A 72089-nucleotide genomic window follows, 5' to 3' on the forward strand; every position below is an offset into this window, starting at 1 on the left:
ATTAGTTTGCCACATAATTTCTGCATGATGTAAAAAGTGGGCATCGAGTTAGAATACTATATTAGTTTCCATAATCAGAATGAATTGAAGTTATACCATACCAAAATGGTATCAGTGTTCCTTTTATTCCTTTCGCGAGGCCATTCAGTAACCAATAACTTTCCAAATTTGAGTAATGGTGTGCCTTCCAGAGGGAGATTTATCAAAGGTTGTAGTTTCACCCCTCTACCCAAGTTCAAGTCCTTGAATACAGTTACCAAAATTAGCAGGAGTTGATTCTTCCATTATACATTTGAATATGCATCAAAGCTAATGGCTAAATAATGTAGTTGTTTTCACACCATGTTAGTAATATTAACATGGCACATACAGTCGATGATTTGTAATCTGCGATCCAAAAGTTAGACAATGGAAGAGAAGTTATGGTCTGTTACTTTAAAAAACTAGGCAACAATCATTCGGCTCTGGGAATACCTTACTGGCAAGTTCATATGGTCTAGAATTTTTTTTGGAGAGGCCAAGGGAAAAGCGCCCCGTCCCGTCCACACAGTGGCTGGCCTTGGGTTGGCAAAGCCCTTGAGGTCCTCCCTGTCCACCGGAGAGTACATCTGTCTTCGACCTTGCTGCAAGGGACACCCCCCATGGGTCTCAAATTCGTGACATCCCGTCAACTTGGAGACATTCACAAGCGACCCCTACCAGATGAGCAGAGACTTTGGGGTATTCATATAGTCTATATTTTAGCTTATTACTTTTTTAGCTATATTTTTCTCACAACCAGCAAGTCTAGATAGTGTAAGATATAGCCTGATTTAAACTACTGAAACCCAAGATCACATTTGACAATTGAATCAAGCTGAAGATTGAGATTCTTCACAAAAGTATCAAACAATTAACTCAATAACCTGCAGGATCTAAACCGACTTCATACTTACAGATTTCCTCTTGATGGTGTTTGGGGTAGAACTGCCAATTGCGCCTGGTGGATCGACCTCTTCCCTAACTGGTTGGCATTCATGGCCAACTGCTTCATCCGTATAAAAAAAGCCCCTACCCTTCTCAACATTGGCAGCAGCATCCCTATCAACCTTCTCATGATTTAACAAAGAATCACCATTTCTTGGAGGCTTCACAAGATTCCTGCGCACACCACAAACTCCTAAATCCTTCTCTATTTCTTGTTTACTGCCTTCTTCAACCCTCACAGGTTTCGCCGAGATGGTCTTCATGTTCAGAACCCCTAAATCCTTCTGTAGTTCCATGGCGGGGATGCCACTAATCACATTGTGTGATATGTGGTTTCCACCTCCAAAAGTATCAGCAGTTCCCATTGGCAAATCAGTAAACACTAAACCCCTCTCTGTTTCCTCCTCACAACCTCCATTAACTCTACCTTGTGAATATTCATAAGCTCGATTTACAAGATTCTCATCCAAAATCACATCAAACTGAGATGCACTCTCATTCCATAAATCAGGGGGAGATTTTTCATAGTTAGTAGAATTATCAGTTGTCTGTTCATCTCCATGCAAAAGCTCAGAATTTTCTGGGCAAGTGGAAACATGAGACTCAATTCTTGGTTGGTCTAAAATATTTAGACTGAACTCAGATTGGGCACAAACATTAGTGGTTTCTTTTGTAGTTTCAGAACCAGAGAGGCAAGGTAAAGTGCCCTCAGAAGGCAGCATCGCCTCCTGTTTTACTCTATTTCCAACAACTTTTGGAGAAGACCAGCGAGGTTTAACCTCAAGATCATCTGCATACATACAAAGCATAATTAAGCTGCAGTGAATAGAAAATTGATCATATTGATGAAAATTCTTAAAGCACTGTAGTACTTACAAGAACTATCCTTTGTAAGATTTATAAGAAACGGCAGCAGTTTTCTGTAGCTTGGTGAGTTGGAGTTGTGAAATATTTTATTCTGCAATGCAAGGTATCCAATGGTTATGCTCTAATACTAAAATGGAACTAGCCCATTCAAACTCTATATCCGTGATACATATGAGAAAGCTTAATCATCACCTTCCTGGTGGATAGGCAAAATTTAGTATAGTACAAATAACTTCACTGTGAAGAGGGCATAGATGACTGAAAAACATTAGAAATTAGTAAAACATACCAACTTGGTATTTGCACAGAGAAGAGTAGAGAAAGCTAGAAAATAAAAACTTTTCAACTTATCAATAAAATCATACCAACTTCAACACTAGTAACATTAGAATAGCATTTCTTATATAGGTATGCACATAATTTTACAGTGACATGTACCTCGTATGTTACACAACATAACATATGGCACTAAAAATGTTGAGCCTGTGACACAAAATAATATTTGATCATAACAAAGCATACAGCTCGATAATTCAATGATGTTGTATAGAACAACAGGTCTGCCATATACAAAACTCCCGCATGATGTAAAAAAAGTGTACATTGAGTTAGATTACTATATTAATTTCCATAATAATAAATGGTTTATAAACATATTTCACCTCGAATTAAAGATATATGATAACAACCTGGTAAATGTTCCTTTTATTCCTTTGGCAAGGTCATTCAGTAACCAATATCTTTCCGAATTGGAGTAATGATGTGCCTTCCAGAGGGAGATTTATAAAAGGTTGTAGTTTCACTCCTCTGCCCAAGTTGCAAATCTTTAAATCGCAGTTACGAAAATTAGCAGGAGTTGATCTTCCATTAAACATTTGAACACATGTTGAGGCCAATAGCTAAAAAATAAAATCTATATAGTGGAAGATATAGCATGATTTAAACTACTGAAACAAAAGATCACGCATTTTTGAAACTTGAATCAAGCTCAAGTTTGAGATCCTTCACAAAAGTATCAAACAATTAACTCAATAACTTGCAGGATCTAAACTAACTTCATACTTACAGATTTTCTCTTAATGGTGTTTGACGTAGCGATTGGTGGATCAGCCTCTGCCCTAACAGGTTGGTCCTCATGGACAACTGCTTCATCTGTATCAAAAACGGCCCCACCCTTCTCAACCTTGGCAGCATCAGCCCTATCATCCTTCTCACGATTTAACAAAGAGTCACCATTTCTTGGAAGCTTCGCGAGATCCCTGGGCACACCAGAAACTCCTAAATCATTCTCCATTTCTTTTTTACCACCTTCTTCAACCCTCACAGGTTTCGCCGAGTCGGTCTTGAAATCCAGAACCTCTAAATCCTTCTGCAGTGCCATCGTGGTGCCGCCAATAGCAACATTCTGTGATGTGTGGTTTCCACCTCCAAAAGCATCAGCAGTTCCCATTGGCAAATCAGTAAACACTAAACCCCTCTCTGTTACCTCCCCACAACCTCCATTAACTCTACTTTGTGAAGATTCAGAAACTCGATTGGCGAGAACCATATAGCCATCAAAAACTCCGATACCCATTTCTACTTCCTCTGGCACACCTTGCAAACTCACTCCATTGCCATCTTCGAAACAGTCACCGTGCTCCCTTGCGTCGACAAACCCTAAGTCTTTTTCGATCTCCTTCCCACCTTCTCCACTAACCCAGCTTACTGAAATCCCAAAGGAACCATCTCCCGGAGCATCACTTGCAGGATCGATTTGAGCACCAACAAATCCCAAATCCCTCTCCATTCCCTCCACGCCCAAGCCACGAACCCTCGCTTCGGAAACATCGGAAGCTTGACCTGCAGAGCAATCATTGTGAGGATCCATCTCCGCACCAGCAAACTCTAACTCCTTCTCAATCTCCTCAGTCTCGCTCTCACTAACCCTTTCTTCAACATCCAGGACGCCCACAACATCATTTCTCGAATCCGTCGTTTCTAGACGAACAAACCCCGAATCAAGCTCGGCTTTCTTGACCCTCTTCTCCACGCCATCGTCGGAGTCGGAATCGCGAGAAATCGAAGCAGGAGAGAAAACCCTGTGAGCCCGAAGATCCTTGATGGATCCGCCGCCATTCGCAGCCGAGCACCGAAGAGGCCCGTCGAGAACCCTTCGGCGAAATGCAGGGCGTTCGAGTCCGGCCCCATCGTCTGCGGCGGGACGCTGGCGAGGGTCGGCCCTGGCGTAGCCGGATCTGGTGCGGTGGAGGAAGAGTTCCGACCGGCTCCGAGTGAAGATCCCACTGAGAGACCGAGAGTCGTCGTCTCGATTCCTCTTCCTCGAGAAGGCGACCTTCCTCATGGATTCTTCTCGCGTCGGCGTTAGGGTTTTGGAAAGGGGAAACGCAGAGGGTGAGAAAATGGCGGGAAAAGAAAAGGGCGGTGGGTGTAGATGATGGAGTTTGGCGGGGGGGTTTTAATCAACGTTGGCTCTTGAAAAGCGAAATTTGGCGGGAAAATTGAGGACGGGGTACGTGAGGGACGACCTCATATTTACGTGAGTGGACTACCATGGGACCGTCCATCTGAAAATCTCACGGTCTTGATCTTTATTGTCTGGTTTTGGGTTGGACCAGAGGGGGATTGGATCGACGTTCGGAGTCTAGCAGCTGGGTAGGCATTTAACAATATGGATCTTATGTGCAATTGTTTGTTGGATGTCGGTTCGGGTTGGATATGTCTCTCTCTGGTTCTGTCCAAATCAGGTTGAGCCTACTTAGAGGGATGCCAACGGGTTACTGTGGGTAGTATCAGTTTGACCTAAAACTATGTCTCACTTTTGAACAGTGGGTCTGGATCAAGACCTAAATCTGACTTAGTTCTCATGGTGGAGTGTTGGATCCGGTAATGGTTTGAGTCACTTGGTACTGAATCCACTAGAAATGGGTGAAATCTATTGTTTTTTGGTAATCAATTTCGGATTCCGTTTAAGGATATCGTGACTGAATCTGATGAATATCTGAATCCAATTGTGTGTACTTAGGATTAAGTATTAGCTTTTTGACATCTGAACCTGAATCTGATTAGTCAGATTTAGTATTGGCTTCATCTGACCCGAATCCGAACCCTTTACATCATTCCTCTTAATTAAAGTTAACAACCTGGGTCGGATCCAGTTCTAACCTGGGTCAGGGGCACCCTTAACTTGATTCGATCTCCACTTCCACTCCCCTTCTTTCTCTTGTACCAAGTGCGTACATGAATAAACATGTGAGAATCATTGCTGTCAGAACGGATTTCTAACCCGAACTGTTTTTCAAAATGATACAGGGCATCGATCTGAATCCAATCTAATCGAATAGTTTTGAATCTGTTTATTTCAAATAATAATTTGAAGATGTCAAATTTTTTCTGGCAAAATTTTCTTATTAAAAAAGGAAACTTCATGAACGAAGTAAAAGATAACTTAAGGGTTTAATCAAAATCCAATATACGCATTTAATACTCAAAAAATATAATATGAACTAAATAACATAATTATCACAAAATACAAACAAAACAAAAAAAAGAGTTCAGGCCAATTTTCAATTTAAGTGTTTATGGACCAAGCAGCGTAGTTGCTTGGTCTTTCTAGGTTCATGCAATCAATTTGAATAGATATGGACTGATGTAAACCGGGCCACTTAATGGGCCGGCCGTGCAACGGTGCAAGGTAAAACTCATGGTTGAGGACACAACCAACCCAGCCTTACATGCACGGATTATATATATTTTTAATGATGAGGAACACTCGCCGAAGCAAGGAAAACCTCCAGTTGGGGCCCCACGATCACCTTGTCTTACCTGGCCCTACGGACACTCGTGCACCAGTGGGGTTTGATCCAACATCTTCAACTCAGCACCTTCACAATCACCCCACTGGCCACGCAGGCGACCCCGGCTGTGGTTATACGCCCAACCTCTATGTGACAGCCAGATTTGATCATGAGTAGGGGTATCAACGGGTCGGGTTTACCCGGACCCAACCCGAACCAAACCTTATAGGGTTCGGGTATGGTGATAAATAAGAAGACCCGGGTCTGGACCTGAAGGTTTGATTAATACATGGACGCGGGTATGGTTTGTAAAATTTTGTACCAGATCCCGGCCCGACCCAAGTTCCAATTAAGACCTGCAATTTTTCAATGTCTGGTTCGTATGGTTCTTATTGGATCTGGGTATGGTTTCTCTTATGATAGATTCAATTAGACTTGAGTCTGAACCCGATACCATACCCAAAATTTGGGGTCAGGCCTAGTTTCACCCGAGTCCGAACAAAACCGGACGGGTTGACACCCATAATCATGAGCCTTTAGCTTGACACTGGAGCCCACTAAGTCAAAATGTGCAACATTGAACTTACCCTTTTCCGGGTCTCTTAGTACAAAAATTCCAGGATAACCTTTGTCTCATGTTTCGGTTCAAACAAGGGATCCACCCCCTTAGGTTTTGAATTCGGATATCCTTTCATGTCAGGACAAATGGAACTAACCCCTAGCCAGGTGTGTAGAGCTCAGTCGGCAAAAGCAAAGGCATTTAGACTCTCTTTAGAAACTGGTAGTCCAAGGGAGTTTAGGGCCTGTTTGGAATCCGTAGGCTGTAACTGTGATGGACGTCTATGGAGTTTATGGAGTTGAGGAAGTGGCAGCTGCCAAATCCATTATTTGGTGTAAATACAAAGGAGAAAGGGCCTCACTTCTCATCCCAGGGCTGAGATTCCAAACAGGACCACAAGGTAGTTTGACCAAGATTTACCTGAGAACCACCAAATGCATCAACGCCCATCCCAGCTCCGAGATTCCAAACATGCTCTTATGCATTTGGAAAGTATAACTGCAAGTCCTTGTAGCTACCAACTCTGGGATGTGGGTAGCTATCGAATCTATCTGATAGTACAAATATAAAGGGGGAGACCGTAACTCAAAGTCTCTCCAAAAATGTCTATGTTTGTACCGATTCCATCAATACTAGTTATGTTTGTTAACTAGTAGTTGGGATAAGAGTTAATGCAATTGGTAAAAACTTGGTCAAACTACGTTGGTAATAGGCGTGTGGAAACTGGGAGTTGAGACGGGTGTTTATGTATTTGGGATAGGAAGTGGGATCATTTCTCCTTTGTGTTTACGCTACATAATGAAATTGATACTAGCTGCCAAATGCATGATTTGGCACTTGCCACTTATTCAAACGCATAATCTCCATCAGACTACCAATTTCTAAGGAGAGTCTTAAGGCACGTTCGGAAGCAAGAAAAACTCTCATAGGAAAATAAAAAACTTCCTATGAGAAGTTTCGATATGATAAAGTTTTTTAAAAGAAAAGTTTTTGCTGTTTGTGTAGCATGAAAAAATGAGGCTAAAAATGAAAGAGAAATATTTTAGCTTGTCTGTTTGTCCATGAAAACATTTTCTTAAACTACACAAAAAAATAATTGAATGCAATTGAGAACGCAATATCCAAAATGGTGAAAATCAATCACCTATCCATCACAAATTACATACATAATCATGAATTTACATCTAGATAATAGAAGAAAATAATTCAGTAGCAAAAAATGATTTTTCATCCATAAATAGTGATAATGAATTTACACCTAAATAGAAACCAACGATTCAGTGGCAGAAAATGATTTTTGCAGGCACCCCACATTAAGATACTAATCAAGAACAAAATCTTAGATATCTAGACACCATCAATCATCAGATGGCAAAGAGACAACTTTTTAAGATACGAAAACAAGAATAGAACCATGAAGGGAATTTTTTTTACTTTAAGATGCTAAGAATAGAACCATAGGTGTTCAGAACCATAACCACCAATCATCAAGATGGGAAAGAATTTACTTTAAGATGCTAAGCAAGACCATCAACAAGATGGGAAACAAAATTAACTCACTTGGTGGCTTATTTGGAGCTGCTGGAGTGATCCTGAACCTCTCATGATTCTGTAAAATAAACAGTACCTCTGCTGGCTTCAGCCAACGCTGATGAGCTTCTTGTAGTTCATTGAAATCAAATTCTGCAGACACAAACAAACAGAAAATAAATAAACTCAAAGCCTTTGACAACTCGCCAGAAAATCAATTCTTGACAACTGTAACACATGCCAATATTAGGATTGTGGTTCATTAATTGAAGAGAGGCTACGACTTGCAACTAATCATCACCAACAAAACAAACAAAAGAAAGGAAGTTAAAACAAAAACAATACATCAAATAAACACTTAATGCAAACCAACCGCACTTCCATCACAACCAACACCACCCATCAACAGATCAAACAATCCCAACTCACCAAAACCCAAATTTCACGGCGACCACCGTCTCGAAATCTACCGAAAACCCCCAATAAGTCAAAATTAATGATAACCCACTACAAAAGTCAACCAGAAACATGCAAAACCTTTGCAAAAAAAAAATAGGAAAATAAAACAAAAAAAAAGCAAAAAAATGCCATCTTTAGAGAACTGCATGATACCCAACAATCCTAGAGCAAGAAACTGAGGATCAGTGCACCAGAGGCAGAGAGAAACCCGCCAAATTGCAAGAATGGTACAAGAAACGAGGGGTTTTTGTAACAGGGAAGCATCGATTAGTCCAAGACAGGCAGGCACGTTGCTAAAAGCAAGTTATTACAGATGATAGTTTTTTTTTTTTTTGGAAAATTAAAGGCGGTCGGGAAGTGGGTGTTGATGGTGAAGGCTAAAGGGAGGAAGACGAAGATGGTGGTCGGGAAGTGGGTGTTGATGGTGGCAGTGAAGGGGAGGAAGACCATGATGGTGGTGGTGATGAAGACGAAGACAAGGCAAGAGAGGGGGGATAGGAAACACTCTTCCACCCCCTTTCATGGAGGAGAGCATAGTGACAAAAGTTAAAAACGGCAAAATTTCGGGAGTCAAAAACTTGGGAGATTTTGAAAAATTTCATAATTCTCGCATTTTTTTCGTCAAAATCTTGGCAATAAAAAATAAATTAAAATATATAAAATAAATAAATTTTATAGGAAAATATAAGTAAAACACATTTAAAAATGAAAATCTCGTGATAAATATTAACTAAAATGATAAATATCGTGATATTTGTCACGAATTGAAAATCTTGCGAGAAATTACCGTTTTAAACTTTCAGGCAATTTCTCACTATATTTTGTTACGGAGGAGGAGAGTTTCCTATCAAAATATATACCTTTTTCAAAATGTTTCTCATAGAAACATTTTCTCTCATTTGGAAAGGTCAGAAAAACCATACAAATTTTCAACCTCGATTCACTTCTCCTACATGTTTCTCACTTCCAAGCATGCCTGTGAGAAATGGAAAGAAAATGCAAGTAGAAAAGAAAAAATGACAACTTTTACAACCATTTCAAACAAGAGAAAAATTTTTAATTGAAAGTTTTCTAAAAAGTATGATTTTTTATAAGAAAAACCCATGGAGGAAGTTTTTCAATCATTTATTTTATTAAGTCTACCATTCACACACAACACATCTAATCCTGTGGGTGTGTCAACGGGTCCGGTTTGGTTTGGACCTAGGTCAAACTTATAACCATGGTTCAAAAACTCAGTGACTTGGGAATCAGCTCATTCATTAATGACTCGTGACTCGATCGAGTCAACTCGATGACTCGGTCGGGTCATGTTAACTTTTGATATTGTAGAAAAACAATGTAATATTAATCAACTAAATACAAAAAAAAACTAGAAAAAACATGATTTCTTCTAAAAACACTAAATAAATCAAATAAGATCATGCTAAGTTATAATTAAGCTAAATCTAGACATTTAGTAATAAAAAATTGAAGTATCAGATAACTAAACTAGTGTCTCCAACTATAAAGTATAGATTATAATAACATAGTTCATGTAAGCAACTTAACAATATCAATAAATTAAAACAAAACCAAGCATTGAACTTCAAGATTTCAATAAATTGAAATTGAATAGTAAATTCTAGTATTAAACAACTACAATTATAGTGCATACCTGTAAAAGTCTGCAACATGCCAAGTGACAACAACTAAAGTTTAAAGGTTCATAATCTATACAACATAGTTCACAGTCCACACTTCATCATATATTTCACTTTTCAGCTCACTTTTATTTTCAAGTTTCAAGCTGCAAATTTAACAAATCACAATAATTCTAATTGTTTACTTCTAAATGCTACTAGATTATCAATTTCATGGTCAATCACATCATCATACATTAGAATTGATTCAAGTATTCATCAATAAACATAATTAAAAATCCTAAACAATTGAAGATTAGAGAATAAACTCTGATAGTTCAATTCCTCCATCCAAGCATTAGAAAATATAAACCTTAATGCAAACTTAAGTCTTGAGAGTTTGCAATTTGGATTTCAAGTTTTATCACAAATCACAATCACACAATTCTCGTGTTTAACACTTAAATATTAAATTTCAATTGATTAGTATTAACAAAATAACAAGGTCAAACTCCGCATTGCTAGTTATCTTTCATTGGTGAATTTGAATTGGAAGGGTCAATATGCTCAGAAGATGGCTCGATCATAAGGATAAGAGTACTTGCTATTGCTTCTTCACCACCAACATCATCATCAACTTCATCAATTTTGATTTCTTCCTCCAATTCCTTCAAAAAGTCCTCACAAATAAGAAAATTAAACTTAATTAAGAAAAGTAAAACATAAAAAGTTAAAAAAGAAGTTAAGACAATAATTATAAAATATAGATAAAGTAAGGAAACATAAAAAAAATTTAACCTCATCGCCATCTAAAACTCCTTTGTCAATGATCCATTCATCCAATGATGTTTTCATGTATATATTGTCCAAAGAAATTGGATTAATGCTAGTTTTTTATGCCATTCTATCAAACAGAAATTGTAATTAGGTTATTTAGTATTTTTTGTGCCAGTCTATTCCTTCTTTTAGTATAGATCTTGTCAAAAGTACTCCAGTTGCATTCACATTAAGAAGAAAAACATGTTTGGTTGAGTACACGCACAACAATTCTTTAAAGTTTAGGTGTACCTATGCCATGTATCTTCCACTACAATGTTGCACACATAAATATTAACAACTTAACAATTACAACATAAGTATAAAATTATGAATAAATAACAAATTAACTATTTCATAACTAGTAACCTAGCACAACAAATTTTCATCATTACCTGGTTTATGCTCTTCTCTGGTGACAATATCCATCTCAGTACCAAAATCTCCACTTGCATCATCAAATAGCTCAAGCTGAAGGAATATATATTATTTGTGTTTTAGATATAAGCCTATAACATCAAAATTGAATACTAGACATTTAAAATATAGTATGATAACCAATAACTAATAACTGCAATGAAACACAAACCTACGCATTCTAACATGCATATTTAGCCATAAGCATTCAATAGTTTTTGTTAAACCATGCATTATCTCAAGTCTCTTTAACACATAAAAAAAATAAAGAAATGAATTAATACTAAATTTTTAAACATATTATTAAAAAATACAATCAAATGTTTCAAAACTTTTAAATACAATACCTTGCACAAGTGTGAAGTATATTGATACTTTGGATTCAAATAATAGGCAGCTGCATGCAGAGTGTGATAGAGTTGATGTTCCCATCAATTATCAATAATCTTTCAATATATTTTATATTTCCTTTCATCACTATCATGGATTTTTTTAATGTCTTTTTTGTCTTTATCAATAGCTTCATAAAGATATCCCATTGTAGATTATCTTCTCCATCAACCAATCTTAGACACTTGACAAGAGGCTCTATTGTTTTGACTATTGATTCCACCACCCTCCAAAAATTATGATTTGATATAATCCCCTCCATCATTTTGCCATGATCATTTTGTGCATATGATGAAATATCATTTTGTGCATATGATGACATACTTCATGCAACCATCTTTCTAAGATTAGACTGGTGTCATAGCAACGATTGAAGTATTATGAAATTCATTGCAAATCTTGTAGCAACTGACCTTAAAATCTTCTTTTTTGTTGAAAAACGGGTGTGCATCAAATTTAACACAAATGTGTGGTTATAAATAAACATTGTTATTTTCCTTCCCTTCTCCACACATGCAACTATACTTTTGATTTTACTAATATCCTCAAGCATCAAATCGATGCAATGTGTTGTGCACAAAGTCCAAAAGAAAGTTTTTTTTCTCATTCTCCAACATCTTTCCAGTTGCTTGATAGTTGGTTGTATTGTCTATGATTATCTGTAACAAAATCACACAAATACAAGAGTTAAGACATAAACAAATATCTACGTATTTAACTAACCATATTTGCTCAATCATCCTTAGCTCGAGCGAGTTACTTCATTGATTAAGGCAAAAAATTCAGCATCGTAACATCTTAATGAAACAAAAAACTTTTATATTTGTTTAACAGAGGTGCACCATTGTGCTTACATTGCATCTTTCGTGGTTTATCAAAAACCTTGACCTTAATTAGGACTTGGGCTGGTGACTTAAGTGATTACGTGAAAAACCTGAAGCTCTTTAGTGTTTTACGCAAATCTGAAACCCTTCACTTAGGAGTTTCTTCGTCAAACATCATTTTGCATGCCGTAGAGGTATTTAAAGTACTTGAGCATTTAAAATATGTCACCATATGTATATCATATACATATAGGCTACTATTGTACAATTATATTTACTAAGCAAAGAAGGCAACATACGTATGTGTCAAACAAATGCATATAATATATATACTATTTTTATGCATATAATACACAAGTATTACATAAAAGCATGATGATACATGAAAATGTGTACACCCCCAAATAAATATGTATGTAATCATAGAATAAGCATGGCAATGCATGAAAAATGCATACAAGCATAAATATATGTATACATAGTCATAAAATAAGTATAACAGTAAACAAGAAATGCATACACAATTATAAAATAAGCTTGATAGTGCACGGAAAAAGCATACACACCCAAATAAATGCGTAAATGCATGGCCTAGGTACAGAACAACATGCCAGGCTAAATAAATCGCGGAAAGATCATACATAATATATGTATCATATATGTGGAGATATAGCCACAAGGATACGTGAGTGAACACCGTCGCAAGCACTCACAGTGGTTTAGATGGCGTAAACCAATGACTAAGACCCAAATGAGCGCATGTGTGCACGCGTGAAGCTATAAAGGTATACGGGGAAAAACCACATACACGAAACATGAATTTTAATACATTAAGATTGGTGCCATCGGCGTACAAACCTACATTTTTATCCATAGACAAGGCTAAGTGTAAGGCTGCTCATGGGTCATGGCCATCAAATACTCTCATTCGGTACAATCATGACAATGCTGATTTACATAAAAGCAAGAAAAGAGAAGGAAAAAACGAGTAGTAGAGGTGACACTGACTCGTGATGTGCACCTTTACGCACTTGGCTCACAAAAAGAGGGAAAAGAAAGAGCAAGAGCAAGAGAGGGTTATCTTGTCAAGGTTACATGGTGTTGACCCAAGTAGGCTCAATCTAAGTCAAATGGGTTATAGCTCATCCAAGTGGGCTCGGTCTAGGTCAAGTGAGTTTGACTCAAGTAGGCTAGTCAAGAAGAAAAGAATAAGCAAAGAAGAGAGAGCTAACCTTGAAAGGTTAAGTAGCGTTGACCCAAGTAGGCTTGCTCTAAGTCAAACAAGTTCAAGCTCACCTCAAGTGGGCTTGATCTAGGTTAAGTAGGCTTGATCAAAGAAAGGAAGCAATAAGGAAAGAAGAGAGAGAGAGAGAAAAAAAAAATAACCCTTGGAAAAACAAATTCTTATTTTAAAAAGGATGTTCACTTCTATTTATAGACTTTCAAATGGGTCTTGGGTCCAGATATGGGTAAGATCCACTCATAAAGCATAAAGGTGATGTGACATGAGACTTATTTCAATACAAGACTTAAGGAAGAAGTAACAAAATGATATTTATGTCCCTGTGGGACCCAATAGTTACTTTTATGGGATATTTATGTGGGACTTCAAAATATTATGTGGGGCCCACATGTTTTGGGGGGCCACCAATATTTTTTAAAAAAATCAAAATTATCGTCGAGACTAAGTGGTTTGGTTTGTTAAAAACTTTTTGTTTCACTCTCCAAACCCGGTATGGCTCTCCAAACTTTTTCCGGTGAAAATCATTGAGGAGATACACGTATGTATCTTAAGCATAGTTGGCTCGTAGAAATTTCTTTGTTGCATATTCTTAGGTCAAAATGCTGAATATACATACAATACCTCATCTATTTAACTCAAAATACTATAAAACATTCGTAGATCTTACATCCTCCTCCTTAAAAGAATTTCATCCTCAAAATTTTGTCATGGGGTATTACGTGAACAATTAAGGATATTTCTCAAGTATACTGGATTCGGGCTCCCATGTGCAGTCTTCGATTCTATGATATTGCCATCATACTTTAAAGAGTGAGATGACCTTTGACCTAAGCACCTGATCCCTATGGTCCATGATTTTGATAGGCCTTTCTTCCAATGTCATGTCTTTTTGGATATCGATGTTCTTGTATTGAATTACATGGAAAGGTTCATGAACATACTTTATAAGTATTGACACATGAAAAACATTTTGTATTTGAGCAATGTTATATGGTATGCTGTCTCTCTGATTCTCCTCATGATCTCAAAATGATCGATGAATTTGAAACTTAATTTCTTCTTCTTTTTGAAATGAAAATACTCTTAATTGGAGAGACCTTAATGAAAACCTTGTATTCAACAACAAAAGTGAGTTTTTCATGTCGTTGATTTGCGTAACACTTCTATCAACTTTGAGCGGTAAGCAGTTTTTCTCAAATCATACATACTTGTTGGGTGTAATACTGCAATACACTGGGTGGGTCCAGAGTTTGCTCACCAACTTTACTCCAATAGATTGATGATCGATAAGGCCTCTCATACGACGCCATCCCTATACTAGCATGATAGTTATTGTTGTAGGCAAATTCAACAAGTGTTGAGTGTGAATCATAGTCCCAACATACATGTTCATAGCATATTTTCTAGAGTCTCTATTGTGCACTCATATTGGCCGTTTGTTTGAGCATGAAACACCATGCTAAACTTTAGCTTCATCCCAACATTTTATGCAACTGTTCCTAGAAGTGTGAAGTAAATTTTTGGGTCATGATCAGAGATGATTGAGACTAACACTCTATGCAATCCAACAATCTTTCTTACATAGAGTTCTGTCAGATTCTCCATTGATTGCTTGGTATGGGTTAGCAGGAAGTAAGTAGACTTGGTGAGTCTGTTCATGATCACCCAGATCGAATTATGTTGTTTCTTTGATCGGGATAACCCTATGATGAAATCCATCGTAATGTTCTTCTATTTTCAATATGGAATCTCGATCTATTGCATCATACAATCAGGTTATTGGCATTCTATTTTTACTTGATGGCAGGTTAAGTACTTCAAGACATAAGTAGCCATATCTTTTTCATACCCTTACACCAGTATTTTTTTATAAATCTTTGCATATTTTAGTACATCTTAGGTGGATGGTATTTTTATTCATATGTCCTTCTTGAAGTATTTCATTTCTTAGCTTAGGGTTATCTGGGTCCCATAGCCTATCCTTTATCCAAATACTCTCGTATTTCTTTAAGTGAAAAGAAGTGTCATCTTGCACGGTCCTTGCTTTTAGCTTCTCGTACTAAGGATTCTTGACTTGTTCAGCTATAATTTGAGTGATGATATCAGGTTGCATCATCAGATTTGATAATTGAATCTTTCTTGGATATGCCAGGAAAGACTTCTAGTTAATAAAACCCTTCATCAACTTTCACTGTCCTACGAGGTTGATAAGAGTGCCTTCAGTTTTACGGCTAAGGGCATCAGACACAACATTCGCCTTTCTTGAATGATAAAGAAGTATGAATTCACAGTCTTTGAGGAATTCTAACCAACATCATTGTTACATCTTTAACTTCATTTGAGAGAAGAGCTATTTTATTCTCTTCTAATCTTACAAGACCTCAAACTTCTCTCTATATAAGTAGTGTCATTAAATTTTTATTGTGAACACTACAACTGCAAACTTCAGGTCGTGGGTTAGATAGTTCTTCTCGTGAATTCTTAGTTGTCGTGATGTGTACACAATCACCTTATCATGTTGCATCAACATGCAACTTAGACCCACCTCTGAGACATCAATGTAAGCCACAAAGCCTTCTTGACTAGAAGGTAAGGTCAAAATAGGGGCCATAATAAGTCTCTGCTTAAAAAGTTGAAAACATTCTTCGTATCGATCGTTCCACTCAAACTTGGCTTCCTTCTTCAGGAGCTTTGTCATTAATAAGGCGATCCGTGAGAAATTTTGTATGAATTTTCGGTAGTACACAACAAGGCCTAAGAAGCTTTGGATGTTCGTGATATTTTTTGGTTGCTTCCAATCCAACACAGCTTCTACCTATCAGGGTATTCAAGTTCTATTTAAAATAATTAAAATTCATCTTCATCTTTCTCCCACCCACCACCATTTTCAAGTCTCTCTCACTCTTGAGTATGGTTGACCATCACTCTCTCTTTCTTTGAGAGAAAGAGGGTTAATCTCTCTCTCTCTCTCTCTCTCTCTGAGAGGGGATTGAACAACCCCCCTCTCAATTTTATCACATTTTTCATTATGTTTTTTTCACGCTACATAAAAACTAAAAAATTTTCAGTTACAAAAGTTATCATATCAAAACATCATAGGCAAAATTTTATTTTCTTGTGAGAATATTTTTACTTCCAAAAGTGTTTTTAATGTTTCATGCCTGCCAAGATTGAGTTGTTATATTTGCATTTTTAGTGTTTTAATTTTGTAAAATTTTCAAATACACCTTGAATTTTTGGGTCTAATTCTTGTGCACACCAAAAGTTTGAGAGTTTGCAAATTCACAACAAAAGTTTTTACTTGGGTTAATCAAAGTTGTTCTTGAGTTAACACTAACTCATGTTTTAAATTTACCATTTTATCATTGTAACTCGCGAGTATAATTACTAATTTACCCATATTCTAGAAGTTGAATAAAGTTTGACTACAGGGTTATTAACAAAATGTATCTAATGTAAAAAGGACTATTGAATACAATGATACTGGAACTTTTGACCCCTTCAATATAAAACAAAAACACTAACGACTACACCAAATAAGCATTTATTAAAAAAAAAATAGAAAAAATATATATAATCATATTTAAATTCCAGCAAGCAAATCAATCCAATAATAACGTGACCCACTAATAGCATAATCGGGTACGTGTTTGGTACACATGAAGTTTTAATTTTTCAAACACTAACTTGGTTGTGCTTGTTATGTTGATTGGCTTTAGGGTTGTCAATGGGTTGAGTACTTGGCCTATTAAGGTATACTCAAACTCGACCAAATAATAAATTTTCGAGTTCATGTTTTGTTGGGTCACAAAAATTGAATCCCAAACTCATACCCACATAATTTTATGAATTTATTTGTATTAAATATATATACATATATCGGGTACCCAAAAAAAACCATGTCCCCAGGCCGGGTTTGGGTCAACTTAAATATTTTTGGGGATGGGGTTTTTGATGCTTTTACCCAAGAATTTGAGTTGGGGTCGGGTAGAGTACCTGATACAAACCTTAGTTATTGACAGCCCTAGATTGGTTTTTGAAATTTAAACGTAGTTATATAAATTTTTTTCTAATAGTTGAAAATGATAAGTCATTTGGTGAGCGAGTAGTGTTTTGTTTTATATTGCGGAAGTAAAGAGTTTGAGTATCATTGCAATGGTTGACTTTTTTAAATTAAATCCATTTTGTTAACAGCTCTACGGTTGTTCAGACTTCTAAAATAAGGTGATTTAGTAATTCATCTCACTAGTTACAAGGGTAAAATAATAAATTTAAAAGATGAGTTAGTGTTAACTCAAATTAAACTCAAAGTTATTTCATGATTATTAAGCCAAGTAAAAACTTTGGTGTGAATTTTCAAACTCTCAAACTTTTGGTTCTCATGAATTAGAGCCAAAATTTTGGGAGAGTTTGAAAAATTTTCATTATTATTTTTGGACAATCGAAGAAAATGCCTCATTTCTCAAAGCAAGAATTCTGCTGCAAATTATGCATTCCAATGTTACTAGAATGGGTTTCTGATTGGAAAAAAACAAATCTTGAATAAATTATGTTAAAAAATTATTCTTAAATTAAAAAAAAAAGATAACAAAAATTATTGAGCCCCAATTCAAAGTGAATCAGACCGTTTATGCTCAATACTGCCAATTCAGGGACTGAATCAACCAATTTTTATGAGGCCTGAATTGGCCTCGCAATTCGATTTGAATAGGCCCAGAAGATGCAAATGGGTCTGATCCAGAACAGTTAAATATGAGGAGTCGGATCTGAAACAGCTAAAAATTGCAAAACCTCTATCTTGGGTCCCATGGAAGATGAAGCTATTTTCTTCTGAAGTGATTTATTTTTTCTTATCAGGGGCACTTGTGAGCAGAAAGCTAGAATAGGTACTCTCGCTGCATTAGAGCAATTAAATACATTCAACCAGTAGATTCAAACTCACTTAACATAGATCTTGGTTGAGATAGATCCTGCTCCAACCAAAACCTAGCCAGATCCAACTATGGATCCAACCCACTTAACACAGACCCTAGTTGCCTAGGCCCTCATTCAATCCCAACCATAATTTGGTTCTTGCTAGCAAACATCCGGGTTGGGTCGGATAACCTGCAAAGAAGCCCAGTTGGGTCAGGTACCTAGCAAAAATCATATCCCAAACTCACCCCAAATATTGGTTGGCTTGTGTTTGGGTTGACAGGAATATTATTCAGGTTGGAAATTTTATATCCATACCTTGAAACTCAGGTTTGGGGTAACTGATACAAACCCGACCCATTGACAGTCCTACGTTAGCCTGGCTCATCTTTTATTGGAGTCAACTTGGGTTTGGGAATTGTTGGACCCGGACCCAAACACAAGCACATGCACATGTATCATTGGGCTGTTTTTGGCAAGGGACTGGTCCCAAACTCCCAATTATAGTATACGCTTGCTCAAACCCAAGCCCTAATCCATCCACATTAGCTGTTTGAGCAGGCTATGCCTAAGGTCTCATTGGGCTCTGGTCTCACTTATCGTGTGATAGGAGTGCAGATGGATCAGATTCGATTGGACCTCCCAGCCCAAAACCGATACATTATTTTCAGACATGGATCTTAAAACAGTGTTCAAATGATAGAATTCAATATGTGGGCAGACTCCTTTTGGATTTGGACTCGGACACGAATCAATATTTGCTGTCAAGTTCGTATTTGAATCCATAACATCCGATCCAAATATTGATCCAAATCTACTTCAACGGATCTATTTAGGATTCAGAGTCACCCTTTCTACTTACGTTTTCATTTCGGATCAACCACGAAGTCCACGACCCTGGACACTCGATCCATTTTCTTCCAATGGGAATTTTCCGAAAACTTCGGAGAAATTTCCAAAAAAACCCATTAATACATATACGTGGCATAACCGGCTTTTTTCGAATACGATTTCAGCGTCACTCAAGAAGTGAATCCCCTTCGTGAAAAGAAAACGTTGAATGGTATTCTTGTCATTTCGTAGATAAAACAGCCCAATTAATTACAAAATTTCAAATTTCAAGAATATTTTCGTAATTCTACCACCCTGATGGCGGCGGAGCGTGACGGCGACGTCGTACTCCCAACGTTCCATTCCTTCTTTTCAAATTTCAATATTTCCACGTGGACGAGGTCAAAAAATAATGAAGTAAACTTAAATTCGGCACCCTCACAACGGCTACATTTTTGTGCTTCCGCCCGTTTCTGAAAAAAACGAAAAAACCCTAATTTTCCCCACTTCAATGATTGTTCCTCCTCCTCCTCTCTGCCTAAAACCCTAGGGTTCCTCCAAACCCTAATTTCTCAGCCTTCACCTCTCTCATCTCTCCGATCTCTGCTTCTTTTTTGTTTTGTCATTTTAGCGATTTTTTTTGCTTCTGGGATGATGAAGAACTCTGGGAACCAGAGGGGCGGGATTCTGAGGGGGATTTCTTTGCCGGAATCCCTGCCTCAGAAGCCCCGCCAGGCAGGAAACAACCGGCGTACGAAGTCCGGGTGCGAGAACGTTCAACCAGTCGACCCCAACACGCAGATCGACCTGTTGTCCTCGCCCTCGCCGGCGTCGGGTAAGGCCGCGGCCAAGACGCGGAGCCCTCTTCCGCCGAAGCCGCCGCTGCCTCCCGCAAGCAATCCGCTCAAGAGGAAGCTGAATCTGGAGTCCGCGGCGGAGAATGGCGCCATGGTTTCCTCGGATTCTGGAGTTAAGGTTAGGCTTCCCTCCTCTTCTACCTTGCGTGACCTTACCCTAGGAAACATGAATCCATAATTGGTCTGTTTGTCTGATTTGGGTTTAGTGTGTTTGAAAGTTGAAACTTCTTGAAACAGTGGAATCGTTTGAATTTCATGTCGACCTCGTGTTTTTGGCGTCCCTTTGTTCTTCTTTGGGGAGTCGAGAATGCTTAAACCTTAAGTTGGAAAACAAATCTGTCGACGTCATGCAGGTGGTCGTGAGAATGAGGCCTCTGAACAAAGATGAGGAAGAAGGGGAACAGATTGTGCAGAAGATATCCACCAATTCTTTATCTGTTCTTGATCAGATATTTACTTTTGATTCTGTTGCAGGAACAGAGTCGACGCAGGTGAGCTGCTTGCTCAAACTTGAACTTTTTTTTTCTCCTTTTTTTTCTGTCTTTTCTTTGATGTTATACTGGGTACTATATGTGCAAATTCGTGCATCTGTAAATGGTGTGTGCTCTTAGATTCAACATTTTTGTTTGTTCCACCACCTTTCTGTTTTAGTGCCTACAGTTGATGCATCCTAGTTTATCTGAAACGATAAAAGATGGATATAGTGAGTGAGTTTTTTATGTTGAATTCATATTAATGGTACTATTTTGGTCATAACAATCCTGGACCTACTGTCTTCTCGCTGTTTTTTAATTTCACCTGATGGTCATGGAATTTTAATCTAAAATTCCGAGTTTTGATATTGACAGATGCTTGTTCAGGACGGGAGTGTCTTCTGTCTGATTTTTTAGTCTTTGAAGCCTTTAGCTCTTGTTGAAGGAAACATGTTGATTTCACACGTTCTATTAACATCATTTTCTTCTTATGTGCGGTTGAGACGTGCAATGTTTTCATTTTCAGTTTATGTTTTTTCCAGGAGGATATGTTCCAGCTTGTTGGTGTGCCACTGGTGGAGAATTGTTTGGCAGGGTTTAATAGCTCAATATTTGCATACGGTCAGGTAATAATCTTATCATTGCCATCATAATTAGTCCTCCAAATCTCAAAGCTCTCTTTCTATATTAGCATGAATTTCAATCCTGGAGAACATTGTGGTGGCATTTTTAACACATGAATTATGGTGTCTATTTGTTCCAGACTGGCAGTGGCAAAACTTATACAATGTGGGGGCCTGCTAATGCTCTTACTGAAGACAATTCTTCAAGTGCCCGCCTGGGTATAACCCCTCGTGTCTTTGAGCAGTTGTTTGCCCGAATCCAGCAAGTAGGTTTTGCCTTTTCCTTTCTTTCTTCTAATGCAATGCCTATTCTTTGATATGAAAAGGTTGGTCTTTTTAGTGATTTTGCTGTGTTTTTGAGATTTGTTTTGTATTTGCAGGAGCAAGTCAAACATTCTGACAGACAGCTGAGTTACCAGTGTCGCTGTTCTTTTCTAGAGGTAGTGTGATTTACAACTAAATTGTACGTGTCCTGATCAATTGATTCTGTTCTTCCCATACTTAGATTGTGATTTGTCAACATTCCAGATCTATAATGAACAAATTACTGATTTGCTGGATCCAAATCAAAAGAATATGCAGGTAGTAGTCATGCCCATGTTGTTGTATAAGTATTGTAACAAGATACTATGTTCCATCTGCATTATGTCTAACTTCCTGAATGCAATACCAGATCAGAGAAGATGTTAAAACAGGTGTCTATGTTGAAAACCTTACAGAGGAGTATGTGCATTCCATGAAAGATCTTACCCAGCTTTTGGTAAAGGTATACATGTCAGCTACATGCATCTGCATTTGATTTGTTTTTCTCTTTGCTTTCTTCAACTTGACCAGGTAAATTATTATTTTCTTTCTGGTAAACTATTATCAACAAACTATCTCATTTTTTTAATAATGCTGGCTTCAACAATTTGGTGCATACATTTAGTAGAGTCAATAAGACCTATCTTTTTTTAAGTGTTTGAGATTAATTTGGAAGGGGTTCAGCAAAATAATACAAAGCAAACAAGAAAATAACAAAGAAAAGTTTTAGATTACAAAAAATAAAATGATGCAAATATTGAACAATGACTAATTCACTGAAGGAAAATATGATGCTTAGTGCATAAAAAACTGTCAGATAACTAAAAAATAACAAAGAACTAATCAGGAAAAATATGAAACAAAAGCATACTGAAAAATAACAAAGAAAAGTTTTAATATTACAAAGTAAACAAGAAAATAACAAAGAAAAGTTTTAAGATTACAAAAAATAAATTGATGTAAATATTAATCAATGGCTATTGTAATTCACCAAAGGACAATATGTTGTTCAGTGCATAAAAAAATGTCAGATAAATAAAAAATAACAAAGAAATAATGAGGAAAAATATGAAACAAAAACATACAGGAAAAATAACAAAGAAAAGTTTTAAGATTACAAAAAATAAAATGATGCAAATATTGAACAATGACTAATTCACCGAAGGATAATATGATGCTTAGTGCATAAAAAACTGTCAGATAACTAAAAAATAACAAAGAACTAATGAGGAAAAATATGAAACAAAAGCATACTGAAAAATAACAAAGAAAAGTTTTAATATTACAAAGTAAACAAGAAAATAACAAAGAAAAGTTTTAAGATTACAAAAAATAAATTGATGTAAATATTAATCAATGGCTATTGTAATTCACCAAATGACAATATGTTGTTTAGTGCATAAAAAAATGTCAGATAAATAAAAAATAACAAAGAAATAATGAGGAAAAATATGAAACAAAAGCATACAGGAAAAATAACAAAGAAAAGTTTTAATATTACAAAAAATTGCAAAATGATGTAAATATTAAACAATGATTATCGTAACTCTCTAAAGCATTCCAAGCTGCTTAGTGCATAAATAGATGTAGGGTGACATCAAACAAATCAATAAGAAAAAAAAAGCAACATTGTAGTCTAGCAATGCTATCTACTGTACACTTGAGCAAAATTTAGTGATTTTGACCATGATACTAAATAGAAATTTCAATGTTATCATTCTTATGTTATCCTGTCATTATTATTTTTGGAAGCACAATGCACCTTCTGAACATTGTTGTCTGTGCAACACTTGATTGGAGGCATTAGCAGAGCACTGCTATCTGTTCCACAGACAAACCCCCCTTTTCTACAACTTTCCAATGAGTACAAAGATGAATTAGCTTTGATTGACTCTGCACTTGGGATGCTAAAGAAAAAAACATGGTCTCTGTGGATCTTATGGAATTTCGCTTGCTTGTTTTATTAATGGTCGGCTATAGTGCAAAACACATACAACAAGGTTATATAAAGGATCTGCAATGCTCTGGTTTCCTTGCTGATTTCAACTCCCTTTTGTCATCGTTTGTGTTATGCCATGTACCTTCATTGAGGCTGTAGAGCATGGATGATTAGAATATTCATTTTAGAAAAATGATGAAACATGGTCTCTGTAGATCTTATGGAATTTTACTTGTTAGCTTTGATAATGGTCAGCCATAGCCCAAAAGCAGCAAAACACATAACAGGACATATAAAGGATATGCAATAGTCTGGTTTCCTTTATGATTTCAACTCCATTTTGGGCATCATTGTATATCTTACGCTATGTACCTTCATTGAGGCTGTAGAGCACAAATAATTAAAAACCCTTTTAGACCAAACCAAAGCTTAAAGTTTAGGGCTATTAAGATACTTCAATCTCAAATTAGATTATTGGCTAGGTGAGTTTATACCAGTGCCCATGTTTAGTAGCCCAATCAGTGGTGCTCAAACAGCAATTCTTGTACCAAACCATTGTATCCCATTGGTTCCCTTAAAGTTGGTAGGCTGGTTGGAGATACTTCGATCTCAAATTAGGTTATTGGTTAGGAGAGTTTATACCAGTGCCCATGTTTAGTAGTACAATCAGTGGTGCTCAAGCAGAAATTCTTGTACCAAACCGTCGTATTCCATTGGTTCTTCTTCTTTGGGCAAAGGATGCTGCCTCAAAAACAAGGGGAAAAACATCCTGTTTATTCTTGATGGACATGAATCATGTACATAACAACCACCGTAGCTTTGTTGATCATCTCACTATTTAAGCAAGCTCTGATCATTTCAAACAATCTCGTTAACTTTTAAAAAAAAAATCAAAGAACTCAATGCAACAATATATATTCTGATTATAATTTCTCCTGTCCGTGACTATTTAATTTCATGGACATTTGAACAAGTGCAGGTTTGTGTCCCAATTTCTGAATGTCTGTCTTTTTTACACTAGCAGTAGTCATGCACACACCATGCTTAATGTACATGAGTAGGCAGTAAGAGTTTATACCAGTGCCCATGTTTAGTAGCCCAATCAGTGGTGCTCAGACAACAATTCTTGTACCAAACCGTCGTATCCCATTGGTTCCCTTAAAGTTGGTGGGCTAGTTGGAGATACTTCGATCTCAAATTAGGTTATTGGTTAGGAGAGTTTATACCAGTGCCCATGTTTAGTACAATCAGTGGTGCTCAAACAGAAATTCTTGTACCAAACCATCATATTCCATTGGTTCTTCTTCATGTGATGCCTAGCACCTGCATCATCTTTGGGCAAAGGATGCTGCCTCAAAAACAAGGGAAAAAACATCCTGTTTATTCTTGGACATGAATCATGTACATAACAACCACCTTAGCTTTGTTGATCATCTCACTATTTAAGCAAGCTCTGATCATTTCAAACAATCTCATTAACTTAAAAAAAAAATCAAAGAAGTCAATGCAACAATATATATTCTGATTATAATTTCTCCTGTCCGTGACTATTTAATTTCATGGACATTTTAACAAGTGCAGGTTTGTGTCCCAATTTCTGAATGTCTGTCTTTTTTACACTAGCAGTAGTCATGCACACACCATTCTTCATGTGAATGTACATGAGTAGGCAGTAATATCCCTTCCTTTCTGAATGGTTGAAAATTTTCCCTAATATGATAAAGGTAGAGGGTTGTATATGAATGCATAAAGCTTATTCTAGGTCAATCCCTTTTGTTTCTTTGAGTCAGTTTGTGGCTGATGATATCAAGCTTGCAAAAGTCTTCGGTCTAGTATTCATCATCTATCATTCTACTACTAATCTTGCTCAGTTAGGAGCTGAACACCTTATACAACAACTGTTTGATGCAGGGACTAGCAAATAGAAGAGTTGGAGCAACAAGTATTAATGCTGAGAGTTCTCGCTCACATAGTGTTTTTACTTGTGTTGTTGAATCTCGATGCAAGGTACCATTCTTTCTATATTTTTTAAAATTAGTTTTACTGTGCCCATGTGTAACATGCCCTTGCATTGTCATGAACTGGATAAAATTAAAGCATGATCATTGAGCACATTTTGAGGGGTAGTTGAGCTGGTATGTGGTGCATTCCATCCTTTGTCATGGAGTGCTAAATGTTTGAGACATAAGATGAATATATTTCATCGATAATACATTGTTTTATGTGAATGAATTTTTCATTACATTGAAAAGTTCATCCTTTTCCACTTGGGCTGAAGTAGATGGGATTTCTATTTGCTTAATGGAAAGGATTAATTAACCTTTGCAGAGCATGGCAGATGGCTTGAGTAGCTTAAGGACAAGTAGGATCAATCTGGTTGATCTTGCTGGATCTGAAAGACAGAAACTCACTGGTGCAGCTGGAGAACGTCTTAAAGAAGCTGGCAATATTAATCGTTCCCTCTCACAGCTTGGGTATGTATGCATTGAATATATTGAAAATAAGATTTTTGGTCGAACATAGCCAATGCTTTTTAGAACTTGAGGTAAATTACTTTGCTTATCATGGTCAAAGATCTTATTTCTTTCTGGTTCTTATTTGCACTTGATGGTGGATTTGGAGCATATAAATTATTGGTAGCATTAAAAATTTCAGGTTGGTTTGTGTTCTGCTCCACATGATACGATTGCCAATTAGAATTCTGTTTTTTCAGAAAGAAAAAGCTAAGGTGGTAGGTTGTGTGTAAGCTCTAATGTGACTTTCCATATAGTTATACGCTGCCAGGTTTTGTAGTAAAATGTGGCAATCTGCTATGTCAACCGTTACTAATAGGACAACTTTTGGCATAAAATGATAACACAGATACATCTATGTGACGCAATTGCAATTAACACAGGTTACTGCTACTGCATCTGAAATAATGCTTTGGTGGTTTTATCGAGAATTGTTGATTTTCTGCACTTTGATTTCAATAGAGCTATTCTTTTCTACTCTAAGCAAAAGATGATCAAAAGTGCTAATCATATATTCTTTTAAGAGCATTAAATGTCACACTTTCAGCTCCAAAAGGGATCCCATCTGAATCATTCTACAATCTGATCCTGCTGTCTCAAATGGTAGTTTCATCTGCTTTGCTTAGCTTAAGTGGTCTGCTCTCATCTGTGAAGGGAATCATCAATGTGACGATTCCATTGTCTTGTGTGTAAGCTCTAATGTGACTTTCCATAGTAAAATGTGGCAATTCTGTTAAGAGCATTAAGTGTCACACTTTCAGCTCCAAAAGGGATCCCATCTGAATCATTCTACAATCTGATCCTGCGGTCTCAAATGGTAGTTTCATCTGCTTTGCCTAGCTTAAGTGGTCTGCTCTCATCTGTGAAGGGAATCATCAATGTGACGATTCCATTGTCTTGTGTGTAAGTTCTAATGTGACTTTCCATATAGTTATACGCTGCCAGGTTTTGTAGTAAAATGTTGCAATTCTGTTATGTCAACTGTTACTAGGACAACTTTTGGCATAAAATGATAACACAGATACATCTATGTGATGCAATTGGAATTAACACAGGTTACTGCTACTGCATCTGAAATAATGCTTTGGTAGTTTTATCGAGAATTGTTGATTTTCTGCACTTTGATTTCGATAGAGCTATTCTTTTCTACTCTAAGCAAAAGATGATCAAAAGTGCTAATCATATATTCTTTTAAGAGCATTAAGTGTCACACTTTCAGCTCCAAAAGGGATCCCATCTGAATCATTCTACAATCTGATCCTGCTGTCTCAAATGGTGAATGTCAACCGTTACTAGGACAACTTTTGGCATAAAATGATAACACAGATACATCTATGTGATGCAATTGGAATTAACACAGGTTACTGCTACTGCATCTGAAATAATGCTTTGGTAGTTTTATCGAGAATTGTTGATTTTCTGCACTTTGATTTCGATAGAGCTATTCTTTTCTACTCTAAGCAAAAGATGATCAAAAGTGCTAATCATATATTCTTTTAAGAGCATTAAGTGTCACACTTTCAGCTCCAAAAGGGATCCCATCTGAATCATTCTACAATCTGATCCTGCTGTCTCAAATGGTGAATGTCAACCGTTACTAGGACAACTTTTGGCATAAAATGATAACACAGATACATCTATGTGATGCAATTGGAATTAACACAGGTTACTGCTACTGCATCTGAAATAATGCTTTGGTAGTTTTATCGAGAATTGTTGATTTTCTGCACTTTGATTTCGATAGAGCTATTCTTTTCTACTCTAAGCAAAAGATGATCAAAAGTGCTGATCATATATTCTTTTAAGAGCATTAAGTGTCACACTTTCAGCTCCAAAAGGGATCCCATCTGAATCATTCTACAATCTGATCCTGCTGTCTCAAATGGTAGTTTCATCTGCTTTGCTTAGCTTAAGTGGTCTGCTCTCATCTGTGAAGGGAATCATCAATGTGACGATTCCATTGTCTTTTGAAAGGAAGAAAAAACCACAGAAAGAAAAGAAAAATCCAGAGGAATGTGATATTCTGAGCATATTTCTTCTGGTCAGTTTGTACATACACAGTAAGGTCTCTTATATTTAACTCATTTATATTGTCAATGTAATCTAACTGAAGAAGCTAAGCTAATTTTTGCGCCCTCTGATTCTCAATAAGTATTTTCAATATTTTTTCATTCTCCTGAATCCCATGCACATTTTGGACCAATTTTGAATGAAAAGAAACACCACATGTTTACCGAGTTATATAGCTGACTACATTTGTGTACCCACAGATTACTTATAGGCAGTCTGATTGCTTTTCTTCCTCCATGCCGCACTCAATAACTATAATAATTCATAACAACAATCACTTATTGGTTCATAGGCTACTTTCAATTTTTTCTTGATATATGTGTTCACTTTTTGTAGATTTTGTGTGTGCCTTGCATTAATCACCCTTGAGTTTTGTTCTTTTCTGATGGACAGTGATAGATAGGATATTACTTTTTAAATTCAGTTTTCTGATGGACAGTGGTAGAATCAAATCTTTGACTCTCAGTCCTGTTTCTTTCAAACTTTATTATATGTGCTCTTATTCTGAGCAGCGAAAAAATATAATTTTCTGATGGCTGCATTTCTCTACAATGTCAGGAACCTTATCAACATTCTTGCTGAAGTTTCTCAATCAGGGAAGCAGAGGCACATTCCTTACCGAGATTCTCGCTTAACATTTTTGTTGCAGGAATCTCTAGGAGGCAATGCAAAATTAGCAATGATCTGTGCTATTTCTCCTGCGCAAAGGTTGTTTTTGAGACTTTTCTGAAGTGGAAAATTTCTTTGACATGAAATGGAAAATTTGGAAAATAATCTTTTGATGAAATTGCAGTTGTAAGACTGAGACATTGAGCACACTTCGATTTGCACAAAGGGCAAAAGCTATACAGAACAAGGCAGTTGTCAATGAAATCACTGAAGATGATGTAAATGTTCTACGCGAGCAGATTCGTCAACTTAAGGTTATTACTGGGCATCTTATATCATGCTAAACTAATTTTTACATCATTTATAATTCAAAAATTTGTAATTTTGTTACACATTTTTGGTTTGCAGGATGAACTAATAAGAATGAAGTCAAATGCAAATAACAATACAGATTGGAGTGGAGGCTATTCAACTGGATGGAATGCTCGCAGAAGTTTAAATCTTCTAAGAATGAGCCTAAGCCGCCCTTCAACATTGCCACCACATGCTGAAGATGATAGTGATGAAGAAATGGAGATAGTTAAGGAAGGTGTAGAAAAGCTGGAAACTGGTTTACAATCCATTGCAGACCATAAAGGAACTATGAATGAAAAAATTAGTGGTGATCATGGTTTGGAGGAGACTGATAATATGGAGGATTGTCAATCAGATGACACTAAGGAATCTTGCACTGATGCGCTTTCCTTGCCTAACTCTGAGTTGCTAACCAACAGTTCAGTAGGTGACCCTGATTCTGAACTGACTGATGGAAAATCAGCTAGTGAACTTGATATGACCATATCACACAGTAAAACGGTCAGTGGAGATCCTGAAGGCGGCAGTGCTGCAGCAGATCTGCCTCAAGTTTCTGTTTGCTCTCCAAGCACTGAACCTACAAATGATCTTAGCATTGTTCCTTGTCAATTGTTCCCAGTTCAATCTCCAACTTTGAGTGTATCACCTAGACTTGATGGTTGCAGCAGGAAAAGTTTAAGGTTGTCATCAAGTTTTTCTCCACGCCAGCAAGGAACTTTGAGAAAGTCTAATGTTAACCCAGAAGTACTGAATTTATCCTTTGCACTCTCTGTGGCTAACACTGCTGCCATCCAAACAAGTGAGAATTCCAACATGCCAACCGAGTCTATAGCTGCCAGTCTCCAACGTGGCCTGCAAGTTATAGACAGTCATCAACAAAGTTCTGCATTAAGGTCTTCCTCGCTTAGGTTTTCATTCAAGGCTTTGGATTTCAAACCATTTCAACCTGCTGAAAAGATTGATGCAGCTGTGCAAACTTTTCGTGAGACACCAGAAACATTTGAAGACTCATCTGAGTTTGTTTGCAGCCTTTGTAAGAAAAAGCCGTCTGAGGTTAATGGTAAAGACACTGATAGCATGGAATTGCCACTGGTGCCTATTGAAGTGTCCCAGTTGACTGATGCATCCAAGAAACAAGTTCCTAAAGTATGCATTTGTTGAGTGCTAAGTTGATTTCTTGCTTTTTCCATTTTTATTTACATATCTTGAGTATCTTGGTTGGTTGGATTAAAAGCTGAACTGTCTGATTAGGCCGTGGAAAAGGTCTTGGCCGGTGCGATTCGGAGAGAAATGGCGCTTGAAGAATTTTGCTCAAAGCAAGCAGCTGAAATAATGCAACTAAATCGCTTGGTAAGTTTTACATTTTGTTTTTCTCAACTCAAAAGATAGTTTTTGCCTGTTATACTTTGAAAACTAGTCTTTTCCTGTTATATTTTGAAAATCCAACAACAGGCTTAAAATTTGCAGACTCAGCAATATAAACATGAGCGTGAATGCAATGCCATTATTGAGCAAATTCGGGAAGATAAAATTTTCCGCTTGGAGGGTCTTATGGATGGTGTCTTACCAACTGTGGACTTCATGGAGCAAGAATTCCTTTCACTAACTAACGAGCATATGGTACAGTTACTAGGGATTGTCATTTCTGAATTGGCTTGCACCACCAGAATTGGTTTTCTCTAAATCATGTCTTGTTTCATTTCTGAATTGGTTTGCATCACCAGAATTGGTTCTTCTCTAAATCATGTCTTGTTTGGTATTTCTCTTTTGCTGCCTAAGTTTGATTCTCACCATTTAAAATTTCAAATTTATCCCTAGAAATGTTCAACACATTATGTTTCTTTTTCAATTATAGTAGGATGATTGCACCCAGAAACTAGAAATTCTGCTAACATTGTGTTTCTGCTATGTTTACACATAACAATGTTTTGGGAATTAGGGAAAAAGGAAAAGGAGTTCTTGGCAAAACTGTCACATCTTTTCATGTACTGGTAAATGTTCTGTTGAGTTTGGCTTTTTCAGGCACATTTTTCCCTTGATGAGACATTGTCTCTTCTAAACCTTCCGCATATACGATCAACAAGATTACTTGTGTCCAAGTCCAGAAGCTGGGATTTTACAAAGAGAATATTCTCTTTACATTTCTATTGAGACGTACTATTGGTTGCTTTGGCATGAAACTTAGGGTAGTAAGTTTCTTGATAAATATTCTGTTTTCATGCATTTCTGCCTTTGAGTGCCAATTTAGCATGCCCGTACTGCCTTTTAAGGGCTGGGATTTCAGCTTCAAGCTAGCTAACTTGTGTCCAAGTCCAGAATCTGGGATTTACAAAGAGAGTATTCTCTTTACTTTTCTATTGAGCCATACCATTGATTTGCTTTGGCATGAAACTTAGGGTTGTAAGTTTCTTGATAAATATTCTGTTTTCATGCATTTCTGCCTTTGAGTGCCAATTTAGCATGCCCGTACTGCCTTTTAAGGGCTGGGATTTCTTGCTTCAAGCTAGCTACGCTATTTCAAAGCACAAGATCATGCTATTTATGTTCCTCTAAAACACACATCTATCACAATGGTCATTGCTTCAACATGAAACACACATCTGTTTCATTCTAATCACAAGGTATTGTCATTAACAGTTTATGGTTGGTATACACAGCTACTTAAAGACAAGTATGACAATCATCCTGAACTTTTGAGGGCAGCAATTGAGCTAAAAAGAGTGCAAGATGAACTAGATCAGTACCGAAACTTTTTCGATTTGGGTGAGAAGGAAGTGCTTATGGAAGAGATTCAGCACTTGCGCAACCAATTGCAAAGCTATCTTGATAAACCACCCATGTCAAGTCATAAATGGACTCCATTGCAATTGACTCATGCTGGTGAAACTGTTCTTGAGACAATTCCAGAGTCTTCCAAGGAAGATGCTGAGGAAAGGTTTGAGCAAGAAAGACAGCGTTGGACTAAAACTGAAAGCGAATGGATCTCATTGGCTGAAGAATTGAGAACTGAATTGGAGGCAAGCCGTTCACTTGCTGAAAAACGACTGCTGGAACTGAATGCTGAAAAGAAATGTTCGGAGGAGCTTAAGGAAGCCTTACAGATGGCAATGCAGGGCCATGCACGTATACTTGAACAGTATGCAGAGCTCCAGGAGAAGCATATATCGTTGCTTGCCAGGCACAGGAAGATCCGTGAAGGGATTACAGATGTAAAACGGGCAGCTGCCAAAGCAGGGGTAAAGAGTGCTGAATCACGTTTCATCGATTCCCTAGCTGCTGAAATCTCAGCCTTGAAGGCTGAAAGAGAAAAAGAAAGGAGGTTTTGGAGAGATCAAAATAATGGGCTTCAGGCTCAATTGCGAGACACTGCTGAAGCAGTTCAGGCTGCTGGTGAATTGCTTGTAAGGCTGAAGGAGTCAGAAGAAGCAGTTTCAGATGCAAAGGTGAGTTTTCTATATCTGACCGTAACTTCTTGATTTATATATATTTAATCTTCAAAAACAAAAACTAACCTTTGGATTATGTTTATGTTCTGTTTGCTACTTTTGCATGTTATATTTAATCTTCAAAAACAAAAACTAACCTTTGGATTATGTTAATGTTCTGTTTGCTACTTTTGCACGTTAATGTTGGCTCCAAAATGATGTTTTGGGCCATTTTTTAAGCATATCCATATCATTGATTTTTTTACCATCTTGAATATTGGGACTTATGGAATATTATTATGCTAAACAAACCATTTGTATGGTTTGATCAAACATTTGGTGGACAGATTTATGCAAACAAAAGAGAGTCTACCCCACCTGATATGGTATGATAGTTCAGAACCACAATATGCTTTCTTATATATATGGTTTATCTATAATTAAACTAGTTATATTTAACATTCAATGCATTCAACTAATTGAAATGACTAAAATAGCCTTAAAAGATATATCCATATCATTGATTTTTTTACCATCTTGGATAATTGTGACTTATGGCATATTAGGTATGATTATGCTAAACAAACCATTTGTATGGTTTGATCAAACATTTGGTGGACAGATTTATGCAAACAAAAGAGAGTTCTACCCCACCTGATATGGTATGATAGTTCAGAACCACAATATGATTTCTTATATATATGGTTTATCTATAATTAAACTAGTTATATTTAACATTCAATGCATTCAACTAATTGAAATGACTAAAATAGCCTTAAAAGATATTTCCATATCATTGATTTTTTTACCATCTTGGATATTGGGACTTAGGCATATTAGGTATGATTATGCTAAACAAACCATTTGTATGGATATTTCTGAAAGTACATGATCACTTTTTAGGATAAAAAGTATCTTTTTCAACATTCAATGCATTCAACTAATTGAAATGACTAAAATAGCCTTAAAAGATATGGTATTTCTGAAAGTACATGATCACTTTTTAGGATAAAAAAGTATCTTTTACTTTTAAAATTCAAAGTAACTTAAAAACCTTAAAAATTGTGGTGTTAGGTGCCTAATCCAATCCGTGCCTACCATTTATGATTAAACCTATTAAGATGCTAAACAAAACATTTGGTGGAATGATTTATGCAAACAAGGGGGAGTACCTCACCTGATATGGTATTCAGAACCACAATATCTTTTCTTATATATATGGTTTATCTATAATTAAACTAGTTATGTTTCACATTCAATGCATTCAACTAATTGAAATGACTAAAATGGCCTTAAAAGCTATGATATTTCTGAAAGTACATGATCACTTTTTAGGGTAAAAAAAGTAACTTTTACTTTTAAAATTCAAAGTAACTTAAAAACATTAAAAATTGTGGTGTAGGTGCCTAATCCAATCCGTGCCTACCATTTATGATTAAACCTATTAAGATGCTAAACAAAACATGGATAGGTTTTTATAAGGTGGAATGATTTATGCAAACAAGGGGGAGTCTACCCTACCTCACCTGATATGGTATTTAGAACCACAATATATTCTCTTATATATATGGTTTATCTATAATTAAACTAGTTATGTTTCAACTAATTGAAATGACTAAAATGGCCTTTAAAAGCTATGATATTTCTGAAAGTACAAGATCACTTTTTAGGGTAAAAAAAGTAACTTTTACTTTTAAAATTCAACGTAACTTAAAAACCTTAAAAGCTATGGTGTAGGTGCCTAATCCAATCCGTGCCTGCCAGGCTACCTGGCTTATGAAGTGTCTTTTTCATTTTTCATGTTTTTCTTAAATCTTACTATACATGCTTTCTTCATGCTTGATTTTATAGGAATGGACTCTTGGATCGTCCAATCTGACACATGGCCTTTAAAAGCTATGATATTTTTGAAAGTACAAGATCACTTTTTAGGGTAAAAAAAGTAACTTTTACTTTTAAAATTCAAAGTAACTTAAAAACCTTAAAAGCTATGGTGTAGGTGCCTAATCCAATCCGTGCCTGCCAGGCTACCTGGCTTATGAAGTGTCTTTTTCATTTTTCATGTTTTTCTTAAATCTTACTATACATGCGTTCTTCATGCTTGATTTTATAGGAATGGACTCTTGGATCGTCCAATCCGACACATGGATAGGTTTTTATAAGGTTTGAAATATTCAAGCTCAAAATTTTATGTTTTAAAATTGTATAAGGACTCTTGGATCGTCCAATTCCGACACGTGGATAGGTTTTTATAAGGTTTGAAATATTCAAGCTGAAAAATTTATGTTGTAAAAATTTATAAGGACTCTCTTGGATCGTCTGATAGAAGTGTTCTTTTTGGGCAAATCGACCATGCCGAATGCATCTGCAGGGCCAAATTTGCGAAAAACACCCTAAAAACCCGTTAGCTCACAGTAGGCTCCTAGGGCACACACACACACACACTCTCTCTCTATATGTATATGTATATAACAGTGTATCATCAAACACTAATTTGGTCTGATGATATCGGATGAAACAACACTCTCTCTCTCTCTCTATATATATATATATGTATATGTATCATCAAACACTAATTTGGTTTGATGATATCGGATGAAACATGCACTGCTGATCACACGCGCGATCAATGGCGTGCACACATCTTTTTTATTTTCTGCATTTTAGCTCAAAGTAAAAAAAAGCAGAAAAAGGACGCGTGCATCGAATATCGTCTGATGATACTCCCGTCTCTCTCTCTCTCTCTCTGTGTGTATATATACACACCATACACATGTGTACATAGGGAAGGGTGTAACAGTAGATGCCCTTCTCGGCGGACACGTGCGCGCCACTATCAGGGGCGACAATCTTTATCGCAGCTAAAGCCCATTTTTGCTTTGCTGATTGCGCGCGCGATCAGCGGCACAACTGGGTATGCCGGGTAACAGTGGACAAAATACTATATATATATATATATAGGGTAAATATTTTCTACTGATTAAGGTAAATTCACTCTTTTCTACAAAAATTTTCAAGTTTTTGTAGTTCAAATGTTATGGATGTGATAATTAGGTTTTAAAGGGGTCCAAAAATCAATGGCCCATAATGTGACAATTTCACAATTCAAAAGATCATATTTTTATATCAGAAAAGCAAGATCTAAAGCTAACAAACAAACCATGTTGAATACATCTATGCGGTTAGATTGAGTTGATACAAACTTGCACCTATATATGGGAAAATATTTGCTACTAATGAAGATTAGTAGCAAATATTTTCTAGAAGGTGGTGACTGCTAACCACTTTTCTAACCGAGCTTTCGAAGGCTTTTCTGCAAATTTGACCATACATGCTTGATTTTATAGGAATCGATTCTTGGATCATCTAATTCCGATGAAAGGGCTTTTTCATGTTTTCTGCAAATTTGACTGTACATGTTTTTCATCGATGGTTTAAGATTTTTCTAAATATTCAAGGATTAAAAATCATGTTTTTCATCAAAAAAACATGATCCAAGTGTCATTTCCTAGTAAATCGACCATGTCGAACATATATGTATTGTCAGATTTAAGTAATACATGGGAAAAAACTAAGGTTTTAAAACCCAGTGACTCAAGACTCGACTCGTTCTTTATTGACTCGTGACTCGGTGGGTCAACTCGGTGACTCGGATCGGGTTTTGTTAACTTTTGATTTTAAAAGAAAAACAATATATAAGTTGTCATTTACATATATAAAGGTTTGTAAAATGACTTAATTACTAGTTTAATTGATTAATTAGTAAAATAGCATCAAGTAAAACTATATCTAACTTATAATTACTCATCTAATAGCAAGAACTCGAACAACCAAGCAAAACAATAATTCAATATTTCAATAGAAACAAACCCTAAAGTAAAGTTAAGTTAAAAACTTACAAGTGTAAGAGTAAAAACTAAAGTAAAGATAACCATACTTGAGCAATCTGCAATGCATTTCAGCAATTAACTTTCGCTTTTCAGTTTTCACTTCAATTTGTACTCGTATTGTATCATACGTAATGTACATCAAGTAAAACTATATCTAACTTATAATACTCATCTAATAGCAAGAAATCGAACAACCAAGCAAAACAATAATTCAATATTTCAATAAAAACAAGCCTTAAAGTAAAGTTAAGTTAAAAACTTACAAGTGTAAGAGTAAAAACAAAAGTAAAGATAACTATACTTGAGCAATCTGCAATGCATTTCTGCAATTAACTTTCATTTTTCCGTTTTCACTTCAATTTGTACTCGTATTGTATCATACGTAATCTGCAAATTTAATGAGTAACAACAATTCTAATTTTTTATGTACCAACTCTTAATATGTTGAAAATTTAGAAACATCTTTATACTTTATATTTCTTACTTGTACAATTGTACTAGATTGTGGTGAATGATTTATAACTTTACTCAACATCTTTAGCTTATCATGGATATAACACAATTACAAAGTTCATAAGTATAAAGTTAATAATCATAACACAATGACAAAGTCTATCACCAAATTGATACCCTAAAAATCAAGTTTCAAACATCCACAATTCATTCACTTTTGCAAAATATGATATCTCAAGTCAAGAGTCAAATCTCAAATAGAGACGAAGTGCTATTATTTGGAACTCATTTGAATCAATTCTTGAGTTGAAAGTAGAAATTAATGGCTGAATTGGAGTACTAGTGGTTGCATTTTTCCTTGCATTTTCATCTTCAAATCTATCATCACCTTCATGATCAATAAGACTAGCTTCTTCAATGTTTTTAACTTCCATCTCCAAGTCCCTTAAGAAATCCTTCATTCAATAAAATATGACACATTCTTAAGCATGCAATAGAGAAAGACAAATTTAAATTGAAAGAATTTTAATCAAGTTAAAATATCAAACAAACTCCTTCTTGCGTGACCCATTCATCCATTGGTGTTTGTAAGTAATATTGTCCAAAGAAATTGGGTCAAGACCTGTTCTCTTTAATTGCTTTTCTCTCAGATGTAAATTATAATGGACAAACACTAAGTCATTAAGTTTCTTTTGATTCAATCTATTCATTCTCTTAGTGTGAATTTGGTCAAAGGTACTTCAATTTCATTCACATCCAGATGAACATGTTTGACTAAGTATACGAATAACAATTTTTTGGAGGGGGCACATATTTCATGCATTTTTCATCACAACTCCATAAAGCCAAAACACACAAAAATGTAAAGTTGATTAAAAAATATCCTTTTGCACAACGCAACACATAGTGTTAAAGATCTATCACCTGACTTGTGTTCATCTCTAGTCATAACAGCTATAGAAGTACCAAAATCCAAGGTTTTAAAACTCGTTGAGTCAACTCAGTGACTCGGCTCGACTCAGACCTCCAACGAGTTAACCCGGCAAGGAAACTCGGTTTGTGAAGACTCGACTGCGACTCGGCATTGACTCGGCCTGACTCGGTTGAGTCATACTGGACTCGAGCGAGTTCTTGGCACTTTTGACTTGACAAAACTCGGGCGTTGGATCACTTGGATTCACAAATAATTATCATTTTAATGTATTTGACTATTTGCACTATTTTATCAAAGCATCCTGAAGTAAGGCGTGGTTTAATTAAATGTATTGAGAAGTTGGAGCCAAATATTTCAGCTAGAGTAAGAGCATGCAAGCAACTTTTGTTATTTGAAGACACAAGTGCAGATTTTGGTACTTCTATAACTGTTATGACTAAAGATGAGCACAAGCCAGGTGATAGATCTTTAACACTATGTGTTGTATTATGCAAAAGGATATTTCTTTAATCAACTTTACATGTTTGTGTGTTTTGGCTTTATGCAGCAATGTGGTGGAAAATGCATGGAATATGTGCCCCCGATCTCCAAAAAATTGCTATTCGTATATTTAGTCAAACATGTTCTTTATCTCGATGTGAACGGAATTGGAATACTTTTGACCAAATTCACACTAAGAGAAGGAATAGATTGACTCAAAAGCAACTTAATGACTTTTGTCCATTATAAGTTACGTCTGCGAGAAAAGCAATTAAAGAGAACACGTCTTGACCCATTTTTTTTGGACAATATATACTTGCAAACACCAATGGATGAATGGGCATGCAAGAAGTTTTAGATGGTGAGGTAGATTCGTAAAAGTTTGTTTGATATTTTAACTTGATTAAAATTGTTTCAATTTAAATTTTTGTCTTTTTATATTTGCTTGCTTAAGAGTGTGTCATATTTTATTGAATGAAGGATTTCTTAAGGGACTTAGAGATGGAAGTTGAAAACATTGAATAAGCTAATCTTATTGATGATGAATGTGGTGATGGAGTTGAAGATGAAAATGTAAGGGAAAATGCAACCACTAGTACTCCAATTCAGCCATTAATTTCTACTTCCAACTCAAGAATTGATTCAAATGAAGTTCCAAATAATAACACTTCGCCTCTATTTGAGATTTGACTCTTGACTTAAGATATCATATTTTGCAAAAGTAGATGAATTGTGAATGTTTGAAATTTGATTTTTTAGGTATCAATTTGTAGACTTTGTCATTGTGTTATATGGCCATGAACTTTATGCTTTATACTTTATATTTCTTACTTATACAGTTGTACTAGATTGTGGTGAATGGTTTATAACTTTACTCAACATCTTTAGCTTATTATGCGATGATTTTAAAATTTTTGGTACATAAAAAATTAGAATTGTTGTCACTAATTAAATTTGCAGATTACATATGATACAATACGAGTACAAATTGAAGTGAAAAATAAAAAGCGAAAGTTAATTGCTGAAATGCATTGCAGATTGCTTAAGTATGGTTATCTTTACTTTAGTTTTTACACTTACTCTTATAAGTTTTTAACTTAACTTTACTTTAGGGCTTGTTTTTATTGAAATATTGAATTATTGTTTTGCTTGGTTGTTCGATTTCTTGCTATTAGATGAATAATTATAAGTTAGATATAGTTTTTACTTGATGCTATTTTACTAATTAATCAATTAATCTAGTAATTAAATCATTCTACAAACTTTATATGTTTAAATGACAATTTATATATTGTTTTTCTTTTAAAATCAAAAGTTAACAAAACCTGGTCCGAGTCACCGAGTTGACCCGCCGAGTCACGAGTCAATAAAGAACAAGTCAAGTCCCGAGTCACTGGGTTTTAAAACCTTGCCAAAATCTGCACTTGCATCTTCAAATGACTCAAGTTTCTTGCATGCTCTTACTCTAGCTAAAATATTTGGCTCCAACTTCTCAATACATTTAATTAAACCACGCCTTACTTCAAGATGCTTTGTGAATTGCATGAAATAGTGCAAATAGTCAAATACATTAAAATGATAATTATTTGCGAGTCCAAGCGATTCAGCGCCAGAGTTTTGTCAAGCCGAAAGTTCTCAGAACTCGCCCGAGTCTAGTATGACTCGTGACTCGGCCGAGTTAGGCCGAGTCGCAGCCGAGTCTTCGCAAACTGAGTTTACCTTGCTGGGTTGACTCATTAGAGGTCCGAGCCGAGTCAGCCGAGCCACCGAGTTGACTCGGCGAGTTTTAAAACCTTGTGAAAAACCCTTCAAAAGCCGGTTAGCATGGTCTGTTAGGAAAGTGGTTAGCAGCTACCATATATATATATATAGAAAATCTACTAAATGAAACATGCTATTGGATTTTCATGAATTTTCGTTATTTTTTTTTGAAATTCTGACTGTACATTTATTACAAATCACTTCTTGAAGCATTTGATTCTTCATGGATAGTTTTTTAAAAATCAATGGCCTACAATTTTCATAATTTTTGAGGCTCTAAATATCATTTTTTCCATCCAAAATGCATGATCCAAATGTCAATTTATAGTAAATCAATCATGCTATGGGGCCAGAATTTCGAAAAAAACACTGAAAATCTATGTTTAGTAGGTTCCCATTTCCGTATATATTGAAGGCAAGATGTGTTCAGCACGGTTTGTGTACTAATGATCAAATCTTGGATTGTGTTATTTCCATCTAAAATCATTGTGGGTAACTGAGTTTTGAAGCCCTTAGAAAACTTGCATGATCCACAGGGTGGCGGTAGGCACTGATTGGATTAGTCCCATTAACACCTGGCCTGGTTCTGGGCCATGTGAGGCCTAGCCGGGTAGATCCACAGGGGGGGGCGGTGGGGGGCTGCAGTAGATAACACTTATTTAAATGTGTGGGTGTTTGCTTTTGTAGAAAAATTACACAAGCAACACCCACACATGTACATGCATTACAAATCACTTCTTGCAGCATTTGATTCTGATGCATGGATAGTTTTTTAAAAATCAATGGCCTACAGTTTTCATAATTTTTGAGGCTCTAAATTTCATTTTTTCCATCCAAAATGCATGATCCAAGTGACAATTTCTAGTAAATCAATCAGCTATGGGGTCAGATTTTCAAAAAAAATGCTGAAAATCTATGTTTAGTAGGTTCCCATTTCCCTATATATTGAAGGCTTGAAACTATTTGAGCTGAAAATCAATACCTTGAAGCTTTATCGACTCAATCTAGATGTGTACAACACGGTTTGTTTACTAATGATTAAACCTTGGATTGTGTTATTGACTTATTTCCATCTAAAAACATTGTGGGTAACTGAGTTTTGAAGCCCTTAGAAAACTTGCATGATCCACAGGGTGGCGGTAGGCACTGATTGGATTAGTCCCATTAACACCTGGCCTGGTTCTGGGCCATGTGAGGCCTAGCCGGGTAGAAAAATCACACAAGCAACACCCACACATTTAAATAAGTACTGCAGCCCCCCACCGCCACCCCCATGCAAATAGCATATCTACTGCAAACATGTGTTTATTATTTGGTTTTGTAATATGGCAGTTACGAGCTGTCAGAGCAGAACAGGAAGCTGAGGAGGCCTACTTGGAGATTGATAAGTTGAAGAAAAATCATGAGAGAGAAATTGAGACTATGAAGCAGTTTTTTGCAGAGACGCGGTTGCCCAAAGAAGCTGTGAGACCAGAACAACATAAAGATGGTGGTAGTGACAAGTTTGATGGCCATGGGGTTCAAGGCTGGAGGGAGGAATTCAAGCCTTTTTATCGAGAAGAGAGTGATTTCTTGAGAAACACTGGGCCTTCTTGGTTTAATGGATATGATCGGTGTAACATTTAAGAATCAACATGGGTGACAACTGTATAATTATTGCATATATAAACTGGAAAATGTTGATGTTACATGATGTTTCTCTCTGAAAAATGTAATGCCCTTTGCTGCCAGTCTGCATTCTTTGTTTATTTTCTCACCAGTTGTGAGATGCATGTAATAAATGCTTATTGTCAAGCAATGCAGTCACTCTTGTAGGAGGGGGTAACTGGAATATGTAAACCAACAAAATATGTAAACTGGTATGCACAGAGATTTTCATAGTTTTGTTTATTTATTTATTTTTTAAATCTCACTGTATGAATGCGATCTAGAGGTATATAAGAAGGATCTTTTAATACTTGAAAATCAATGGCTTAGAATTTTTGTAAATGCACACAAAATCACATATTTTGATTTGATTACAATGAACCAATAATCGATTACAATGAACCAATAATCGATTCCAAGCAAATGGAAGACGCTGAATTTATATGAAGATTTGCAAAAAAACTTATGAAAATTTCGGTTCATAATAGTTTACATATTTTGTTGGTAGACTCTAAATTTTCATCTGTTGTTAAAAGCAAAGCGCAATGGCCAAATTGTGGGTCTAATGTAAATTTCATCATCAGCTATACTAGTTGTGTGGAGACTGAAGACAGATCTTCAATTGACCTCTGTCATGCCTAGTAGGTGTCAGTCACTCTTGTAGGAGGGGTAACTGAAATATGTAAACCAACAAAATATGTAAGTTGGTATGCACAGAGATTTTCATAGTTTTGTCTTCGTCTTGTTTTTTTTTTAAATCTCACTGTATGGATGCTATCTAGAGGTATAATAAGGATCTTTAAGACTTGAAAATCAATGGCTTAAATTTTTTGTAAATATTTAAGCATACAAAATCACATTTTTTGATTTGATTATGATGATCCAATAGTCGATTCCAAGCAAATGGACCACGCCAAATTCATCTTCAGGGTTAGATTTGCAAAAAAAACTATGAAATTCTCGGTTTCATACTAGTTTACATATTTTGTTGGTAGACACTAAATTTTCATCTGTTGTTAAAAGCAAAGAGCAATGGCCAAATTGTGGGTCTGATGTAAATTTCATCATCAGCAATACTAGTTGTGTGGAGACTGAAACCAGACAGATCTTCAATTGATTTCTATCATGCCTAGTAGGTTTCAGACAAGGGAAAATGCAGTCAACTGTTGCATAAAGATATGCGGCGCAGCTGAGAAAACAAGTTGCAATGTTTATCCACTTTCCATGTTAGATTTGAAAAGAAACCCTATGAAAATTTCGGTTCATACTAGTTTACATATCCCAGTTTCCCCTTACAGGAGACTTAAATTTTCATCGCGATGGCCAAATTGTGGGTCTGATGTAAATTTCATCATCCACAATACTAGTTGTGTGGATACTAAAACCAGATAGATCTTCAATTGACTTCTATCATGCCTAGTAGGTGTCAGACAAGGGAAAATGACTGCATAAAGATATGGGCCGCAGCTGAGAAAAACATGTTACAATGTTGTTTATCCATCTTCCATGTTCGCATTTATTTCCTTAGAACATTTATCAATTTTGTCATGCTGAGGAACTGGAACCAACCAATTTAAAATAAATCAACAATAATATAATTGTATTTCCTCTTAAAAATGCATCGAAGAAGCAATCTCTAAGGTTCAGAGCAAGAGAACTTGGAAGCATTGTTGTCAAGTGGATGGGGTGCACCTTTCAAGCATTTCAGACTGGTCTGTTGATCAGGGAGGCAAAGGCAGACAGGCAGGACACATACGCTAAGTAATGCTAGTCCCTTAGCTAAAAAGACTAAAGTGATAGAGACTCTGTCATATCAATGAGACCACGAGGCATTGAGCTGGTGCCCATGTCCTCTCTGTCATGAATGAACGGATAGACAGACCCACACAATTAATTAGAAGAGGATGAACGTGGCCCAGAGGCACGCTCTTCGGATACTACTGTAAGGGTTATAAATTTGTAGGTCATACTATTACATGGCATGGCATGAAATCAAGTCATCATGAATTGGTGAAAAAACCTGCAGCAATCATTTAACACCAGGCCTTGTTTTCATCCTTTAGTGAACACAGAAAATCACCAAAGCCGCAGGTAAAGCAATTCTTGTCTGGGTGAGAAACACACAGACATGATTGTAATTGATGATGCTCACTGATGGCAACAGGGACAGCTGGATGAAGGACCCAACAACAATTTGTAATAATCCACTAGCTTTGTCAAAGTCCCATCTCTCTGAAGCTGATGCAGATTGATAGCGAGATAAGATCGGGTCTAAAGGATTCGTTTGGATCCATTTTGATATTTTGATCATTTGGTTTTGGTTAGACATTGGATCTATTTTGAATCCATACCAGAATTAAGGCTTTTTAATACTTTTATTCCTTATAAATAGTGAGCGTAGGTCTCTTTCAGAAAGTTAGGCTTATTATTGATATTTATTGTTTTCTATTTTCTGCTAGTTTTCTTTGAATTTCATTATATTATAGCTCATCATAGATTGGTGTTCATCAGAAACCTTCTAAGCAACTTGAGAAATTTAAACATTTTGATTTGCATGCATGTCTGTGTGCATACGCGCACATGCATGTAACACCCTCTTGTCTGCATATGGTTGTGTTGGTGAAACATCACGCGATAGGCAAAGCATCATGATCGAAACACGAACATGAAATGAGAAAAAAAAATGATCGCATGCGAGCAGAGATAAAAAGTTAGACAGATTTGGCTGCTGGTAATTCATAAATTTGCACACTGACTCACTCAGATTAATTGTTTACTGGGCATGACCGAGTCAGAGCTCAAGCCCACTTGGACCCATTTGCGTCAAGTTGTGGTCTCCCTTAAGAGTGGTTTATCAGTTCAAGATTGGCTAACCAGTTTGTGATTGATACCTTGTTTCATTGAACATGTTGAATCTTGGTCCACCATCTTCTTGAGACAAGAATGCTTCTAGTAAAAGATAAGAAAAAGCAAATGCAGTGAACAACCTTTCACCATAAAAAAATTGTTTCTTTTTTCCCTTCCCAGATTCCTTTATACCTTTTCACTGTTTTAGATAGCTTAACTGAAGATAGAAAATCATCTAGAATCCTCGATTAACGCGGTGACTTTGGTAAGAAGAGGCTGGATTCCACTAGTAGCCTTTTTAAAAGCAAAATGCATCTTCTCCAACTCAACTCTTACCAAATTATTCTTACAACTTTTTGACAGTCAATCTGTGCATCTTTTGGCTAATGGTCTCCAAAGCCTTCTGTTTCATTGGTCCAAGTCAGCCTCAACTTCAAATCAGGCCACTTGGATGCTGTCTTCCTCAACACAAAGGAAAGCTCCAGTGTACCAGAATCCGGTCTGTTTTATCAATATGAGCAAGGTTAACAGAGAATTGTGAAAAGTAAGCAGACATCACATTTCTCAGTTTGTTGGCTGCCTTACACACACACAAACACCATAAAAAAACCTATAGTCTGAGAGAGAAAAGAAGAAAAGTCAGCTGCTAAATTGCAGCTGGAGTGCATTTATCACTGTGTTGAACCACCTACAATCTTGATTTACGTACATGTAACCCCCAAAAGCAAAAACTAACATTAGCATGTTCTGTTTTAGTATTTTCATGTGTTGAAATTGACTTCCAGTATGATGCTCTGGGCTACTTTGGAGCCATTCTCTATATGGGGGGGGGGGGGGGGGGCTCACTCCCCCACGATCACTGGGTGGGGTGAGGTTTATCCTCACCCACTGCGAGGGCTCTATAAACGGTGAGCCTTCCTGCCCCTCGATACACATAGAGTGAGAGAGCGTTAGGAGAAAAAAAATGAGAAAGAGTTATAGAGAGAGGGGGGAGAGGCTTACCGGAGCTCATCGCCAGCGACCACCGTAGGTATGCCGTCTTTCTCTTCTTCCCTTTTTTTTCTTTCTATTTGTTTAGAGGGTCGACAACCATGGTTGTCGGCAAGTTGCAGAAAACAAAAGAGACAACAAAGCCGACAACCATGGTTGTCGGCCTTGTTGATGAAAGAGAGTGAGAGAGAGGGTTATTTCTGGTTGCCAACCCCTCTTCAGCAGATCGAGAAGAGTCGAAAGGGGTTGTGCCCCTTCTGCCTTATACCTGAGTTTCGACTTGGGTTGGTTTGCGTGCAACCCAAATCAAGAACCAAGTAAAAAAATAAATAAAAAGAAATAAAAGAAAGGAAACCATACCGATCTAGACTAAACCGCTCCAACTTAGTTGTACCGAATTAGACCGACTGAGTCAGACTGAACCAGTTTGGGTGTGAACTAGACCAGGTTGAGTTTGACCAAGATTGACTCAATCTGGTTCAGTTCAAACCGAGTTTGGTCAACTGTTTCAGACTTGACACATTTGACCAAACCGATTCGGACAGAGTCCGGTCTTAGTTTCCTGCTTGGATCAGGTCTGATATAGACTAAACCGAATCTGGGTCAAGTTCAATCTAGTCGGTCTGAACCGATCCAAATTAAACTGGATCTAGACAAAAATTAGGTCTGGATCCTGTCTGACAAATCTGGATCTAGATCAAAACTAAATTTGGTTCGAATTAGTATTGGATCCAGATTAGAGCTAGATTTGGATCCAACTGGATTGATCAGCTTTGGATACAGATCAAAATTGGATCTGGATTTAGTCTAACAGTTCTGGATCTAGATCAGAGCTGGATGAATCCATTCTAGATCTAGATCAGAACAAGGTCTGAATCTAGTTTGATAGTTTTGGATTTAGACAAGAACTGAATATGGATCCAGTTTATGATTAATTACGAATTTTGAGAATCCAATTGAGTTTTTAAAGTAAACCTAGATGGGTCAAGACTCCAGATGGGTCAAGACTAGGTTCAGTAAACCTAGTACTGTAAACTTAAACTGAACCTGTTTTGACCTAGGATGAGTCAGGTCAAATCATAAGAGTTAAAATGACCAAATTACCCTTATATATACCCAATATTTGATTAAGTAAAATTGGTATAACTTTGCACTCTGAACTCAGAATTTAGTGAGGTTTAGTGTGTTGGACTTGTATCGTAGAGAAAAATCTTTTTGTCGTCTGGTTCTGGTGAAATCAGAGGCACAAAAATTGACATCTGACGAATCAACTCAGAAGAGGTATTTTGGTATTTTTTCAAAATATAAAGGAGTTATGTGTATCAATATAAACATGCTTGTATGATGATTAAATCCTATTGTTAGAGCTACTTGAGACTTGATTGCGACTAGAGTACAACATTCGTAGTTGAGGTAAGGGATATTATAAGTAATCTTAGTTGTCAACAAAACATATTGTGTTGCATATTATTATTGATGTTGTATATTAACATATTTAGAATTATAGCTCTTAAGTGTGAGCATGATATGCATAAAATGATTATGCACGATATAATTACAATGAGATGATTATATGCATACGTTAGTCATGATATGTCATGCATATTAGAAATATATTATTTTTATAATAACATATCTATATTATAATCTACATATAACATGCATTGTAATGAGATTATGATTAACCTTGAGTCTTTTGAATCAAGTCATGTCATGCGAATTTTATATTGAAATTAGAATGCATGACCCCTTAAATACCAAAAGTGGCGATCTGTGGAAATGATTGCTTGGTTCACAGCTAGACTGCAACCATTATGGAGAGTGGGCTACCGGTGATTTAATGACATAGAGACTCTACCTCGTTGCATGCTTAGTATGATACAAAGTGCAAACCCTAATGTCATTATAAGATTGAGAGTGAGATTCGTCATGATTATTTCACAATATCACTTGTGGGAAAATAAGTGAAACATGAGTTTGAGAGTAAGGTTCAATATAATGAACTTAAAATATGACTTAGGGTTATATTCACACAGTATTTGAGACTCTAGACAACCATTGATGATTGAAAGTTATTATGGTTAGGATGTAACATGAACCAGGCTGAGTTTGATTTTGTGTCTGACCTCCAGGTTATCTACCGGTGGGGTCCCCTTTGTTATTTCATTGCAGTGCCTGGTGATCTAAGGATCACAGGGAGTGTATGGTTTATAGTTTGACTAACAATGTAGAATTGAGGTATTCTACGCGAGTTTCTACGCTCATAGACAGGTATAACCGGTATAGCCGACTTAGTGTTATAGTTTGGTGTGAGTGAGTGTTTGATTGAGAGAGTTAAAGAGTAAAATTAAAACATAAAAGGCTTATGTGTTGTGTCGAAAACTAAACTCAGATTAGGAGCTTAGAGCCTACTACAGTTGTATGTTAAAGTCATTATTTGCTTATAAATATTCTTTACTGAGTTGTAGACTCACTCCTTGTATAATTACAACTGTAGGTTCTAGGCACACTAGCACAAGCAGGATGTGATCAACTACTCTGACTTTGCAGCAGAGTACTTGTTAGTTTATTTCTTTTCATTGAATACTTATGTTATCATTATTTTTGCAAGTTATGAATAATGAACTTTGTGAAAGAAATTGAGTTATTATAAAAAAGGAAAAAAATTTAGCCATGTTTTCTCTGTGTGAACTCTGGATGCTTTCTCTCTAGAAGATAATACCAACCGGACTTGGACTCTCGAGGTCCCAGATCAGGGTGCTATACGTACACTCAAGTGTGATTCGGCCAAGAGGTAAGCTTTTCCTTCCTATGCTTCACTTTCGGTTATGTGTTGAGATTAATAGCATAAGCAACCATGGTGATTGGCAACACCGATGATAGCTTTGTTCATGCCGACAACCACAATAGGTTGCTGCCACCAGTGATTGGGAGAGGACCGACTTGGTCTAGGCATACCCAGACCGAGTTCGGTCATGTGTGGTAGGACATAGAGAAGGCATAATATCTGTCACGACTCTTATCAAGCTCAGCTTGGTCTGGGCATGCCCAGACCGAGCTGGACTCAAACTGCAGTAAGGACAATGACCTAAAGCTTCCTATCTCAATATACATCAATGACCAACTCAGTCTGGGCTTCCTAGATTGAGTCAATTTCTGTCTCAACCCGTAGGGTTGCCCAGACCGAGCCAGGTCATCATAGCAAGGATAAAACAGAGAGCTACTTCTCTCTGTCTTGGCCTGAGGAACTGACCGCCTTGATCTGGATCTTTCAAGACCGAGTTGGGTCAGTTGTGCAAGGCAAAGGGCACTTGCTCTTTGTCTTTGCATTTTTCTCAGATTGGGTCAGGCCTGAAGAAAATGAGATAGAGAGTGAGAGATCTTTGTACCGGTTTGTTAGCAGGACCAACTCGGTCTGGGTGACTCTTTGTCTCGGCTTGAGGAACCGACCGTGTCGATCTGGATCTTTTCAGACCGAATCAAGCCAGTTGTGCAAGGAAGAGGGCACTTGCTCTCTATCTTTTTCTTTTTCTCAGACCAAGTCAGGCCTGAAGGAAATGAGACAGAGAGAGTTCTCTGTACTGGTTTGTTAGCAGGACCAACTCAGTCTTGGGATCACCCAGACCAAGTCAGATCATGCGAGAATTGAGATAGTGAGATTTTGGCTCGCTGTCTTGACTAGTTAAGTAGACCGACTCGGTCCGGGTTCACCCAGACCGAGTGTGGTTAAAGGAGCGATCAAGACAAAACTTGGCTTTGTCTTAGTTTTTAGGGTTTTAAGACGAGCCCTTGCCTAGGTGCAATCCAAATCGGGTTAGATGAGTTCACACCTAGACCAACTCAGTTTAGGTGAGTTTTTATACAATTCACAGTTTAAGTATAATATATATATATAAAATTTTAGGTGAATCTAAGAGAGTGATTGTCTTAATTTTCCACCATAAATTGGATCCAATAGGACCAAATCAGACCATATTAATTTTGGATCCTATTAGACCCAATCAAGACTGGGTAAGGTTTGGATCTAATTAACAGATTTGGATCTAGTAGAATCAAACCATAATGGAGTAGGTTTGGATCCAGTTCAGACCCAAACCCAAACTAGATCAGTCTAGTTCCATTTTTATACCAAACCTAGAGCAAACCAGGATTTGTATTGGTCATAACATATTTGGATCCAGTATATGAAATAGAGACTGAATCTCTATCCAGTTTGGGATCCACAGTAGAGTGGATTTGGATATGGATCTAAGTTGAGGAATTCAGAACTAAATTTAGAAAGATTCAGTTTGGATTAAATCTAGACCAGGCTAGTGAGGGGTTAGGTCAGTGAGAAGTTTTGATTTGAAGTATCCAGACCCGTTCGAGGAGTGAAATGACCATTTTTTCCTTGTTCTACTTCGGTAAAACAGGAATAACTCTTCACTCCGAACTCAAAACCAGATGAAGTTTGGTGTGTTGGGTTCAGGACCTAGAGAGGAATCTGACTATCCTGTTTTCATGGTCAAACACAACATAGAAAATGAGTACTAGTAAACCATTTTTGAGAAGGGTAGTTTGATAATTTTATAAAATATAAGAAATGTCTGTTTAGCAATTAAGTGAATCTTTATATACTGAACATATCCTAACAAGTGACTTGACTGCAGGTTAGAAGTTCAGTGCTTGCATTTGAGGTAAGGGATATTATAAATCAATTTGTTAATTGTATCCGTTAATCTGTTTGTTACTTGTATGAGTTAGCATACATGAAATCATATATGTTTGAGAATATAGTTATATCTTGTATTTGATAGAGTTGCATTCTAAATGTGTTTCATGTTACATGAGAAATAAAAATAAATGCATAAGCTGTAATGCCAAAAATGTTTTAATGTATTTATAAGTTCTTATATATTAAAAAGCTATGATATTTTAGACAAAAATACATATAGAGAATGTAGAACTACATGCATGAGAACATAATTGAGTACTTGAGTAAAGTCCTTGAAATTCCTTCTTTCAGTTAGGTTACTGAAAGTTTAAGTCAACTTAGCATGCTAGATTTAACCCCATAAATCTTAGAAGAGTCGACAGATAGAAAGGGCTACCTGATGACCGTTAGAGTGAGAGCCACCATAAGCGTGGGCCACTGGTAATTTATTGATCTAGTATCACTATATTGTCTATATACTTAAATCTTTTTGTGAATATCAGAGCCCTAAAATGAAGTTGAGAAACTTAGATAAGTTAAAGAGAAAATAATGAACTTGAGAAATGAATGAGTTGCTTAATGTATTCTAAGGATTATGTTTCACATAACAATTGAGACTCTAGACAGACCAGGATATAGCATGATCCACGAACCTTGGAGAGCAGGTATAACTCTCTAGTCTAATTAACTCTCCAGCTAGCTACTGACGAGTCTGCTTTCATTGCACTGCCTCGTAACTTTTGTAAAATCACAAAGAGTGGTTCATAATTTAGTCTAATTTCATAGAATTCAAGTATTCTACAGGGGTTTCTATGCCAAAAATAGGCTATTACCAGTATAACTAATTTAGTATAGTAGTTAGCATCAAGTGGATGCTAACTATGAGTTTTGAGAAGATTAATGAGAAAGTTTTAAAAAAAACAAATATGTGTGTTATGTAATGTAAAACTAAACTAAGATTAGAAACTTAGAGCCTACTACAGTTGTAAGTTAAAGTCTTCAGTTGTTTATAAATATTTCTTTAGGAGTTGTAGACTCACCTTTTTTTTCTTTTATAATTACAACTATTGGTTTCAAGTGATTGACTCAATGTCGCCACTGTTCCAACAGGTGTCCTTAGGTGGTTAAATGAAGATGAGACTTTATTTTATGTTTTTATTTTATTAAATGACATGTACGAATGATGTAGCCTGAGAGGGCTATGTGATTATGAAATTATGTTGTAAATTTAGAAAAAGTTTTATGCCATAGTTCTAATGTACTCACTTTGTATTTTTTTCTCTAAAAAGTAATATCTACAAACCCGAACTCAAAAGATCTCGAATCAAGGTGTTACAATATGGTATCATGGCTCAGGAACACAATATATTTCTCTCTCACAAGGATATATATTGGGATGCACACACATTTAAAAAAAGGACACAGAAGTCAAAGACTGCTGCTAAAGAGCTTTTTTATGCTATACTTAGTGCTGCTGGGGGCATCAGATTTCCGTCAGACTTTTGGGGGTTAGACGATACATATATATATATATAGAAAGAGAGAGAGAGAGAGAGAGAGAGAGAGAGAGAGAGAGAGAGAGAGAGAGAGAGAGAGAGAGACAAGGATGTGGACTAAAATAGCCAGCTTAATAAAATAAAAGTGCATTAATTGCAAAGATGGGTTCAGACTAATCATGAAAATGAATCAGGGATTTGCAGCGTGAATCACCACCTCTTCAAAATCCTAATGAATCGACAATTCTGAACAGTAGAACCATCAAGTCTGTCTGATCAAGAAGAAGGAGATGACTACAGACTCAAACATTCTCATTAATTACCAGTTACCATATTACATCTTACACGTGGTGAGAAGTTTTGCACCACAGGACGCAATTAGCTTAGAATTATACAATGGTTATACTTCCAAAAAAAATTAGCAAAAGAATCGGTTGCTAAAAAGAAAAAAACAAAGGTCCTGCTAAAGGATTTCCGGGAAACCTGTGTACGCAACCTAAATTCTCCTATATACAGAGGGCCGCCCTTCCAACCAATTAAAATTAAGTGTTCCTTGGAGCTTCTGAACTGCAGTTCTTCAGACAAGAGGGGGTGCTTCCAATTCATAAATTAGAGCTCAATTTTCATGTGGGTTGTGGGCAATGAGCCTGCATTAGCAAAATTTAAAGCCATGAGCATATAGTACATCGCCACAAAGAAAGCATAGAAATTGATTTCACAGCAAACAACTCTCCTACCATGACAATTTTGTGAGGTGAATGCAGCTTCCTGATTCTGTCCGAAACCCATCTGGACAACACTTTGAAGTTCATCGTCCCAAAACGTCGTGAGCTGGAAATTATACAAATTCTGTTATTGTTCAGGATTCCTGAATCTAATGTTTGTGGAGTTGAAAACTGAATGCAAGAAATTTATAGAATTACCTGTGAGCAAGCATCTCCATATCCATCAGTCAAAGGCAATTGCATGCCAAGACTTCTACACAGAGTTGAGTCTAATGGATTTACAGAGTACTGTGTCTCTGACGCCGAAGTGATGGAACTCTGGAGTGGTCCCTGTTGGGGATGGTTACCATAGGGAAATGCTGAAGCAAATGACTCTAATGGGTACATCATATGTGAAGAAGATCCACGTGACTGAAGCATCTGATATCATAGATTCAAGGCAAATTTAGTAAGACTACTGTACATGATAAAGTTATAAACCAATATACAAAGGTTAAAATGTAAGAACTTACATCCTTTGGAAGGAGGCCATCCATGTTGAAGTCTAGCCTTGGATTCACTGTGGCCAGCTTCATGGAAAGAAACTGAAATATGGAGAGTATACAGAATTAAGCAGTGCTGTAGTTTCAAGTTATCTTGAGGTTCTATTCAATCATGGAGATCAACTACACACCTCAACTTGTCGTTGCAAAGACTGCACGTAGTTTATGATCTCGTCGAGCATAACTGCTTTGCCAATTACCTACAATAACAGTTCACAGATTCAAGACAGAAACATTTAATTTATGATCTCGTCTAGCATAACTTCTTTGCTAATTAGCTACAAGCACAATTCATTGAATCAACAAAAACATCTACCCTCTTGCTAATTCTATGTTTAAATGCATATGGCTAACAAACAGAAGGCAAGATTACCTTATTGCAACCCGGGACAAGATCTTGCAGAAATTTCATGCGATCGCTTATCTTCTCCCTTCTCACCTGTCACAGAGCAGATAATCAGTTTAAGCCTTTGAACAAAGCAGAAAGAGTAATTCGCAGAGCAGCGATGGCCGGAGAGAAAAGTACGGTGCCCAATTCATACCCTTTCTGCAAGGCTGTGACTGTCTGTTGCTTGGCCCCTTCTAGCTCGGACATGGATGTAATCTTGCTTGGGGGGCTCAGTAAGTTTTGGGGTTTCTTTGGATTGCTTTGGATTTCTATCTCCAGGATTTGAACCACCGTTCTGCTCAGCCTTTAGATTTGTTTCATCTTTTTCTTTAGACCCCGATTCTGCACATTTGTTTCTCTTCATTTTTGACTCATCTGCCTCCACGATCTGCAGGCATTATCACAATCAAACCAAATTATGATATGATCCTTGACAAAGGCCCCTCGAATTCGCAAAATCTACATTTTTTCGGGTTGGTTGCCGTGAAACAGAAACTATTACAAGATTCTTGTGCCAATAGCAACAAATTAACAAAAGCAAATCTACATAAAATTGGACACAGCACACAATCGAACAAAACTGAACCAAAACTGAGAAGAAATGGCAGCACAAATACCTTTGCTTCTTTGCAATTTGGCGAGGTGGGTGTTTCTGCTTTCCCCTTCGGAATTGCCTTTCTCTTTCTACTACCAGTCTCGCCCGGAGTTTTCGATCCAAGCTCGCCGATGGCGACCTGATCAGAAACAGTTGATTCATCGCGGCTGCTGCCTAATTCCGCTTCGTCTGAACCAGGCGTGGAAGCCCTCGACAGCCTGCTAAACTTCCGATCCGGACCGCCATTAGCGCCACCAACACAGCCAGAAGCAGACTTCATCTCTGTTTCAGATAAATTGGCTGAGACGGTGACACCCTTCAGAGAGTTGTTGCTGGAGACTCTAGATAGCTTGCCACTGTAAGACATCTCGGGCTCTTGGAAGCCAAACCCACTAAAACCCCTGTTCCCAAAGGAGGAATACTTAGCAGCCCTCTCTACAAAGGCTGGGTCAGCAGAGAAGTGTGTCATGCTATGATGGGTACCCATTGAATTCCCAGAATTGGGCACACTACCATTCATTCTAGAGTGCTCCATGCCCAGATTCAGATTGGGAGGGGAGTTCAAAGGGGTGCTGTAACAAGAAGTATTAGCACTAACACTTCCAGCCATATGATTCCCCATTGTTTGTGATTGTGGGGAGACCTCCCCAGAGTTGCAGATGCTCCCCAACCTCCCAATTAGTTCTTTGATGGCGACGCCGGCGGTGGCCGAGGACGACGGCAAGGAGTCCATTGAGCTCAGAGACGGGTGGTATGGGATGCCCTGATCGATGGGCATCTCCCAATTCACGTTGAGGTAGGAACGAGGCAGGGGTTTGGATGGGGTGGAAGAAGGGATGTCTCTTGGGATATCCATTATGGTGGGTCTGTAGTTCAAAGTAGAAGGGTTGCTGCCGCTACCATTCATGAGGAAGCTATCTTTTTTCATCTCAAATGGGAAGAAATCACGAATTTATGCCCAATGAGAAGGTGCCCACAAAAATTTCAGCCACAGAGAATGAAAACGAAATGCTTTCTCTCTCTACCAATCAAAATGGTCGTAGATAAATACAAAAAACAAGTGCAACCCCAGTTACCCGCTAGCAAAACCCCCCTCACACACCGAGAGAGAGAGAGAGAGAGAAGAGGTTTGTTATAAGGAGAGGAAAGGGAACAGGAGTCGGATGATAAGGAAGAGGGATATATTGACCCTTAATCTCCGTAATCAATGGTGAACCGGCCTTCAACGTCAAACCAGTTGTGTCCCCTCCGCTCTGTTAACCCATCAAAGGAAAAAGAGAAATTTACTCAATCCAACTCCAAAACAGACCATCCACCCCATCTTCACCTTAAAAAAAAAGTCATTTGAGAGAGAGAGAGAGAGAGATGAATATGGCAATTTAAATGGAGAAACAAGCAAAAATACAGGAGAGAGAGAGAGGAATATGGCAATTTAAATCGAGAAAAAAAAACAAATATACAGAAAAATAATTTTTTATTTTATTTTTTTTGGTTAATAATTTATGTGCCTCTGGATTGCTGTGGTGGGCACATGGTGGGAAAAGAGATATAGGGATTAGGTTAAGTTTTTTTTTTTGTTTTTAAAGGTGGGTTTCCATTCTCTTCTTTTATTACAGCCTGCCTTCACCTTTTCTACCGTTATTAAATGAAGGGAAACGGAATAAAATATCATACAATGATTGAAAGAAATAGAAGGGAAGGTAAATGCCAAGCAGCGTGGTGAACAAAAATATTAATCAAAGAGGTGCATCATTTAATTTATTTTAATCGTCATTCCAACCCGCCCCGGAGCTCGAGTCAATCATTGCGCCTAATTTCTTCACCCCCATGGGTGAAAATGTTCACTGATTGGTTGTGTAGTTTGTGCTTCGTGCTCGCACGCACGTGTGCTGTTTGATGCACGCACGAGTGTGATAAGAAAAAGAATCCTTTGTTGTTGTTTGTTATCTGACATGGAACCATCACGGTTCGAAACCTGAGGAAGGTTTTTTTTTTTCTGCAAGGTCAAAGTTTAGTGTACTCGATGGTAAGCTCAGTAACATCAAGGGTTTTGCCTAAAGCTGGTAAACGAGCTTAACGAGCCTAGTTGGCTCATTCTTGTAGCGAGCCAAGCCGAGTTTGAGCTTGTAATGAGCCTGAGTTAAACCAGTCGAGTTCGAGCTGACTTGCTTTTAGAAAAAATACATTGGTTTAGAGCTGAAAGAAATAGGATTACAAAAACATACTTGTAAAATACATGTAAAATATATTTTTTAATACCTAACGAGCTTACGAGCCAAACGTAGCTGAGTACCTGTTATTCATACCCAGCTTACCGAGCCTATTTTATGAGTTTAAACGAGCACTTTACAGGCCGAACATGAATGGCTCAGCTTGTTTCCCAGCCTTAGTTTTGCTCAATGCTGTCATAATCCTTATTGGCCTTGGATCGATTTTCAAAACAATTCAAGGAATCAGCCTATTCCGATCCTGAATTGAATCAGTCAATTTTTAACCAGAAAATGCACGTCACAAAAATATTAAAATAACATTAAAATATAAAAAAATTATTTTAAAAATATAAAAAAGACAAATCAATTTGATTTCTTATCAATTTCTGACCGATACGAAAGGAATCAACCGATTCACAGTGATACTGTTGCCAACCGAAGGCCTATCAATATAAGGTCAGCGATGGGAGGGTTTTCTCTTTGCCTAACCAAAAAAAAAGGGGTCGAGCCTGCTCATGCGACACCTGTTTAAAAGATATTTTCACTTTGGCACTCAAGTTTAACCATCTTATATTGGTAGCATAATACTTTAAAGCCTTTAATCACCAAATTTTCTTCTTCCTGTTATGAAAGCTATTATTTATGGCTCTTAAAGCTGTTATTTATGGCTCTTAATGCATGAGTTTGATTCTCTTTGAAAAAAGAGAGAAGGGTTGCACTCCTATGAAAGCAATAGGAAATTGACTTTATTCAAGGAAACTTTGAGCAAGAGCGCATGCAAATTTGTGAGAGTTGAAGATTTCTCAATTTTCCAACATGGTACAACATACATTGTATATATAAACTGAAATATCTTTACCAACCAAATATGTTTGCTGGTATGAATCGAGATTTTCATAGGTTTTTTGCAATTCTAACCCTGTGCATTCGACATGGTCCATTTACTAGGAATCGACTGTTGGATCATCATAATCGGATCAAGAAATATATTTTTTTATGCTTGAATATTTATGAAAATTGTAAGCTATTGATTTTCAATCCTTAAAAGATTCTTCTTATACATAGTAATTGAATGATTCAAAAAATTGTTTTTATAAAACTAAGCTCGTACGGTGAAATTTTTGAAAAAAAAAACTATAAAAATCTTGGTTCATACCAGCTAACATATTTGGTTGGTAAACATATTTCAGTTACCATATATATATATATATATATGTATATATATATATATATATATATATATATATATATATATATATATAGAGAGAGAGAGAGAGAGAGAGAGAGAGAGAGAGAGAGAGAGAGAGAGAGGCTGCCTACCACAATCTACAGCGAGTTAATTAGGAGGGGGGGGGGTGTTTTCGAGTTTTTCTTTGCCGCAAATCTGACTCCGCAGATGTACTCGACATGATTGATTTGCTAGGAAATGACACTTGAATAGTGTTTTTTGATGAAAAATAAGCTTTTTTATGCCTTGAATATTTATGATATTTATAAATATTTTACACCGTCAATTTTCAAACCTTATAAAAGCTTACATGTGTATCGTAACGATGCAAGAGTTGATTCTTATAAAATCAAGTATATACAATACATCTGTGTGGTCAGATTTGAGAACAACATGAAAAAACTCTTCGAGAGCCCCATAGACTGTGAGAGATATGGATCGGTATAGGCAGCTACCCTCTCTCTTTATACACACGCTCGTGTATAACAATTTAAAAATTCTCAATCCTAAACAAAACATGAATACAATTTCAACTATAAATTTAATCGATGACAAATTAAAAAATACAAGTAAATACAAAATAAATAATGAAAATTGTAAAAAAGAAGAAGTTAGGGACATCGTGAAATTAAGTATTGACTATGTTTGACATAAATTTTATTGAATCTTTGAATTAAGTGTTGTGTGTCCAATGTCATACCCACGATACAAGACACGACAAACCTGCCATGTTAAGTGTGGCATAGGTGATACTTGATGTTGGGATGCCATGCTTAAAAATCATTCATGTACTCTGGTTTTCTTTAAACCATGTGTGTGTGCATGCATGAACACAATCACATGAAAACTACAAACTACAATATCTTCATGTGGTTCGTTTTTTTTTTTTTGGATTTTTAACCGGAAAAAACCACACCCGACATGAAAACCTGATCCCACTGGCTCAGCCTGCCATACCTATGATCATCGTGCCAACAATATAAAACTGATCTGAGACTAGGACCTCTGCGCCTGGGGTGTATGCTACACATTGGCTTGCGCAGAAGGGTGACACCCACGAGAATCCAACCTTGAGTGCCTGTCAAGCAGCCAAGGCTCCGCCCTACTATGCCAACCCCCTCTGGGGCTCATGTGCTTCATTTCTTTATGATAATTTTGAAAGTGCAATAGTTGTGAAAATAGTTAGCTAATCGTCTTGGCAAGAACCCTCTAGTGAAAGCAAATAACACGTCCCAGGACAAGAAGAGCTGACTCATGCAAAAAAAAAAAGAAATCATGTTTTTAATACATGAAACATAATTTTTTTATATATTACACTTAAAATATACTTTTTAAATATTAATCTTAACAGTTCATATTTTACATGTATAAATTTTCATGCATCATTCTCTTTATATATATTATACTTAAAATATGTATCATGTATACGATACATATTTTTTTTATTTATATGAGATAACTTGAGCTGAGCCGAGCTTAGGGGTGGGCATCGGGCCCACCCGGCCCACTAATGGACGGGGCTGGCCCATTGGGAAAACCCTGGCCCGCCCACGGCCCACCCAAGCCTATTATATAATATAAATTATATTATATATAAAATAGAACATATATTATTAATTTGTATAATATATTATATTATATATATTATGTTATATATAATGTATTATATTATATATAACGTATTATATATATAATAACGGACTGGACTGAGCCAGAGGCCAGCCCGGGCCAAATATACTTGCCCAGGCTCGGCCCATGGCGGGCTGGCTTGCTGGCTGCCCGGCACAGTGCCCACCTCTAGCCGAGCTAAACACCCCGTGTTCGATGGTTTAAGCTAAACTAGCTGCTTGTGGCTTGACTATATAAGCCGATCAAGAACAAGTTAGTGACGAGCCAAATCATGAATTCGGTTCATTTACCAGTTAAAAGGGAAAAAGCTTAAAACTGTGGGATTATCAGACAGGGTTGGTGTCCGAGGGGCCCAGAGTACATGTGCAAGGTGCAAGTAGGTTTTCTTGCAATCTACATAGCGTGGTGTCAAGTGTCACCCTCTTAGGTGTTCATTATGGACAAGATTCCTATCTGTATGTCGTGCTAGGACATTAGAAATCCATTCCTGACGCATGAATGCCCAATATAAGAGACATGGTTTCAATATGTCTAATCATATGGATTTAATCAAGCTTGTTTTTCTGGTGACAGTTATCTGTGCAAAACCCAGGGGTAGTGGCGAATCACATAATTCGAGGTATGAAGAAGGGATAGATCCGAATCGTTTTGACATTATATGCCTTTTGCATGAACTGACCACTGAAACCTATATTTCTAAGATATTTTGAGTGAGATTGACTGAGTAAATGAACTTGAAATAATTGGTTTGTTAAAAATTGACCATTGAGTTATATATATATATAATGGGAGTAAGCAAATCGTTCACTGTTACGTCGAACAAAAGTGCAGCACTGATTGCACGTGGCAATTTTTTTTGCCAAAGATGATCCTTTAACAGCTGTGAGTAACCATTAAAAGTTTTGGGACCTTTAGCTGCAGTCACTGGCCGCTGTTAAATGGTTATTTTTGTGCTAAATTAGCACTATTGACGTGCCTGTCTCATCCGACATAACAGTGGACAACTTAGCATCCACTGTTACGCTCACATATATATAGTAGGGTGTTTCCTCAAACACCCAAATTGTCCAATGCTAAATCAGACAAATGTGGACGATCAGCGGCACACATTTTTTTAGGTTCAAAAAATAAAAAAAAAACATAATCGGGTGCACTGGGCGCTCCGACCTCGTTTAACGCCCAGCGCTTCCGATGATACATCATTATATATATATATATATATAGATAGATATAGAGAGAGAGAGAGAGAGAGAGAGAGAGAGAGAGAGAGAGAGAGAGAGAGAGAGAGAGAGGTTAAGGTTTGCTACAATCGTTTGTATGCATCCCATGGATGTGATCTGCATGTTATTTCTATCAGAAACAGGTTTTTGAATCACGGGAATTCAGCCTGTACACAGGTTGTTTTTAGTGATGCAAACATCACAATTATAAAAGCACTATTTTTTCTTAACTATAAAACAAACAATTTTTGGTAGAAAAAAAACATGATTCAAGGATCAATTGCTACTAATTCGCCCATGCTGAACACATCGATGAGGTTAAAACAATTCTTATCGTGAGATTCCACAAAGATTGTCAGTACAATCGACTGCAATATATATATATATATATATATATATATATATATATATATATATATATATATATATATATATATATATATATATATATATATATATATATATATATATATATAACAAATGGGGTGTTTAGGGGTTATTTTATTTTAAAATTTTGGCCATACATATGTGACCTACACACTCGATTTTATAAGGATCAGCTATTGGAGCATTTGATTATGACACATGAATAGGTTTCTAAATGGTTTAAAAGGTTGATGGCCCAAAATCTTGGTAAAATTTTGAGAGCTCCAAATATCATTTTTTTCACAGAAAAAGCATGATTTGAAATCTTCGTAAAATTTTGAAAGCTCCAAATATCATTTTTTTTCACGAAAAAGCATGATTTGGGTGTTGATTCACAGTGAATCGACCATGACAAAAACATCTACAGGGCTGAAATTACAAAAAATGCACCAAAGTCCTGAAAACCCCATTTAGCAAATTTCATTTAATGTCTTTTCATCACTATATATATATATATATATATATATATAGAGAGAGAGAGAGAGAGAGAGAGAGAGAGAGAGAGAGAGAGAGAGAGAGAGAGAGAGAGAGCACCAATCTATCATGACTTTGTGATGTTATTGTATAGTATGTGCAGATCTTGAGCAAAAAACTTTGTGTGAATGTGTATGTTTGAGTGCACACCCAGGGCTCATAAACTAACCGAACAGCTCGTGACTCATCTCGATTCAGTTCGTCATGAACATGTTTGTGATGGACTTATATATATAGCTATTGACCCAATCTACAAGCAGTTCGTTTAGCTTAAACGAGTCAAGCTTGAACATAGGGTGTTCGGCTCGCTCGACTTAGGAGGGCTTGTATAGATAAAAGATACATATTTTTATGCATAATATATATTTTAAATGTAATATATAAAAAGGAGAATGCATAAAATATATATACAAAGAGAAGGGCGCTTAAAAAACATGTACATAAAATATGAACTATGAAGTGTAATATAAAAAATATCTATTTTAACATAAAAAATATATTTTATATATAAATAACATATAATGTTTTTACATGAGTCAACAATGTTCAGCTAGTCTCATTCTCAAACTCGACTTGGCTAAACACGAGCACGAGCTCAATCCACTAGTAAACGAGCTGGGACCGTACATGCCCTGTTAGGCTGGTTCAGCTTGTTTGCCAGCCTTACAACCACCACACCAGCGCATTGGGGTGTCTAATAATATGCAAAGTTCAAGAATATTCGACCTATATGTGGAGATAGTTTCCATTGTTTTCAGTTTTTGGCATAAGGTAAGGCCTCTGCTACCATGGCTTAAACCTTGGTTAAAAGGTTTATATCCTAAAAGCTCCTATTGAAAACCTTGCTGGTTGTTTGCATAAAACGAGTCCCTCTTTGTTAAGAGTTCGGTTCCACTCATTCCCGGTATCATCCCCCATCTTCACCCCCCTCTTAAATATTATTGTGCAAGTTGTTTTTGATCAAATCTAACCTTGGATGAAATATGGTCGATTTAATAAGAATCAACCCTTGGATTGTATTTTTTGATGAAAAATATGATTTTTTAAATAAAAAATCTTATGTTTTGTCCACCATTGATTTTTGAATTGCCAAAAAATCCTGAACACAAGTCTGATTTTGGCCATGTAAATGTCAATTTTCATTAAATGAATGATGTAGATCACATCTATAGAGTCCTATTTGATCAAAACAACTTGCATCAATAAAATCCCAAGGAGCAGTATGAAGATGAGGATAGTAGAACCTATTTGCTTTATTAAAGGGTTTTATGAAGAAACCTTTAATCAAAAATGTTGAGAGCACTTCTAACATCTCCACATGGGTACGTCCTTAGGATGGTCCTTTATTTTGTGGATAAAGAGTGCCTCATAATCTTTTCAGCGCGTCTATGTCTCTGATCCTGAGGGTGGTTTCTCTGTGTAAATATCCTTTTTCTTCCTCCTCTATGTCACTTATCCTTAACTCTCACACAAGTGCAGTCCGAAGTGTGATAGCTTTGATATTCAAAGTCTAATTTCAACATGTAAGTGACATTTCTTATGAAAAATGGCTCCTTTGATGTCGATCCCGATCCATGATCCCTAGTCATCTCTATGGGGTCTCTTTGTTACAAATTGTTTTAATAAAATTAACCTCATAGATGTCATCTACATGGTTCTTTTAGTGAACATCTTTGAATTGCCAGAATCCGACATGTGTTTTAACATTTTTTAATCAATGAATGTAGAACACCAAAATGTGATGATTCAAAGAGTTAATGTCTTTTTGTCAAGAAGACTTGATTGAAGGGCTTATTCCTATCAAATCAACTATCCTGAATAATTTTGGGGAATCAGATTTGATGAAAACAACATGCAACAATGAGATCCCAGTGGTGGTATGACAATAGAGTTTGATTGGATCGTGCCCTTGATGTTCATTTAGGGCATGTTTGATGGTTTGTCCAGGATTGGAAGAAATGAAACAAAAAGGAATAGAACAGTCGTTTTGTTCATTATGTAATAGTTGTACCAAGTCCAACGTTTGTTTGGAGCCTACTCGAATGCTTAGTTCCAATTGTTTATTGTTTGATGATGATGTGCGGACAACTTGGACAATCATGGATAATGGGTAAGATTACTTCGTTTTGGACCATATGACCCGATCGCCCAACCATATGAGTGTTTTAACATGTTTATTATTTGGATTTTAACTTAGGATATAGATATCAGATTGAATCTAAAAACTAAAAATTGTTTATAATTTGGGTAATTTAAAAAATATAAGAATTGATATGTTATATATGTGCTTTAATCAAGTCTTATTAGATCTAATTATGAAAGTCTATCAAAAAATTATGGATTTTAGCTCCAAATATAAATCTCAATCTGAATCCAAGTATGAAAAATGTTTAAATTTTGGGTAATTTGAGAAAAAATAAGAATTCAATTTTTTTATATACAAACCAAAAACCATAAATAAATTATAAAACCCTAAAATGCGAGAAAATAAATCATAAGTAAACAAAAAAACCTTAAACTATAAGAAAAATAAACCATAAATTAAATATCTAAAACCTTAATTAAAGATATTTGATTCAAATCCCTAATCAAATCAAAGAAAATCACTAATAAAATTAAATAACAAAAGTCCTAAAGCCCTAACCAATAAAAAATAAAAAATCCCTAATCAATAAAAATTAAAAATCCTTAATCAATGAAAAACAAAGAAAAATCTTAATTAAAAAATAATAAAAAAGCCCCTAATCAAGAAGAAAATAAAAAAAACCAGAAGAAAAAAATGAAGAAGAAGAAGAATGAAGAAGGGGTAGAGAGAGAGAGAGGAACGAAGAAAAAAGGAAAAAGAAAAGGAGAGAGAAAACAAATTCACCACCGCCCTCACCTCTGCTGCCCCCCTCGGCCTGGCCACCGCCCCGCCCCTCCGTCGGCCGCTGAACAAAAGAGAGAGAGAGAGAGAGAGAGAGAGAGAGAGAGAGAGAGAGAGAGAGGGTCGGGCGCACCCGTCAATGTTTTTTTTTAATTTGTTTCTCCCGACCCTATTCTTTTAGTAATGGATGGTGGAACAAAAATAACACACTTTTATGAATGTGACTGATAGTATTTAGCGTGTCCATCACATCCACCGTTTGTTAAAATTGAAGTTTATGGCATTTTTTTTGTGTGCAGGACGCTCCATCGAACGCATGTGCCCCATTTAGGTTGTTAAACATCCCTACAACGTTGTGCGTTAAGGATTCTTATCCCCATCCATAGAGGATCAGATAAGGTCATATTGTACAAAACCAATTACCAATCTACGTTCATTATTGAATTTCCACCTTACACCTAACTCGAGAACAGATCATCTCACTGTCAGCTTGGAGGCTAAATATCAAACTCAATACAACAACGTGGTACACTTTTTCAAGAAAACAACACTTTGCCACCCTTGAATGGCAGGATCAATTCTCTCTCTCTCTCTCTCTCTCTCTATATATATATATATATATATATATATATATATATATATATAGTAAACTAAGGTTGATTGCCTAGAAAAGTGAAAAAAGGTTGGGAATCTATGATTTTTTTTGAGAAATTTTCATAAAGACACTTAAAATTTGGGCATTAAAAAAAAAGCATCTAAGTTTTGAAATGTTTTAAAAATACATTTAAAAAATATTGTGTTTAATTTAAAAGCCCTAAGAGTTTACTACCGTCAAATGTGATGTGAAAGTACCAGTTTACTCTCAACATCATATTTTCCAAAAATACACCTATAAAAATGAAAAGGCGTCTTTGAAGGGTTAGATAGCAAATTAACTAAATGGACAGAAGTTTGTTTTTGATTAACCGTGCAAAACTTTATGTGTCTTAAAATTTTTCCAAGACATAGGTCCGTTTTCAATTAATGCCCAAACTCTAGGTTCGTTTTCTAAAATCATCAACCCCATCTTTTTTGTATCGTGGAGAAACCACTGCTATGGCTTGGACTAATGTTGTTCGTATCTTTATCGGTTCTGAATTGTTGGGCCACCGATTCATCTGTATCCGGCCGATACCGATACTCAACTGAATACTTCTGTATTGGCTAAAAAATAATAAAAAACTATTACTTGCTAACCTGACACATGTTAAAATATTAAAATAATATTTCAAAATTATTTTTTGGTATTTTTATATTTATTAAAACATAACCAATTCAGGCCTGCAGCGTATCGGCATTCTGCCAATGCTATGCGTATCAGGGCTGATACACACCGATACTGATAACATTGGTTTGAACATTATATTATTGTGGGCAAGAGGTGCCACATTAACCATGGACAGATGTCTCAAATCCATGAGAGTATCCCATGTGGTAAGCGGGGCTCTGTGCCAAGCTGAAGGCCCAGGTTTGAATCCCTCTGCCACACGGGGGCTTAAGAGACATCGGGTAGGGTCTCCCTAACCCAAACTTGCTTTTTTTTTTAAAAAAAAATGTCACAAATCCGTGAGATAATTTGGCAGAAAAAAAGTAAAACAAAATCTTATTATTTATTTTTATTTTAGGATAATCACACCTCCTTTTAGAAACAGTTGAGCCATCGTTTAAGCCAGAAAGCAATTGGGTCGGTGAAAAGATCAGGTGCAATATGATTTCACAAATATTTGTGCATTAAACACTTGATCACCCTCCATCTTGGGGACAGGCCTGTCAGTTGTGCGGCCCAAGGCCTGATGGAAGGCAATCAGGTACTTAATACACACATCTTGTGGCCAGCAGGTTGTATGTTCCCCCGCGAACACAGGGATGCGTGTTCACGGGTCCGAATGAGTGCCACGTTGGCACTCATTCGGGAGTTATGTACGGAGGAATATCTTGGGATCCGCAATATTCCTTCGTACACACCCAAACTGACGAATGAGTGCCAACGTGGCACTCATTAGAACCCCCGAACACGTGGCCCCGTGTTCCACGGAGAACATACACCACCCTCTCCATTTTGTGCCATGTAATTCCTCCCGATCCCCACTCAATTGGGTCCAGCATGAAAAGCCCACTAAATTTTTGCCTGAACCCATCTCCCCTGTAATGAGGCATCCAGTGAGATCAGTTACACTCCTATAGTGACCCTTCAAATGACTATGCCTGTTCATGCCATCTAATTTTGACATAAACCTTTGGAGATGAGTATCTTTGTTTGGTGCATTTCCAACGGGAGCAAGTCATCGGAAAGAAGCATGTAGGAATGGCAGTGGACCGGGGAAACAGGGCCCCGCTCCGCCTCACCCCGTTTGGACCGGGGATGTAGGACATGAAACAGGGATGGAGGTTAAAATCCAAACCTTTGCGGGGATGGAGGTCCAGATTTTGAGACGGGGCGGGGGTGGAGGCCTTGTCCCCAGCCCCCACCTCAGTCCACTGCCATCCCTAAAAGCATGTTGAGCTTTGAAAATTTTGATCCTTTGGTTGGATAAGATGAAGGGGCATGGAGAGTCATGTTATTGGTATAGATGCATATCCACCGATACGTACCGTACGCGTATCGGCAAAAAATCAATTGCTGCACCCTGAATTGGCTATTTTTAAAATAAATGCAAAATAATAATAAAAAGTATTTATTATTATTATTTTAATATTATTTTAATATACATTGTCTTTTTTTTTTTATTGTTTTCTGGCCGATACAGAACAATTCACTTGAGTATCGATATCCGCCAATACAGCTGAATCAGTTGCCCAACGATTACGATAATGACCACATTTAAGTGACTGGCTTTTTTTTAAAATAAGAATATAAAAATGTATTATGACCAGAAGGGAGAATTACATGAGTGATGATGAGCTATCACCCATGCAATATATACAACAGTAGTTCCTTCTGACAATGTTGTTAAATTCGGTTTTTTAACGGAGCTGTTTTTCCAAACAATTCAGAAAAACGATCTGAATCAAATTGGGTTGACAGTTTATTTGAAAAAAAATAAATTTTAAAATTTTTATAATCGTAAAAAAACCAAAAAAAAAACAGAAAAATATGTAAAGGAAAATAATGAAATGAAGTAAATGGTAACTTAGGAGTACAACCAAATTCTATAATATGCATTTAATAAAAACGTAATGGCGAGCAAATATTATAATTATTACAAAATATTAAAAAAGAGAAATGATAATCATCAGGTAGGATGGATTCAATTTTAACAACATTGCTTCCTGTGATCAAACCTACAACAGGTATGGTATGGAGCAACATTAATTGTGGGCTTAGTCCAGTGTCCCAAGAGTATTTTGGTGGGGTCCACTATTGTGTGGGGGCTAATCAAAGCTCCGTCCTGGCCAGGGATATAAAAGTTCGGATTCAGATCGGACATGGCCAAATGTCATAGCCGACTAATTGGATGTGGGTCAAACGGGTTCGAATTCAGATGGTAAAAAAACTCGTATTGGATCTTCTTTTCTACATGTAAACGAATTCGGATATCCGTCAAATTTGGATATTTGTCGAATTCCGTAACAAAAAATCAAAACCATATCTACATAAGATTGTAACCGGATATTGTTTTGGCTTACCAAATGCAACTAAACAGAATCGAATTTGGTCATATATCAGATAAAATCCGATTGATTGGCATCTCCAAACCTCAGAAATTTTCTCTTATTAAAAAACAAAAAACAACTTTTCTTAAAATGTAAAAGCAAAATAATAACGTGTGAAAGTAGTGCCAGAGGAGAAAACAAAGATTCCATGACCACCTTTTTCTTTTATATTTACATGGAGAAACCGTCCCCAGAAACAGAAACCAAGCCATGCTGGCTCTGCGTGCTGTGCTTAAGGTCACTGTCCTGGTAGCCTAAAACTCCGTGGGCTGACTCCTTGCCCCAAGAGAGTTGCCATGCTTCGACTTGCGCAAGGGGTGACACCCTTGAGATTTGAACCTAGACCGCATGGCTAGCGGCCTAGGTCCCCATCCCACTATGCCAAACCCCTTTGGGGCAAACGATTCCATGACCACCTAGGTCATGTTGTTTTGGCATTGCACTAATCTGACGGCTACAAACAAACTTGAGGTAGCATGCATGGTAGACCGGGCATTAGTGCCACAAAAATCAATTTTCCAATCATGAAAACCCTCATCATTCTCAATCCATTAAGAATGAATCTCCCTTTCAATCATCACCCTCATTTAAGTTCAAAAGCATTCAAACTTTCCCTTCCCCGGCTGACCAGGTACTTGTGTTTGAAATTTGAACCATAGGCGCTCTTGCATTGATCAAAACCAACAAATGGGATCTTCAGTACATATCACAACTTGAATAATTATTACATAGTCACATCTATTTCTAGATCTAGAGCATCTTCATAAATTAGAAACCTACCACCTTATCAAAATCTTTAATTTAAAGAGAAAACAAGCAAAACCATGTGTAGACCTTGGTACAAAAGAACTAAAAAAATGAAAACTGAGTCAAGAGGTAATTGAGACGTGGCCTGTAAGTTCCATGGCTGACCGGGAACCGCCCCCTTCATGTCAGGAAGGATTCTTCAACCACAGATAAAATACTACTAAATGCCCTGCAACCAATGAAGATGTGCCTTTTCTTTTCCTCCTCCTGTCTTTGCTCTTTTCCCACATTTCAAAGGTTTTTCGTCACATAAACAATCCAATCATCAAGGCGTTTTCGGGTAAGTGTTTAATGGCAGATAAGTTAACTTTTTGCCAGGTGTTGATTGGAAGGAAACTATCAGTAAATAATTCGTTTTAGAAGTTAGGAAAAATGTGTCAGGGAATCACTGAAATCTATGAGAAAAAAAATGGTTGGTATGGTACCCGATTGGGATTATGAGTTTTCAGAAATTAATGATTAGGTGAGAGAGAGAGAGAGAGGGGGGGAGGGGGGAGGTGTTGGGCTGGGTAAATAATGCAGGCATGGGGAGTTGTTTGAAGAAACCATAGAGCATGCATGGGGTTAGAGCAGAATTTTTAAATTTAAAAATGCTCATAGTGGACTTACCCCTTTTCCTAGGGAGTGACGGCCATGGGATTTGAACCTAGACAGCCCAACGGCCTAAGCCCCTTCCCTCTATGCCAAACCCCTTTGGGGCAGCACTTTTGCTTAGATACTAAAAACCATAAGTTTTTTGGTTTTTTGTTATTAGTGCTTGAACAATTGAGCATTTGGTTTGTTGCGCTCTTTTTTTTCTTTTCTTTTTCAATTGAGTTGTTTGCATTATAACAAAATTGTTTAGATGAGATTGGTGTATAATGCACCTTTGGAGCAAAGATTTAAATTCTAATTAATGTGAGGCTGAGAAACAAGTTGAGTTGCTCGTGATTTGGCTCGTTTGAATAAAGAGCTCATTCAAACTATTAAAATAAGCTCCTCAAGCCAAAGGTGAACAATAGGTGATTGGGTCAGCTCATATAAACTTGTTAAGAAATAATAAATATATTGTAAATATATTTTGAATCATATAATATAGTGTAAAACAAATGATTGAAGTATTTGGCTTGTAAGCAATAGGTTTAGAGATAAAATCCTATTGCTTTCAGCTCCGAAAGATTGTATCTTTTTTTTCAGATCTTATTACTTCTGACTTTGAATATATATATATATATATATATATATATATATATATATATATATATATATATATATATATGGAGAAATGGGTAGGTGTTTAATGAAATATGCTTAATGATATGTGCTTAATGGGTTTTTCTACGCTACTGATATTTTTTTGCAGTTTCGACCCTATAAATGTGTTGGGCAATTTATGAGGAATCCACACCGGGATCATGTGTTTTCGAGAAAAATAATATTTGGAGTCTCGAAAATTTATAAAGATTTTAAACCATTGATTTTTTTTAACCTTATAAAAACCTGCCCATGTGTGGGACTGATCCCTATAAAATCAAGTACATAGATCACATATGTACGGTCAGAATTTAACAATAAAAAAAAAACTGAAAAACCTACCCCTCACGCTATATATATGTATGTATATTTATAAAAGGGTCATCTAGATCTCGACTCATTAAGCCCAGGTTCGTTATGTCCTTGAAGTCTCGACTCGTTAAGCAGCACTTTAGTTTTGTAATGCCAGAGTAGGACTGGTAAACAAGCCAAACTAGAAGTATTCAAGTTTGCACATTCTTCTGGCAAGCCCAGCTGAGTTCAAGCACATAAACATTTGTTTTTATAAGTGCATTATATCTTATGGAAAACTTATATCTAATTATTCTAAGATAAAATCGTAATTTTCTTTTTGGCATTTCAAGACTTGTAGAGGATGTTTATGTAATTCACTTGCATATTTGTTGAATATTATATGTTGAGGAAAAAGTTTGCTTCGTTTCCCATCATTTTCAGATGGTCGACATATCCCTCGAAGTTAACACCTAGGGGACAGGTTTGTCATTAAATAAAAAATGATTATTGACTTTTTAATCATGAAGTAAATGAGGACGATCTTCTACTCTTGGTGTCCTACGATTACTGTATGCCGACCACGTCAATGGCTGAGATTTAATCTTTGGGATTACTGGAGATTTAGACCAAGGTGGTCACATTTTCCAAGATTTTTAAGGGCCATTGATGTGACGTAAACCATAGTCACAGGTCTCATTTTCGAAAAAATGTCAGCAAGGGAAAATATCACAGAATCCAAAAATATCTGTTTATATAAACATATACATAAGAAACATAAATAATAAAAATTAACGAAAAAGTGATTTTATCGGGTTAGAAACGTGATATTTTGAAAATATCGCAATTTTAGGTCATATTTTCAAAAAGTTAGCAATATTTGTGACAATGATTGAAACTCAGATTATAAATGGATGGGTGGATCCGTGTATGCATCCAAATTGTGGGTGCTTTGGGTTGGACCCTCTCAAAGTGCATTTGAAATGGTTATGGATCTGGATATGTTCCACCGTAACCCCATTTGTTAATGGAGAATGGATCCTGGTTCTATCGGTTCCTAGTTAAGAAGGTTGCTTATCAGGGGCATGTGACCAAAGGTGCATCAGGGTGAAAATGCTCTAGGACCAGGTTGTGGTGTGGTCTAGTTGACCAGATCTGAGCCTGGTTTTAATTAAGCCATACTGGTAATTAATATCCTGGTTCTATATCACTTACTGCAACTTGTCCCATGAAAAGTCAAGAAAGATTAATTGTTAGGGTACCTACCATACTGAGTCAGCGAGCCAACCAAGTGGCCTGGCAATCAAACTTGCAGGAAAAAGATCTCTAGGCCAAATGGGGGACCGCTAGAACATTCTAACAGATTGGATATAAATGTGTTGGATCTGGACCCGACATAGTGGGTCCAGATCTAGGTCCTATTTGTATACATCTGTCACTTTCGGGTCCAACTGAGTGGGTCAGGATCTATGTGGTGCGTTTTCTAAGCCTGAACCTGGTTGTCGCCTGGTTTTAAACCACACAGGTAAATGTCCAAAGAGATCCAGTAAAATCCCATATTAAACATTACACATGCAATTACCATTGAGTAGCTCCCACTTATATATAAGACTCAGATCTGGCCTAAAACCAACTTGAACCCAGCTTGGATCCAAAGCCATATCCCATTATAAATGGACTAACCGGATCCAATGAACTGTTAGAGACCACAACATTCAGACTTTTTGCCAACTATAAATCTCCAACTTCAGGTGGATCTTCTATATTTCATGAAACAATCAAAGGACATATGAAGTATGTGTCCTCAATTATGACCCCTTTGGCTAACCAAGAAATTGGTTTCTCTTAATTAGTCTTGTTTCTCACAGTTTTCACTCTAGAGGTGCAAACTTCTTAAAAAAAGAAAAAGAAAAAGAAAAAGAAAAAGAAAAAGAAGTTTTGTGTGTTACAATGGATCAAATAAGCTGGATACTTGATTAGCATCGGACATGTTATTTCTGGATTTGGATCCATAAAGTAAGATCCTAATATGCATTTGGATCCGATTCAGATTTGCTAAATCAAATTATTTGAGAATTCAGATATGATTCAGGTCATTATTTTTGGTTGAATCAACAGATTTAGATCAAAGGCCGATATGACTGGAGTTTGTTACATGTAAAGAGCTTGT

At 36.7% G+C, this 72089-nt stretch overlaps 2 protein-coding genes across 2 annotated transcripts; one reads left to right on the forward strand and one right to left on the reverse strand.

Moving 5' to 3' along the window:
• The first annotated feature begins 19889 nt into the window (after positions 1-19889).
• Positions 19890-41799, forward strand: LOC149833283 (kinesin-like protein KIN-12B). Its single transcript, XM_090013405.1, has 16 exons — positions 19890-20210; positions 20446-20583; positions 21108-21191; positions 21329-21454; positions 21569-21628; positions 21717-21770; positions 21862-21954; positions 25342-25437; positions 25759-25904; positions 28572-28721; positions 28807-28936; positions 29031-30122; positions 30228-30326; positions 30444-30596; positions 31634-32419; positions 41252-41799. Exons 1-16 carry the CDS (start codon positions 19890-19892, stop codon positions 41543-41545), a joined length of 3822 nt encoding a protein of 1273 aa, XP_089869531.1. The 3' UTR covers positions 41546-41799.
• A 10084-nt stretch (positions 41800-51883) lies between these two features.
• On the reverse strand, positions 51884-54820 carry LOC149833284 (transcription factor bHLH62-like). Its single transcript, XM_090015032.1, has 8 exons — positions 53865-54820; positions 53402-53635; positions 53233-53298; positions 52991-53059; positions 52830-52901; positions 52516-52737; positions 52330-52423; positions 51884-52239 (listed from the first exon to the last, which is right to left on the reverse strand). Exons 1-8 carry the CDS (start codon positions 54768-54770, stop codon positions 52202-52204), a joined length of 1701 nt encoding a protein of 566 aa, XP_089871158.1. The 5' UTR covers positions 54771-54820; the 3' UTR covers positions 51884-52201.
• Between the last annotated feature and the right edge of the window lie 17269 nt (positions 54821-72089).

This window comes from Nuphar pumila, chromosome 7, assembly GCF_984573655.1.
Source record: "Nuphar pumila chromosome 7, dmNupPumi1.hap1.1, whole genome shotgun sequence".
NCBI lineage: Eukaryota > Viridiplantae > Streptophyta > Magnoliopsida > Nymphaeales > Nymphaeaceae > Nuphar > Nuphar pumila.

Excerpts from the sequence above, each read along its gene's own strand:
- LOC149833284 (XM_090015032.1), bottom strand. The coding sequence starts at position 54,770 with ATGAAAAAAGATAGCTTCCTCATGAATGGTAGCGGCAGCAACCCTTCT. Across the intron at positions 52,738-52,829 it reads ATGGCCTCCTTCCAAAGGAT|ATGCTTCAGTCACGTGGATC; the intron begins GTAAGTTCTTAC and ends CTATGATATCAG. Across the intron at positions 52,424-52,515 it reads ATGGAGATGCTTGCTCACAG|CTCACGACGTTTTGGGACGA; the intron begins GTAATTCTATAA and ends TATAATTTCCAG.
- LOC149833283 (XM_090013405.1), top strand. The coding sequence starts at position 19,890 with ATGAAGAACTCTGGGAACCAGAGGGGCGGGATTCTGAGGGGGATTTCT. Across the intron at positions 25,438-25,758 it reads TTGTTGAATCTCGATGCAAG|AGCATGGCAGATGGCTTGAG; the intron begins GTACCATTCTTT and ends TAACCTTTGCAG. Across the intron at positions 28,722-28,806 it reads GCTATTTCTCCTGCGCAAAG|TTGTAAGACTGAGACATTGA; the intron begins GTTGTTTTTGAG and ends ATGAAATTGCAG.